Here is a 72,089-nt window from a genome sequence, read left to right on the forward strand (position 1 = left end):
CGGTAGAGGATAGGCCACATACGCATGTCATGGCCATTAGAGTCGGTATCTGCGTTTGATAGGTTTTTATTTATAGTTTCTTTTGTAAAAGAGTCATCATTTCCTTTGTCTTTTGTTTTGTATCTTTTATCTTTCTCCTTTCATAAAAAATTTTCCCCAATAGAGTCTGTCCGGTCAGAACAAGTATGAAATGACTTCAAAATATGTCATCAGCTTCCCAATTATACAAAATGAGATCTGACTAGTGCATCCAAATGGTGTAGTCAGCGAGGAACAAGCGCGAGGCCAGTGTCAAGAAAATATCCCCAGCAAAAGGGAATTGACAAAAGGATTGACGAGTGTCAAAAGGGATATCCTTGCCAAAACCAAAGTTATAAACCTCAAGGCCAAAGCTAGTGGGCAAATCAAGGAGAGCAATGAGCATGATTTGGGAAATTCATACTAGGACTAAAAGGTCGGGGAAATGCCAGTTTCCGAGTTATGTCACAAAAGAAGACGGATATCCCCAGCAGGAAGGGATTATCCCCAGCACATAATATCATCCCCAACAAGCTGTGGAACGCAGAGCAAGGAAGGAGAAAGGGAAAAGCCATCCCAGTAGGGGTATCACAACCAACCACCATGTTTTAAACTAACAAATTTTGTTTGATTTGAAACAGGTAAAGGAAATGGCATTGATGCCAGAAATGCATGCCGCAAGGGATATTATCAAACTGGGGCAGAAAATTTTCCTTCCGCTTAGAAAATTTTCTGGAAGTCAGGTACCCATGCGGGAAAGAATAAAGATAACGCCAGTCTCAAGGGAAGTGGTCTTAGAACTAGTGTTGCCCCCAACATAATAAGTTCTATGGAGGAAGTTGTTCCCCAGCAAAGGGATGAAACTTGAGCTCAGTGAAGCACTAGTTCTGAAAGAATCAGAATCCCCCAACAGTGTTAGCCTCGACAGTGTTATCCCCAGCTGATAACATTTTACCCCCCCAACAGGTAAGTAAATAATTCCCCAACAGTGTTATCCCCAGCAAGTATTCGAGGTAAGACATTTTCAAGTCTTAAGGATATTTTGGGTTCATCCGCCCTCGAATAGGATATTTTGGGTTCATCCGCCCTCGAACAGGATATTTTGGGTTCATCCGCCCTCGAATAGGATATTTTGGGTTCATCCGCCCTCGAATAGGATATTTTGGGTTCATCCGCCCTCGAATAGGATATTTTGGGTTCATCCGCCCTCGAATAGGATATTTTGGGTTCATCCGCCCTCGAATAGGATATTGTGGGTTCATCCGCCCTCGAATAGGATATTTTGGGTTCATCCGCCCTCGAATAGGATATTTTGGGTTCATCCGCCCTCGAATAGGATATTTTGGGTTCATCCGCCCTCGAATAGGATATTTTGGGTTCATCCGCCCTCGAATAGGATATTTTGGGTTCATCCGCCCTCGAATAGGATATTTTGGGTTCATCCGCCCTCGAATAGGATTTTATTTTCAAAGTTGTTGTTGAAGCCAGGCGCCCACCTGAATAACGAAAGGAATACTTTTCTTGTCTGTCCATTGCATATTTTAGGCGCCCACCTGTATAACAAGGGAATACATTCCACGCCTTTGCCAATAGGAGACGCACTTCCTAAGTCTAGTTCTGCCAATAGGAGACGCACTTCCTAAGTTAGTTTCACCCATAGGAGACGCATTTCCTCCTAAGTTTAGTTTTACCCATAGGAGACGCATTTCCTCCTAAGTTTAGTTTACCCATAGGAGACGCATTTCCTCCTAAGTTTAGTTTACCCATAGGAGACGCATTTCCTCCTAAATTTACTTTTACCCACAGGAGACGCATTTCCTCCTAAGTTTAGTTTTACCCACAGGAGACGCATTTCCTCCTAAGTTTAGTTTTACCCATAGGAGACGCATTTCCTCCTAAGTTTAGTTTACCCATAGGAGACGCATTTCCTCCTAAGTTTAGTTTACCCATAGGAGACGTATTTCCTCCTAAATTTACTTTTACCCATAGGAGACGCATTTCCTCCTAAGTTTAGTTTACCCATAGGAGACGCATTTCCTCCTAAGTTAGCATTGAAGTTGGGAGCCCGCCCATATAATAGAGGCATACATTTCTGTCCTTTTACTTTCAGTTCTAGGTCGCCCACCAGTAAAATGCGGGAATACATTTCAGTTCTAGGTCGCCCACCAGTAGAATGCGGGAATACATTTCAGTTCTAGGTCGCCCACCAGTAAAATGCGGGAATACATTTCAGTTCTAGGTCGCCCACCAGTAAAATGCGGGAATACATTTCAGTTCTAGGTCGCCCACCAGTAGAATGCGGGAATACATTTCAGTTCTAGGTCGCCCACCAGTAAAATGCGGGAATACATTTCAGTTCTAGGTCGCCCACCAGTAGAATGCGGGAATACATTTCAGTTCTAGGTCGCCCACCAGTAAAATGCGGGAATACATTTCAGTTCTAGGTCGCCCACCAGTAGAATGCGGGAATACATTTCAGTTCTAGGTCGCCCACCAGTAAAATGCGGGAATACATTTCAGTTCTAGGTCGCCCACCAGTAAAATGCGGGAATACATTTCAGTTCTAGGTCGCCCACCAGTAGAATGCGGGAATACATTTCAGTTCTAGGTCGCCCACCAGTAAAATGCGGGAATACATTTCAGTTCTAGGTCGCCCACCAGTAAAATGCGGGAATACTTTCTGTTCTAGGTCGCCCACCAGTAAAATGCGGGAATACATTTCAGTTCTAGGTCGCCCACCAGTAAAATGCGGGAATACATTTCAGTTCTAGGTCGCCCACCAGTAGAATGCGGGAATACATTTCAGTTCTAGGTCGCCCACCAGTAAAATGCGGGAATACATTTCAGTTCTAGGTCGCCCACCAGTAGAATGCGGGAATACATTTCAGTTCTAGGTCGCCCACCAGTAAAATGCGGGAATACATTTCAGTTCTAGGTCGCCCACCAGTAGAATGCGGGAATACATTTCAGTTCTAGGTCGCCCACCAGTAAAATGCGGGAATACATTTCAGTTCTAGGTCGCCCACCAGTAAAATGCGGGAATACATTTCAGTTCTAGGTCGCCCACCAGTAGAATGCGGGAATACATTTCAGTTCTAGGTCGCCCACCAGTAAAATGCGGGAATACATTTCAGTTCTAGGTCGCCCACCAGTAAAATGCGGGAATACTTTCTGTTCTAGGTCGCCCACCAGTAAAATGCGGGAATACATTTCAGTTCTAGGTCGCCCACCAGTAGAATGCGGGAATACTTTTAAGTTCTAGGTCGCCCACCAGTATAATGCGGGAATACTTTCTGTTCTAGGTCGCCCACCAGTAAAATGCGGGAATACATTTCAGTTCTAGGTCGCCCACCAGTAAAATGCGGGAATACATTTCAGTTCTAGGTCGCCCACCAGTAGAATGCGGGAATACATTTCAGTTCTAGGTCGCCCACCAGTAGAATGCGGGAATACATTTCAGTTCTAGGTCGCCCACCAGTAGAATGCGGGAATACATTTCAGTTCTAGGTCGCCCACCAGTAAAATGCGGGAATACATTTCAGTTCTAGGTCGCCCACCAGTAAAATGCGGGAATACTTTCTGTTCTAGGTCGCCCACCAGTAAAATGCGGGAATACATTTCAGTTCTAGGTCGTCCACCAGTATAATGCGGGAATACTTTTAAGTTCTAGGTCGCCCACCAGTATAATGCGGGAATACTTTCTGTTCTAGGTCGCCCACCAGTAAAATGCGGGAATACATTTCAGTTCTAGGTCGCCCACCAGTAAAATGCGGGAATACTTTTAAGTTCTAGGTCGCCCACCAGTATAATGCGGGAATACTTTCTGTTCTAGGTCGCCCACCAGTAAAATGCGGGAATACATTTCAGTTCTAGGTCGCCCACCAGTAAAATGCGGGAATACTTTCTGTTCTAGGTCGCCCACCAGTAAAATGCGGGAATACATTTCAGTTCTAGGTCGCCCACCAGTAAAATGCGGGAATACATTTCAGTTCTAGGTCGTCCACCAGTAAAATGCGGGAATACATTCATGTTCTAGGTCGCCCACCAGTAAAATGCGGGAATACTTTCAGCTCTAGGTCGCCCACCAGTATAATGCGGGCATACATTTCATAATTTTGCATTGAAGCAACTTTTTAGTCTTGTATTACAGATCTTGGAATCAGTAACCCCACCAGAAGGCGGAAGGTTACAACAGGAATCCCCAGCAGTAAACAATAAAATCCCCAGCACCGGGAAGCAGAAGGTTGCAACAAGAGGTCCCAGCATAAACTCAAGTCCATATGTCAAAAGGAAGAAAAACATCGGAAGAAAAGCACCGGAGGAAACACAAGCCGACAAGAAAGCAAGGCAACAAGAACAAATTTTAGTCTAGCCTAGCTTCTTGTTTTCTTTTAAGCACGGTGTAACAAGGAGATCGGTAAGCAGTGATAACAACATGCAACAGCAGTAACATCGCAGTCCCACGGTAGTCCCAGCTACCAAAAACTTCCCGAACTACATTGACCTGATTCCTGTTTAGCCCAGGATATGTAGGAAACCTTTGAAGCAAAGGTTCGGTCAAATCTTTTTCAAAAAATGCTTCACACGGAGTACTCGGATGGGCAAAAATCGCTCGCTTTTTCTTTGCACGAAAACCCTTCGTGTATCCGGGCAAAGAGGGGCAGCTGTAAGCACGTGATTTTTGTCCTATATGAGAATTACTCCCAAAAATCCAAAAATAAAATGATTTTTCTTTGGTGTGCAATTTTGTGATATTTTGTGATATTTTGAATAATTATTTGTATTTGTTTGTGCGTGTTTATTTGATAAATTAATAAAAAATACAAAAATATGTCGCATTTTGCATGTAGGATTTAATTCTATAGTTGTTAGTAATTAAATTTGTTTTACAAAAATTAAAAAATTACAAAAATAAGCATCGTTTGCATTTTTAGCATTTAATGTCCAAATATACAATTTTATGCTTAATTAATACTTAATTGTGCGTTAATTGTTATTGGGAGTTAATTTGCGCTTTTATAACTTAATTTAATTCTTAATAATAGTTTAAGTATTTTTATAATTTAGTTTTAGAGAAATAAAAGAAGAAAAGAAAGCAAAAATATAAAGAAAGTCGGAATTAGGCCTCTTCTTCAATTTCAAGCCACAGGCCCAAAAATTGGCCCAATCTTCCCTACGACCCAGTCCATTTCGAACTGGGTCGACCCAGTCCATAACCCAAAAGACTCAAACCCCATTTGTCTTTCATTTTTACAAAACAAAAACAAAACAAAAAAAAATAGGAGAAGAAAACCCTAAAAATCTAAACCATCCGCCCCCCCCCCCCCTCTCCTATCTTCTTCTTCTTCCTCAAGCTCACATCCCTTCCTCCCATGGCAGACCTTCCCCCCTCACACCCCTGCCCCCCTTACATCAACACACACACAACACAACCACTCTCACCCCCACGACATCCCCTTGATGCCATGGCTGCGTTTTTCAAGTTCGTCGAGCAACTTCTACGCCACCATTGTTGCCCGTAGTTGCTTCTCCTCCTGCTGTTGCGTTTTCTTCTTCTCCAACACTGCTGCTGCTGCGTTTTTCATCCTTCATGTTGCTGCTGTGTCGTCCAAACAAACCACCACAACTGCTGCCCGCCGCGTCCAGCCATGGACGAGCTTCATCGAGCTCGAACTCGAGCTCCCATGGCTGCCGTTGCATCTTCTCCGACACCGCTGCTGCTACTATTTCGTGCTGCTGCTCCAGCAGTGTTGTTGCTGCTGCCTTCTGCTTGTGGCGGGCTGCCATTCTTCGTTTTAAACGATGCCAAACGACCACCTTCTTTGGTCGTCCGTTCGTAGTCGTCTTCGACGTCAAGTTATCTTGGTGCGAGATTCGTTCCGGGCAGATTTGTTTCCGTTCAAGTTCGTCATTATTTCGATCCGGTTAGTGTTTTTTTTAGTTTTATTTTTGTCCATATTTTTGTTTGATATTTTCCGGATCCAAAATCGTTAAAGAATTCAATTTTTGTTTTGTTTGTCCGTAGTTGAAATAATTTTAGTTTGTTCATATGTTTCGTTAAATTAATTTTCAGATTTCCAAATAGAAGTTTAATTAGTTGTTTTCATGTTTATTTCATGTTTGTATTATTGTTTAAGTAAGTATTTGTTAGTTTGATGTTTGTTAGATTCAAATTGAAATTTAATCAACTATTTCTTCAATTTGTTTCATGTGTTTATGTATTGTTAGAAATTGTTAATATTGTTAAGTTCAAGTTTAAGTTCATAATTGTTTCTTCGTCGATCTTGTTATTTGTTTAAAGAATTTAGTTGTATTAAAGGAATATATTGTTTTAATCGTTTAATCCGTCATGTTTGTTGTCTTAAAATAGATTCATTCATGTTCATACTTTGTTTGGATGATCTTGAATCCGAATTTTGTATAGTTTGATTTCTTGTTTACCATTTATGATTATTGCTTGAATTGTTCTCATAATCTTGTTTAAAGTTTAATATAAGAATTGTTTGTTGTAATGTTGTTAGAGTTGATTTTAAGTTCAATATGATTGAATTTAGAAATCTTCATACTTTGTTTGTTGTTGTTGTTGAATCCGAAAATAGGATTGTTTGTTGCTAAAATATTGTTCAATCAAATTTTAGTTATTCTTGGTTGTTCAATTTGTGTTCATATGATTTGTTGTTGAAATGTTGTTAAAATCATGTTCATGTGATATTGTTGTTATGATGTTCATCCATGTTCATATTGTTGTTTGAACATTGTTAGAAATTGATCATATTGTCTATATTTTGGTTAAGTTTGATTAATTGATGTGTTATAGCTGATGGGTAGTTTGGTAAATTCGTAGTACATTCAGGGGTAGTTTGGTAATTTCAGTAAGGTCGGAGGGGGTAGTTTAGGAATTGTACATTTTGTAATTATTTATTTGAAAGCATGGGGGACAAAATGAAATGGGGTGGGTTGTGATATGATTATTTAATATAAAGGGGGGACAAGATTTAAATTAAAGGGGAATCTTGCATTATTTTAAATAAAGCATGGGAGACAAAATATAATGGGGTGGTGTGATATATTTATTTAATGTAATGGGGATGAGTGGGAAGATAATGGGTTTGGTAGAGAAAGGGATTGATTTTAATTGATTTATGGGATGGGATATATATATGTGAAGTCTTGAACACAAAAAAAGAGAAAATACACAGACAGAAAAAAAACGGGAGAGAGAAACAAATCTGAAAATAAGAGAGAGAAAAGGGCTGAACATTTAAGAGATAGAAAATTCCGAAAAATATTTAAGCTTTCAAATATAAAAAAAAAACTAAAAAAAATATTCTGTTTTCTTTTGTTGTTTGAAATCAGAATTAATTGTTGTTTCATAAAAGCTGGAAGCTTTTGTTTTTTTTTGGATTACTACTCCACCGGTCTGTTACTGGGTTGTTACTGTTGCTGGGCTATTGTCGCTGTGTTGTACTGATTTTACTGCTGTTGCTGATTCTCATATTCATTTTCTTTTGCTTCCAATATCAGGTACACAACTGAAAAGCTGTTTATTGTAATCCGAAATATGAAGCGTGAATACATATGAAGAATGAAAATTTGAAGTTTTAATTTCGTTTTTATTTCTTTGTTCCTTTTGTTGATTGTATTTAAGCTATTTCATGAATTACTAAATAATAACTGGAATAAGAAAATAATATCATAAGTTAGTCTGTAATAAATCAGTTCGGCAAAATAGGTTAATTCACTAGTTATGAAGGCTTCAAGATTATAGGTTGATCATGAACAAGTAGCTAAATTTAGCTAAGACACAAATTTAAATTAAACATCGTAAATTAGGCATTAAGGCATGACTTGAGCTTAAGCAAGATTAAGAGAACGTTTAAGTCTAATAAACTTTCTAATAAGCTTTAGTAATTATGGTTAAATCTAGTTTCAAATGATTGTGAATAATTAATCTCAATAATTGTTTTTTTTTTAAAAATAACAATGCTGAGTTTTAATCTAGCTATATTTGTTTATTTTGAATATTAGTTGTTGAATTTTTATTTTATTTATAATTTCGAAATTAAGAGTGAAATTCCTTTTTCATCAATATTTGTATTAATCAAGCAATTAGCATGTCATGTCTTCTTAAAATAATAAAAGCTAGTAATAAATTAGGATTTTCTTTCTTTATTTTAGAGACTCGTTTTTATAGAAAAATGTAGTCGTTTTAAGATTTGTCCAAATAAATGAGATGAGCCTCGCTTAATGAAATGTATAGATTGCGGGGCCCTCAATAAATGTACATTTAATCGCTTAGAATTAGGGAGGAGCCGTTTTAGCAAATTTCACGGCCCTACCCAAAATAATGATACGCTAGACTCTTTAGGCGCGATTTAATTAATTTTACCTTCTTAAACTCGGATGCGCATTTCATGCGACCCAAATCTAAATCCTAAAACATTGAATAAAAATGTGTTCCGGATTGCGGGTGCATTTCATGTGACGTAATCCAAAGACATGTTTTAAACGATGTTCACAATTTTTTTTAAAAAAAATAATAATAATAATAAAGTGGTAAAGAGTTAAAATTGGCACATCGGTTCATAATTGTATTAAAATCAGATAAATAAGCCAAATATGACAATTGAGCGACCGTGCTAGAACCACGGAACTCGGGAATGCCTAACACCTTCTCCCGGGTTAACAGAATTCCTTATCCGGATTTCTGGTTCGCGGACTGTAATATGGAGTCATTCTTTTCCTCGATTCGGGATTAAACTGGTGACTTGGGACACCCTAAATCTCCCAAGTGGCGACTCTGAAATAAATAAACAAATCCCGTTTCGACTGTCCTTTAATTGGAAAAAACTCCTTGTACTCTCGCGGGGGCGGAAAAAGGAGGTGCGACAACATGCTTTTTGGACTGGATGCCTGATCTATGCAAACCGTCCGATTCTCAGAAATTCATCACAATTTTTGCCTCGAAACTGAGAAACCTTGCCCAGGACTGTGTCAATGCCAGTGACTGAAGATCCTTTTTTTTTTTATCAATGGTGCCCTTTGCGGGTTTTCACGAGCTAACCTCTCTTATTTCTTTTCTCACCATCACCTTGTAGTGCTCTTGCGAGTTTCACTAACAAGACTTTCTTATTTTAGTTTCTCTATTTATTGTCGCCTCACGTTGCCCGTGTGGGTTTTCACCAATAAGACTCGCTCATTTTATTTTATTTTCACTTTGATTGTAACAGATCCAAGTAGTTGTATTCTCTGATCCTTGAACATTCTCACCGATTGATCGGAAGGACTTGAAAGGATTTGGGTAAAAATAATTTGGACTAAATTACCACTTTGGAACCATTCAGGCGGGATCATCGCCGAACCATTATAACATCTGCCCAGTTTCACTTTTGGGGGAATTTGAATTTTTATTTTGGTGTGACTGAACCCCAGAGAGGGGCCGCCTACGTATCCTTTCTAAATCAAGTCGAACGTAGTTCAGACAAACTTTGTTTTTGATTTTCTTTTGTTTTTCTGTTTTGTTTTGTTTTCTTTTCTCTTTCCTTTCCTTTTCCACTTCTCTTCTTTTTTGTGTTTTTCATTCATTTTTTCATTTTCTTTGTCTTTTCTTCCCCCCTTTTTTTGTATCTTTCTTTTTCTTCTCTTTCATCAATTTTTTTTTCATTTCGTTTTTTTTCGATTTTTATTTTTTCAATAACACTTTCATGTTCCAAAGAGGGTAATCAAAGAAGAGTAACCGGCTCAAATAGTTTACAAAAGGGTTAATGGTGTTTGAATAGCGAGAATGAAAGTCTTCATCATACCAACCGGAGAATATTAATACTATATGGAGGATCAAATATATTACCATTTGACTGTACCTGCATTGACAGTTGTTTCATGGACATTTCCTTTGATGTTTCTTAGGTACAACGCTCTCTTTTGGCAGTACTCTTGTTACCATGTATGGATCTTTCAAATCTGGAGCCAATTTTCCTTTAGTTGTTCCAATTCTTTGTTTTATTTCCTTAAACTTATTGTCAATGCAATCTAATTCTTGATTCATTATTTCGAGGTCTGACAGTGTTTCAGGATTTGGGCATGAAGTCCGCAAGCATGTCATATTATTGAAATCTGCATTTAATAGAACTGAAAAAAGAATAAGAAAAATGACAAGATTAAGAAAAGAGATATTCCTGGGCAATAAAATATTAATTTCATTTAATTTTTTGATTTTTTTTTTCAATTTTGAAGATAGAAGGGTTTACATCGAAAAGTAAGACAATAAAGTAAAACATCTGGATCACACCCTGAGATAATACGGATGCAGAAAGGATAGCAAGACTGGCTATTAAGACTCCCGTCTGATGGGGAACTTTCATGCTTGGCGACCGTCTTTCGGCTTTTCTTCTGTTTCGGCAATGGCTGTAATAGCCTTCAGTGCCAGATCAAATTTCTCATCTTCACAAATCATTCCGACTATTGGCCCGGCGTTGTGAGCAGGTAACAGATTGTTCATCACACCAGGAACTTCTTCGTCCTGAAAAATAATTCTTTTAGCTTCAATCAAATCTCCAGCTGCCTTTTTGAGGGTCCACAGTCCTCTGTACTGTGTCTCACTGCTCCAGAGTGGTATTCACATCCAGTATCAGCTCGGTGCGAGGGGGACTCGGGGTTTGGCCGGTTTGGGGCCCCTGGCTGCAGCAGACCTCGCCTGACTAGCTTTTGAAACAAGCCTGAGTATAATTCACCAATAGGAGTGAACAGATTCCTTTTGAAAGACTCTCTTAGGCGAAGATTGTACTGGGGAACATTTGATTGGGGATTATATGGAGCTTGGTAAGGATGAGTATTTTTGGGAGGTGGAGTTCGGTTTTGTGTTAATGTTGTGGCCGCGTGCAAGGTTGCGCTTCATCACCGCATACCAACAAAACCAACCACCTAAACGGAACCTGGCTAATTTGCTCACACCACAACCTTGTTAGTTTTGAGACATTTAACATATAGGAAATTACATGTTGGGATGCAATGCACCTAACAGTTAAATGCTTCTACCATGTGTCTGAACGGTTGCATGTTTCATCCCGACCTTAACTAACTCTATCAGTATGTACCTCTTTTCTTTTATTTCTACCTCTCTTGAATCACTCTTGATTTTTTTTCATTCTATTTTTGCCGCTCTTTTATTTTTTGGCACTCTCTTTTCTTTCTTTTTTGTTTTTGTTTTTGTCACTCTCTTTTTTTTTTCTTTTTTTTCCACTCAATTTTTCTTTTCTTTTTTCAGTTTATTTTCTACTTAGTTAATTTTATGGCTATGATCGAATCCGATGGGGATTGCCTACCTATCATGATGTCGCATTAATCAAATCTTGCGTAGTTCAGAAAGATTGAGAATTAAGTAAATAAGCTAAAAAAAATTACTTTTTATAAAATTCAGATCATGAAAGCTTTAAGGCAAAAGAAAAATATTTTTTTTCAATTTTTTTTTGTTTTGCCTTTTTTTTTTAATTTTCGAAAAAAATGCTTTAAAAGAAGAAAGGAAATATTTTTTTTTTGGATTTTTTATTTTGATTTTTTTTGAAAGAAAGACTTCTAAATTTTTTTTTCTTTTGATTTGAATTTTGGGAATTTCAAAAGTAAAAAAAAAATATTTTTTTTTGATTTTTTATTTGTTTTCACTTTTTCTAAAGAAGAAAGAAAGTATTTTTGGACTTTGGATGTTGCCTCTTAATTTTCGAAAGAGGAACTTTTAAGAAAATATTTTGTATTTCTGAGTTTTTATTTATTTACAAAAGTATTTCTAAAGAAAAGCGAAAATATTTTTGGACTTTAATTTTTTTTTTTTTTTGACATTTACGAAAGAAAGACTTTTAAACAAGGAAAAGAATTTTTTTTTTGGAAAAAATACTTCAAAATAAAGGAAACACGTATTTTGGATTTTGATTTTGTTTATTGATTTTTCTTTTTATTTTTTTTTTTCGTATGAAAGACTTCAAAAAGAAGGAAACTACTTTTTTTCTTTATCTTTTTGTTTTTGAATTTTCTAAGGAATGATTTCTAAAGAAGGAACTAAAGGAAAATATTTTTCTAGATTTTTGAAAATTGGGGTCGAAACTGATGAGTTTTGCCTACATATCTCACATCCGGTGAGAAACAAACCCGCATAGTTCGGTCTGTTTTGACGGAACAAAGGAAACATGGCACTTGAAAATTTTAGCCCATTTTGAAATGACTTTTCTTTTTTCAGAATTTCGGTAGAGTTTCAGAATTTTCTAAATACCTACCTCTCACTTTTTTTTTTTGATTTTTTTTTCTTTCCCTATTCTAGAAGCCGGTCAACATGCAAGCCGAAATAAACAGGTACGTAAGTAGCACGCAAGATGTATCATGAAAGTCTTTTGATTTCGGGTGCACCTGTCCTAGACGGACTCAACCCCTGTGTTGAGTCCCCAAAGTCAAATGCACGTGATGCAAACAAGCGTTCCTACTAGGGATCCGACATGAGGCTATGTTATTCAAGGTTTAAAGACCTGGGTGTATTGTTCTAGACCTGGTTTACCCGAGTGAACAACTCGAGCCGGGGGAGGGGGGAGGAGGCAGCGTACCGGGAATACAGAAGCTTCACCGGCTTTGCAACTTGTCCGAATCTCGTTCAACAATTAGGATATGACTCTAATAGAAAAGAAGTCACACGAAGTGCACACTTCCCAGATGATTTAGAAGACTCAGGGAAAAGAAGGGTTTCGTAACAGATTATATACAGTTCACACAATATCAAAGCGGTAAAAAGCGGCATTTAGCACATTAGGCTTGAACACGTAAAAATCAGATAATAAATAAAAGCCAACTATAACAGTTATTCTAAGCTCGAATTCTGAATTCTGAACCAGAAGTTCTAGGTTCTTGTCCCCAGCAGAGTCGCCAGAGTTGTCACACCTCCTTTTTACCACTCGAGGGGGATATAAGGGAGTTTTTCAAATTAAAGTAACATAAATCGAAATGGGATTATTTTATTTATTTTTTAGAGTCGCCACTTAGAATAGTTTATTTGGTGTCCCAAGTCACTGGTTTATTTTACAATCCCAAATCGAGGAAATTTCGACTTTATTTTTTAAAAGTCTACGAACCAGAAATTCTAGATAAGGAATTCTGTTAACCCGAGAGAAGGTGTTAGGCATTTCCGGATTCGGTGGTTCTAGCACGGTCAGTTAAACTATTATTAATTGGCCTAATTATCTGATTTATTACGCGTTTAAAGCCTATTGTGCATTTTTAAACTTTTTAAACCGCTTTTAATTAATTATTGCTTTAAGGATTTATAGAATTATTTCTTAAGTCATACACTTATCGTTTCGGTACACATTGCAAACTGCGTCACATAAAAACGCACCCGCGATTTACAACATATTTATTTTTAATTATTATTTGAAGTTATGGTCTAGTCACGTGAAACGCACACTCGAATTCGGGAGTATGTATCACGAATATGCCACGAAAATCGTACCCATAATCACGATAATTATTATTAATCGCGCCTAAAGCGACTAGCGCATTTGTGATTATTCTTACTAAATTTGAGATTATCAAGAGACCAAAGTTATAGGTAAGAAATAATTGTAATGAAATAATGTGGTTTAATTATTAAAGTTATTAAAAAAAAGCATGTGGTAGATGACAATTATTGAATTATTCAACTAATTTAACATATGATTTTTTGAAAAAAAAATACATATTCAACCCCTAAATCTTTCTATCTACATATTCAACCCCTAAATCTTTCTATCTTTGACCAATCTAATATTATAAATTTAAGATAATAAATATGTGAAAAACACAAGCAATAGTATAAATAAAAAATAAACTTCATGAATCATATAAGATCTAAAACACAAATAAACTCGTAACCCTACCAAAAAAAATGTCCCCACCAAATTAACACAATATATATATATATATATATATATATATATATATATATATATATATATATATATATATATATATATATATATATATATAGAGAGAAAACCAATTACTAAGTAGGATAACATGAAAATATTCAAAGAATAATACAACTTAACATATAACTTGAAAAACACAATTTAAATAGAACAATATTCATTAAAGAAGTGTGAACTTATTCATGCACACAAAAATGACAAAGTTTAGAACATACCTTTGCTCAATATTTTTAAAATGTAAAAATCCAAATAGAGTTGATCACAACAAGCTATTGACTGATCTTTGAACTGGTAACCTTGACAGATTAAATTTCGTTACTCGACTACAACTAAAACCCAAAGGAAAAGGGGTTCATGCCACAAAATCTCATGGTTATTTTGGAGCTAATTTTGAGGTGTTTAAAGAGCTAATTTTTGGTTTCTTTTTGGTCTTAAACAAGGTAATGAATTTCTATTTTTTTTTTGAAAGAAATAGAAAGAAAGAATGAAACTAGTACAAATTCTCTTTAGCATAGAAAAAGAAAATTTGTTTTCTCTCAATTTCCTCTCTATTTTTTCTCTCCTTTCTCATCTCTTTCATCTCAAATTTTCTCTTCTATTTATAGCAAAAAATAAAATTCAAAATTTTTCAGGTTTTGTTTCTAAAAAATATTTTATTATTTTATTATTTTTTTTAATTAAAAGAAATCTCACTTAAAATTTGCTTTTCTTTTTTTTAAAAATAAAATAAATTCCCACCTTTCTTTACTTTTATTTTTTAAATTTCCAACTTTAATTACTTTTATCTTATTAAAAATCCCTCTCTTTTACTTTTCTTTTTTTCTTTTTCCACTTATTTTACTTTTCTTAAAAATAAATCCACTTTCTTTAACTTTTCTTTTAAAATTTCTAGTTTCTTTTACTTTTGTTTTTTTATAATTTTCAGCCATCTTTACTTTTATTTTTTAATTCCAACTTTCTTTTATTTTTTATTTTTTAAATTTCCAGAAAACTTTACTTTTATTTTTTTCCACTTTTTTTTTTACTTTTTCAAAAGAGAATTCCACCTACTTTTAATTTTATTTTTCTTAATTCCCTGCTTCCCTTTTTCTTATTTTTTCAATCTCCCCCGAAATAAAAAAAATTAATTAATATTTACGGATTTTGTTTTATTTCGGGAGAGATTAAAAAAATAAGAAAAAGGGAAGTAGGGAATTAAAAAAAATAAAAGTAAAAGTAGTTGAAATTCTCATTTTAAAAAAGTAAAAAAAAAGTGGAAAATTAAAAAAAAATAAAAGCAAAGTTTTGCGGAAATTTAAAAAATAAAAAGTAAAAGAAAGTTGCAATTAAAAAATAAAAGTAAAGAAGGCTGAAAATTTAAAAAAACAACAGTAAAAGAAATTAGAATTTTTAAAAGAAAAGTAAAAGAAAGTGGATTTATTTTAACGAAAAGTAAAATAAGTGGAAAAATAAAAAAGAAAAGTTTAAAAAGTGAGATTTTAAATAAGATAAAAGTAATTAAAGTTGAAATTTAAAATATACAAGTAAATAAAGGTGGGAATTTATTTTAAAAAAAAAAGAAAAGAAAAGTAAATTGTAAAAGGGATTTTTTTAATTAAAAAATAATAAAATAATGTAATGTTTTTAAAAAAAAATCTGAAAATTTTCGATTTTTTTGCTATAAATAGAAAGGGGAGGAAATTGAGAGAAAACAAATTTTCTTCTTCTATTCTAAAGAGAATTTCTACTAGTTTCATTCTTTCTTCCTATTTTTTTCAAAAAGAAAATATATAGTAATTCATTACCTTGTTTAAGACCGAAAAGCAACCAAAAATTAGCCCCAAAATAACCATGAAATTGTGTGGCATGAACCCCTTTTCCTTCGGGTTTTAGTTGCAGTCGAGTAACGAAATTCAATCCGTCAAGGTTACCGGTTCAAAGATCAGTCAATAGCTTGTTGTGATCAACTCGATTTGGATTTTTACATTTGAAAAAATATTGAGCAAATGTATGTTCTAAACTTTGTCATTTTTGTGTACTTGCATGAATAAGTTCACACTTCTTTAATGAATATTGTTCTATTTAAATTGTGTTTTTCAAGTTATATGTTAAGTTGTATTATTCTTTGAATATTTTCATGTTATCCTACTTAGTAATTGGTTTTGAAGCCTATATATATATAATCTTAAATTTATAATATTAGATTGGTCCAAGATAGAAAGATTTAGGGGTTGAATATGTATTTTTTTTTTAAAAAAAAATCATATGTTAAATTAGTCTAATAATTCAATAATTGTCATCTACCACATATTTTTTTTAATATCTTTAATAATTAAACCACATTATCTCATTATAATTATTTCTTACCTATAACTTCGGTCTCTTTATAATCTCAAATCTAGTAAGAATAATCACAAATGTGCTAGTCGTTTTAGGCGCGATTAATAATAATTATCGTGACTATGGGTACGGTTCCCGTAGTATCGTCGTGATACATAATCCCAAATTCGAGTGTGTGTTTCACGTGACTCGACCATAACTTCAAATAATGATTAAAATAAACATGTTGTAAATCACGGGTGCGTTTCACGTGACGCAGTTTGCAATGTGTACCGAAACGGCAAGTGTACGACAATCGTAACTTGTTCAAAGAAATAATTTTATAAATCCTAAAAAGCAGTTAAAATGATTAAAAAGTGGTTATAAAGCTAAAAATGCACAATAGGTTTAAAACATGTAGTAAATCAGATAATAGGCCAATTATTAATAGTTTGAGTGACCGTGCTAAGACCACGGAACCCGGGAATGCCTAACACCTTCTCCCGAGTTAACAGAATTCCTTATCTAGAATTTATGGTTCACGGACTTATAAAGTAAAGTCGAAATTTCCTCGATTGGGATTTTAAAATAAACCGGTGACTTGGGACATCATAATAAACTATTCCAAGTGGCGACTCTGAAAAATAAATAAAATAATCACATTTCGATTTATGTCACTTTAATTGGAAAAATACCCATATACCCTCGGGTGTGTAAAAAGGAGGTGTGACAACTCCTTTTTGGGTTCGGTCCCCAGTAGAGTTGCTAAAGCTATCACACCTCATTTTTTACCACCCAAGTGGGATATAAGGGAGTTTTTCCAATTAAAGTGACATAAACCGAAATGGAATTATTTTATTTATTTTTCAGAGTCGCCACTTGATTTAGTTTATTTGGTGTCCCAAGTCATCGGTTTATTTTACAATCCCAAATCGAGGAAATTTCGACTTTATTTTTTAAAAGTCTGCGAACCAGAAATTCTAGATAAGGAATTCTGTTAACCCGGGAGAAGATGTTATGCATTCCCGGATTCCGTAGTTCTAGAACGGTCGCTTAAACTATTATTAATTGGCCATATTATCTGATTTATTACGTGTTTAAAGCCTATTGTGCATTTTTAAACTTTATATACCGCTTTTAATTAATTATTGCTTTAAGAATTTACAGAATTATTTCTTAAGTCATACACTTATCGTTTCGGTACACATTGCAAACTGCGTCACGTGAAACGCACCCGCGATTTACAACATGTTTTTTTTAATCATTATTTGAAGTTATGGTCAAGTCATGTGAAACGCACACTCAAATTCGAGATTATGTATCACGACTATGCCACAGAAACCGTACTCATAGTCACGATGATTATTATTAATCACGCCTAAAGCGACTAGCGCATTGGTGATTATTCTTACTAGATTTTAGATTATCGAGAGACCAAAGTTATAGGTAAGAAATAATTGTAATGAAATAATGTGGTTTAATTATTAAAGTTATTAAAAAAAGCATGTGGTAGATGACAATTATTGAATTATTCAACTAATTTAACATATGATTTTTTAAAAAAAAATACATATTCAACCCCTAAATCTTTCTATCTTTGATCAATCTAATACTAAAACTTTAAGATAATAAATATGTGAAAAACACAAGCAATAGTATACATAAAAAATAATCTTCATGAATCATATAAGATCTAAAACACAAATAAACTCGTAACCCTACCAAAAAAATTCCCCACTATATATATATATATATATATATATATATATATATATATATATATATATATATATATATATATATATATATATATTAGGCTTCAAAATCAATTACTAAGTAGGATAACATGAAAATATTCAAAGAATAATACAACTTAACATATAACTTGCAAAACACAATTTAAATAGAACAATATTCATTAAATAAGTGTGAATTTATTCATGCAAGTACACAAAAATGACAAAGTTTAGAACTTACCTTTTCTCAATATTTTTCAAATGTAAAAATCCAAATCGAGTTGATCACAACAAGCTATTGACTGATCTTTGAACCGGTAACCTTGACGGATCGAATTTCGTTACTCGACTGCAACTAAAACCCGAAGGAAAAGGGGTTCATGCCACAAAATCTCATGATTATTTTAGGGCTAATTTTGAGGTGTTTAAAGAGCTAATTTTGGTTGCTTTTTGGTCTTAAATAAGGTAACGAATTGCTATATTTTTTTTTGAAAGAAATAGGAAGAAAGAATGAAACTAGTAGAAATTCTCTTTAGCATAGAAAAAGAAAATTTGTTTTCTCTCAATTTCCTCCTTTATTTTTTCTCTCCGTTCTCCTCTCTTTCTTCTCAAATTTTCTCTTCTATATATAGCAAAAAAAAAAAATCGAAAATTTTCAGATTTTTTTAAAAATATTTATTATTTTATTATTTGTTAATTAAAAGAAATCCCACTTACAATTTGCTTTTCTGTTGTTTATAAAATAAATTCCCACCTTTCTTTCCTTTTATTTTTTTAAATTCCAACTTTAATTAGTTTTATCTTATTTAAAATCCCACTTTTTTTACTTTTCTTTTTTTATTTTTCCACTTTTTTTACTTTTCTTTAAAATAAATTCACTTTCTTTTATTTTTCTTTTAAAAATTCTACTTTCTTTTACTTTTGTTTTTTTTAATTTTCAGCCATCTTTACTTTCCTTTTTTAGTTCCAACTTTCTTTTACTTTTTATTTTTTAAATTTCCACAAAACTTTACTATTATTTTTTTCACTTTTTTTTTTACCCTTTTAAAAGAGAATTCCACCTACTTTTACTTTTATTTTTTTAATTCCCTACTTCCCTTTTTCTTATTTTTTTAATCTCTCCTGAAATAAGAAAATATAATTAATATTTTCGGATTTTTTATTTTAAAATAAAAATAAAAATAAAATAATATTAATAGTAATAATTCACCTTTTAAAATTTTGTATTTTTACCCTATAATAAAAAGTGTAACAAAGCTAAAAATTGTAGGTTAAGACCCCTAAAAATATTTACATAAAAAAAGTTACAAAAATTAAATATTATCAAAAATTAGGTGTCAATAAATCACTTGGTGGTCTACTATATGATGGTTGACAGCATTGTAAAAAGGATTTTAATGTTGGAGAATTTTGGACCTCGTAGATCAATGATGCCCCACGGTGGCGGATGCAGCTTATAACCTACGGGTTCAACTGAACCCATAACTTTCGACGCGAAGTAAAAATTTGTATGTAAATATTTATTAAAATTGTAAAAATAGTAGATATGAACCCATAAATTTAAAAAATACAATGGGTTCAATGTTAAAAGCCTTAAAATTGAACCCATAAGATTTAAATCCTGGATCCGCCTCTGATCTTTATTACGTACTATAATACAATTGTTGACGTTTGAGAATCTGCCCATAGATCTTATGAATTAAAGTAGTTCTATGAATTTAACTCCAAAACAAAGTCAAAACACTCTCCGTAGTATTTGCCTGGGAATCCAAGGTTTCCACCTACATACTATACAACAACAACAACAACCCAGTGTAATTTCACAAATGGGGTCTGGGAAGGATAATATGTACGCAGACCTTACCTCTACCCGAGGGGCAGAGAGGCTGTTTCCAGGTTCCACCTACATACTATGGCATATTTAATTCTCATAGTTTACATCTATTTCTTTCTTTTTAGCCCTTTGATTAAATTGTAGTTCTCTGTTGGAAATAATAATCCTTGTATTTCCATTTTTTGTGAATTCAGAAATTGAAGGCACTGAACATGAAATGTGTCCGATTTCTACGTCTTCAAATGTGCAAAATTAAAACCCCTTCAAATTAAAGAGCTCTGATATTCTCCACAAATAAAATAAAAATACCCAACAAAAGTCTGCAATCAGGGTTGAAAGCTAGCTCAGTTGGTGAGCTTCGTGCCTTTCATGGTTGAGGTGAAGGGCACAGACCCCAACGCAGCGTATCATGTCCTCATAGGGTTGCTTCTCGGGCAGAAAATTACGTTGAACGGTTCGGCTTATCAATTATTGACTTTTAAATGTACTAATATGTTAGCCAACCGATAAGATATGGGTCGGTTCGGTATCATATTAACAATTATCGAGCAGTGTATCAGCTAAATCTAAGATTAAGGGATTGTTTGGTACATGAAATAAGGATAATAATCCCGAAATAAAGTTTGGGATTAAATTTATTCCATGTTTAGTTTGGGGTATTAGTAAATTTGGGGATAAATTTAACACTAAAATGGTGGGATTAGTTATCCCTAGAAGGAAGGTGGGATACTAATCCCGTGGGATATCCCACCATGTACCAAACGACCCCTGAGAGACAATGAAAATTAAAAGCACATGTAGTCCAAGTCCAACTTCTACCGACGAAATTAAAATAACGACTCAGGGCTCGTTTGGTATGAGGGATGATGGATAATCGATCTCGGGATTAAATATAAGAAGAGTTTATCCCATATTTGATTGAGATAAAATTGCGAGATAATTAATTATCCGTGGATTGTAGGTTTTTTTTTTATTCCCATAAAAGGGTGAAATAACTAATCCGGGGATAACTAATCTCGGAAAAACTAATCCTGGGATAACTTCTTTCCAACCATACGACCCCTTACAATTCTTTTGTACAACTGCTTTTGCAAAGATTTGGGTTAAATCAACTTAATTTTGTTTATTCATGTTTTTGGATTACCAGAAAAGTGAAGCGCATTAAGCACATCCAGAAAGCACAACATAGGCGAAAGGAGTTGTGCACTATCAACTATGCAAAAGGAAATCAAGAGATTTAAAGTTTTTTTTAAAAAAAAAAAAAAAGAAGCCAAATACCAAGATTAAGAGATAAAGACAAGTGAGGCCTGCTCAGTTGGTAAAAACACCTCCACTTACGACCGTTAGGTCTTGGGTTCGAGTCACCATGGAGGGGAAGTGTGGAAACACTATAGATCCTCCTAATTTGGGAGGGGTTTAAAAAAAAAAAAAAAAGAGATACGAACAAAATAGTCTAAGATCCTTTTAAATTTTTATGTAACAATAATTTGGTGCAACGGTCTAATCTAACTATTACCGTATTTCAAAGAAATATTTAGATACTTTATACACATAGGGGTAAAAATTTTAGATATAAAATTTTTTAACGGATTAACAATTAATCCGATAAGGAAATTGATTAATCCGTCCCCAAACCGATAAGTCGTTAATCCATTCACCAACCATTACTCCGATAACCTGATACCAATAAGTCAATAAGCCAATTTTGCGGTTCAATTAACGATTACAGTTCAGTTTTGAACAAACCTTATCCCCTCCCCCTACCCTAACGTAATAAAACCTTTTTCTAGAATTATTAATAAAAAAAATCCGCAATCCCACATCAATCCAATAGGGATTCAGGTTTTTCTTTTTGCACACTTCATGTTGTATTCAGCTATAGTATGATGTTGACTTAAGGAGGTGGCAAAAGGAATGAAAAAAAAAGGCATAATGGGAGAACAACCATTCAAATAACATAAACGGGCATGCAAATTCAAAACAGGCTATGTTTAAGTTCTTCAATCAGACAAGCAAAACTAAAGTTGACCTCATTCTAGAAGAAGTATTTATTACAGTGAAGTGAGGGGTATACCAAATTCCAGGGACATCAGAACCTCATTTACTGTCGCATTATATCTGACCATTTGACTGTGAAACCGATTGCTCCGCACTTTGTGGTCCGACTATGTCACTGGAACCAACATGGTCATCCAGCCCCGGACTGATGGTTTCGTCACTGCTGCTACTTGTACTTGCTTCAGCTGGTGAGGCCTCCATCATGGTGTATATCTGAGTCAAGTATCAAGATTACGATATTATACACTTAGAACAAAGGCACATCGTGTTATCACAAAAGAACTCCAACTCACCATTTCCGAACGCTCTTTGTGGAGATCACTTGGTGACTGCACAAAAGTTAGAAACATGATGTCATAGAAACAGACTGAATTTTTACTCAGCTTAAAGTTACTACAGTCATTGGCCCAGAAAGAGATCAATAAGTACATATAATACTATGAGTGGACTGGAATCAGAAGCTAAAATTACAATAAACAAAACTAAGGCCAAAAAAAAATAATTGAGGTTTTATTTTCTCTTTAAATAATAAATAGGTTATCGGGTACTTTAGAGAGTCATAGATCATGTGTCATGTTTAGCTATGCATCATAACTCCAAAAAGCCAGTATAAAACCCAAGTTAAGAGAGGAAGAGGAGCTTACATATTCTGAATCGTGTATCTTATCCTCAGTTGAATAGCCAGGAACAGTCAAATGCCAATTTTTCTCTGTAAATCATCACATGTAAATTAGGCCAATACCTCAATTTTTCCTTTCTTAATCAAATTATGTTAAAACATCATAAGCAATGATGAACCGTAGGAAAACATTCTTAACAGACTACTGAGTTGATGAGAATTGAGATCATGAAGAAGCCTTTCCTTCAAAATTAGCCTTTTCCCCAAAGCAAAATGTATTTTTGAAGGAAAAGCATCTTCATGATCTGTGTTCAAACTGTGTTTATCAAAGTATTGGCCAGTAACTCCTGATGCATACTTATGAGGTGGTGGAATACAAATTCTAGTATTTGGCTGTGTGTAGCTTGAAAGCTTAAGAGCAAAAGAAAGTTAAGTAGATAGTAATGGTAAAAGTTGGTGTCGAGGAGAAAAAAACTAGTGCTAATCCAACAATTAAATCATTAGAAAAGAGCAGCTATTAGCAAAAGATTAACTGCCGACTGAAAGGAACAACCATGAAAACTAAGTTTGGTCCCAATTTGTGTCAATTGGAATATGGGCTCAAATTTTGTGACTCTAATTAGATCCAGAGAGAAAAGATGTTAGCATACTAAATGCAGACGATCTCACCATATAATCTTGTAAAGAACGCACTCATAAATAGAAAGCAATAAAATTATCTAGTTACAAACAACTGTGATCATTAATTTATACAATTTTATTAACTTTGATAAAGTCTATAATGATTTATCTTACGGTCGCCAATTCTAACAAGTCAATAATTGCATGTTTTTTTTAAAAAAAACAAAACAAACTAAACAAAACTGCCTCTTTTGCAGTTGTTGGCACAAACCTAAATGTAGCAATACATCCTTGGACTCCAGAGTTGAAGATTTCCGATGTTTTGCCAAATTGCAAGCAAACGTAGTAACCTACAGAGAGGAATGAAACATGAGACGTCACAAAGAAAATGACAAATTATCCATCCTAAGTACGTCTATCACATATGTTGACTTTCATGAATGATTTTCGCAGAAAGTATTTCAAAAGGAAGCTATTCATTGACTGATTCATGCATCAAAGTAAATTGATAACCTTAAATTGACTTCCCAGCAACATTTATTTATTTTTATTTATCCAACTCTTCTAAAAAATGTTCCTCGCCTCGCCTTCTAACTTTTTTTAGCATCACAACCCAAAATGCCCCCCCCCCCCCCCACTAAAAAAAAGGGATTCTCGGGTTCTTCTTTTAATATTTTTTAAAACTTTTTGGTTTTTATTATTTGTTTTAATTAGAGTGAGGGGGGAGGTGGGTGAGGACGATAGCAGAATCAGCGGATGATGACCCTTAAAGAAAAAGTCCCCTTTAACTGGCTTTGTCAATGTGTTCAACCACGGAGTGTGAGAAGCTAAATTGAACCCAAAAGAATGAGAAAGGCAGACATGAAAAACATGATGAAAGATAATGATAACAAGGAATAAATCATTCTTATGCCTCACCGAATCAATAAAGTCATCAGCAATCTCTAAAAGAAGATCTTCAACTTCAGGATCAAGCTTGCCCCGCGAATCCACCTGAAACATTAACACAGTATGTGGAAAGCCATTAAAAAGTTGCAAAGTTAAAAAAGTTGAAACTGAAAAGACAACTCTATGCTGTGATTTGAAATAAATTGTAAGCTTCTATTGGAACTTGGGGTTAGTGTGAAAGGAGTGTAAGGGAAGCTCACTTTATATGTTTTCCACCCAAATAAAATTAAAGTTGATTGTGAGGGGAAAAAAAACAGAACTTAAAATGGATAACCGGCAGTTTGCTTGACTAACCAACAAGGACAACAGAAAAGTTTTGGAGATTAACAAGGTGAAGGGAAAACCTGTAAAACTAAATCATGTATCTTTCTCTTCCCAAGAAGCTGATTGCTTGCCTCATTCCCCTGGCTTGAGCTACCCCCAGAAGTCGTCATTCCAGATCCAGTGTCGGGTTCTGATCCAGTCAAACTCAGAGACTTCAAGCCAGTAGTGATAGCCATTGTTGGAGAAGACTGCTGCTGATGCAAAAACTGCTGAGGCTGTTGGTGCTGCTGCTGATGCATCTCAGGATGCCCCAGTTGCTGCTGCTGCTGTACACTTTGGGATAACTGTAGTGGGTTCAAACCCATTGAATTATGACGCAATTGTTGGATGAAGCTAATTATTGCTGCCCAAGCATTTGGTGCTGCCTCTGCTGTTGAAGATGATAGGAGGAGGTATTTGGAGAAGAAATTCTAGGCGTTTTCTTCAACCACTGCAGCTGTTGTGATGAAGCATTCTGAATTAAAGCAAATTGCCCATTCTAGTTCAACCCGGGTAACCAAGTGTTCACGAATGATGTCCTTCTACAGAAAGTTACAACGTTAAAGTTAGCAGAAAAGAACAAATTGCCACAACGGAATAGAGAAGGCGACATGAACTACCGATAAGACATTAAATTCAACAAGATTATACATGATCTGCCCAAAAGGAGAAAGCAAATTTGAACAAGTGAAGATAACCACGTAATAAAGACAGCCCTTAATGGCTCTCAGTTTCACCGCCCATGCAAAAGCGTGTCAAACATAACTTTAATTACAATCACATACGGACATTTTTGTTCCAGAACTACATTTCAATGTTAGCAAGATGCAAGCATGACGCAAACTTTGAGAATTAACAAGAAAGCCCAAAAGTATACAAACGAACCTAAGTACAACACTTGAAATGACCTTTAATTGACATCATTTTTCTTAATAAAGGATTTACAGCTCTGAGGCATCTTTATTTCCAAGGACGACTAGTAGTAACCGTCATCCTATATACAAAGCAAGTCTAAGATATAGGGAGAAGTAATTGCACTTGATTTTATCTTAAGTAGACCTACTAAAGGAGCAAATGGGCTCCATAGCAAAATGCTTAGCCTCCTTTAGCTTGTCGCACTAAATAATAGGCATTATGCATCCTAAGCCGATAGGAGGCAAGCAAATTATTGCAGGCATTACAAGCCAATTGTAAAATATATTCCTGCAGCAACCTTGTCCAGTTTGGAAATTACCAAAAGAACAAAAAATCAAAGGATTCTCTTTAGCTTGATGGCTTTAACTACTAATTAAATTTATGCCCTAATTGAGTTGTAAAACAAAGCTATGACAACCTTTTTGGAGGACACCACCTAAGCTCAAATAACAACAATAACAACAACATACCCAGTATATTTCCACATTGTGGATCTGGGAGGGTAATGTGTATGCAGACCTTACCCCTCCCTTGTGGAGGTAGAGAGGTTATTTCTGATAGATCCTCGGCTCAAGTCTCAAGAAAAAAGGCACCACCTCAGCTCAAATGTAAGAATAAATACACTTAAGGGTCATTTGGTTCACTTACTAGTTATGCGGGGATTATAATGCAAGAATTGTTTAAGCGGTCATTAATAATGGAAATATTGTTAAACAGTAATTAATGATGAAGGAATCGCAATACATGAATTACTTACTTTAAAAGAGCATTTTTGTTTTAAAATAGTTTAATCCCCGCATTGATAATACATATATTCTTATTCCACATTCTATCTCGCATAAAATAATATATAGGCTCCCCGCTCCCGCATAATTTAATACAAATCATATTTAATACTGCCAACCAAATGTTGTATTAGTTATGCGACGGTTCTTTTTCTTATACATCCAGCTAAGTATTGCATTATAGTTTGTGGGGTTTTATGCTTGATTCATTGCTCCAGTACCACAACAAAACGACCCCTAAATAATCTAAGGAGGTCATATCCATGGAAACTACAGTGTCAAGTGAAAAAATCAGCAGAAAAAATGGACAGGGTTCGATTTACAGTCGAATATATATTGCTGGAGCTATCAAAAATTGTCACCTGACTGTTGGCGAATGAAGTTTGCCAGACAACTTCTGCCTTAGTTGACCTTGGTTCATCCTTTGTTGGGCATATGCAAGGGCCCCATTTGCTCTCAGTTAGGACTTAGGAGCTCAAATTGAGAGATTCCATTATTCCCATTGCCTGCATTCCCTGAAAAGGCTGTCAATGGGAATTCCCACGATGAAACTGAGAACCCGGGATTAGTCCTGTCTTCTACTTGGCTGTGCCCCGCTACAACAAAATTTCATTTACTTACTCTCTCAGTTGCAATTTATATGACAATTCCTATTTCGGGCAATTGCGAAATGTACTGTTCTATTTCAAACAACTTTCACATCTTCAAGAGTTCTAGTTCATTCAACTATTCAAATTTCAAATTTTGATGTCATGTTTTCCCTATTAAACTAACTTTTCAACAATGATGTTAGTGTTTTCTTCCATTGCCACAAAAATAATTTTTAAGTCATATTAACATATTAAACTCAGTTCCTAACCAAATATTGTCATATGAAAAGTGTTTGACCAAAAAGTGATAAACCTTTTAGTTAAACTAATTAATGAAGAAATGGAGGGTAAATCTTAGTCAAACTAATTAACTCTAGCATATTGAATATGAGAATCGAAAGAGACTGAGCTTATATAGCATTCCTTAAGATGATTAACAGACATCAAATGTAAATGATAAACTTACATCTTTGATATATTGTTTCGTACTTGTAAGAGCAAATAAGGAAAAGAGGGAAAGTTGTTGATAACTATGAAATCTATCTTTATTGATTCAACAATGATGATTACAAAGGGTTGTAACAAAAATCTGGGCTTTTGGTTTGTTGTTGGAGGTCCCCTCCTGTTGAGGACCAAAATCTGAGAATTATGAAATCTCGGATTGGAAAAAAAAACCCTTTCTTGCTCTCTTCTCCCACATATCTATTACCAATTTTCCCCTTTATCCAACAGTCTTTAACCAGCGTAATCTCTCATGACTGTACTCTTCCTTACTCGCCCAAGTATTACGACATATGTTCTGCTGTGTAAGCCTTCTGATGGCTTGATCTCGGCAGTGGCCGAGATACTCGTTACTATTATGCCTCGTGGGCACGACTATGGCTTGGTCGACCTCTTACCATTCCTCATTTTGTGATAACCATCTTGCGGTCAGATTTTGACCCATACAAAAAGGAATAGGGATATATATATATTTTTCTTTAAAGATATACTTTATCCAAACAGTGCATTAAATCATCAGGAATGAATATGAGAAAAGATATTAGTATTCAAATTTTAATCTGTTATAGAACACCTCATGTTAGCAATCCTAGGAGTTGCTGAAGTGAAACTAAGTAGACATTACCGAAGCCAAAAGTTGAGATTGCAAATTAAACTGGCCAGTGGCTGTAATAGCTTGAGCATACAACATAGGCAGCTGGCCAATCTGTCCCATTAACTGACTAGTTGTTACTGCTGCTATTGAATCTGCATTTGGGTGCTGTTGCTGCTGAATTTCCTGCTGTTGTAGAGATAAGGTAAATGGGATGTCAAATTCTTCGGCATTGTTATTAGAATGGTGATTCCAGTGTTGGAAAATGAAGCGGTGGCAGCTGATTGTAGCTGTTGGTTTGTAGGTTCGATTATAGGGTTGGTTGATTGGATTGTTTGGGATGAAAATGATGATTTTCCCCCGTTTTCGTTAGCTATTTATTCACTGTGATTGAACAAATTCACTGGAGACTTAAATTTTTGTCGGAGTTGGGATTCTGAAACTCCGTAAAGAGAAAACACGCAGAGCTCTCGCGGTTATGGAGGCCGCACAAAAGAATGCTGCTCCAAGCAATTTAATAGGATTGGTAGCAACAGTTTTATAAAAAGAGGATAAAACAAAGGCTCACCTCATCTTCAGACTTCGGAGGAGTTGGCAAGGGTACTGCTTGTTGATTGAACCTACGGACATTGTATAGTTCCATGACCTTGTCATAATTCTCAGCCCACCACCGTTGGGCTTGCCACTTGTTAAATATCTCACGGCTGACAAAAACATCAGTAAGATTTTAAAACTCCCAACCAGTTTACCAACTATGACCAAGATGGGGGGAAGGTGGAAGATGTATTCAATCATAAAAGATGCATAAAAATATGCTCATGAAAAAGCTGGGACAATCGCTATTCATATAGAAAGGCCAAGTGTTGCATCACTGCTTCTCCATCAGTTAGTAATGATCGTCAGAAGAAGTAGTGACATAATGGAGTTGACAGCTCAAAAAGACGATCAATCATGTCTGCAACTTCAACCAGGTTTTATTCTAAACGAAAGAAGCATCTTATCGAGATGATCTTCCAATTGAAGATTCCAAAACTCAGAACTTGACTGGCTATTCGTGATTACAGCAGTCCAGAGTAGCATAGATTCTAATTTTGGAGCTATAACAGAGTAAGCAAAAAGTGCTGGAACACGAGGAGCAAGATTCCAATTCTTTTAATTCATCACAGACAATTTGTTAGACACAATTTGGTGCAGTTCATTTCAGTTGCTGCTCACGCACGATGCAGAAGCTAATTAGTAAACTTTGTATAATACTATAATTACTGGTAGAAGAAGGAAGCACTCTATGATAGGAAGATGGAAAAGCACAATAACATACTCAAAAATTGCAATTTGACCTAGGAAGGAAAATATATGTTATAGTTTTATTGAGAAGAAAAGAAACAAGATCAAATGTTGTCAGCAAGAAACATTAATTTATTTTTTCCGCAACATTGTTAAAGACACATGCATAATAGAAACGAGACAGCGGGAATATGATATGTCCATGGAGAATTTTTCTGCTTATGCCAGATGGTAGCTTTCATTAAGATCATCAGATATTAGATTTGAGAACAAGTGACTCGTATGCAGCCATGTGGAACAGACAACTGGTCCGCTCTACCCTGTTATACACATACAAGTCTTCAATAATTTGCTATGTAAGAGGGGACACCCAGTCACCCTGCCGGTAGAACATGAGACCCTCCTAAAACTTGATTCATATGATATTGTCAAGAGTGGAACTCTCCAACTATGTCACGCTTAAATAAGCCGATCATTATGTATACCAAAATCATAACTTCATCCCAGTCAACTAAATCATCCCTTTAACCCTGCCAGTCAACATGAAAACTGAAGCCCAAAGCTCGACGACATAACAAGAATGGTTAAGCTTGTTTCACCTATAAGTAAAGCAAGATATATCCATCAAGAATGGCAAGGCATGTTAATTTTTAAGGCTTACTAATAGGATTTGGAAGCCTGAATATTGTTATGCTTCTTTTGTACCTTTTTAATATTCAATTTGTAAGGTCGCCAAGCCAATATTTTATGTCTTGGCAAAAAAGACCCACTATTGGGCCACTCCATAATTTCGGGCATAGTGCAGCACAATTAGATACACAAAAGTCCATTCAGTCCAACTACATTACTGTACAATTAAAAATCACATTCTAGAAAACGACCCATCAAAAAGTCATTCGGCCACGCACAGAAAAAAGCAGAAAAAATTGTAACAGTAACCACTCCCAAACAAACAAGAACTTTCGAAGAACAGATCAAAGCAGAGAGAAGAGAAGCAAATGGAACAGATCAATACCTGAATCGAATTCGTTTCAGATCATTTCCACCCTCAGGCAGGGAAACAAACGTTATTAGAACACCGGGTTCCACTTGAGCAACCCACTCTTTTGACTCATCATCATCTTCCATACCGACAACTGATTCGCTCCGGCCACTTACTGAGACCGGCGTACTTTCGCCACTAGATAGCACTTTCAATCTCCCTTTCATTTTTGGCGTCGAATTTGAACTCCCAGCCCTTTTATAAGAGTAATGAAATCTTTCGGACACAGACCCAGTTTCAGAATCAGCATAGTTAGGGTTCTGGTTGTGATTTGAACCCCCTGAACATGGCTTACAGTTCTTATATGCACCTGAAGCTTTAGCAGCCATATCCTTGATCTAAAAAATCATCAAAATAACATATAAACAAACAGACATTTGAACTTAATAACATATATTGCAACGTAATTAAGACTTATTTTTTAAGAGAATAAGGAGAATGAACCTGAGCAGTAAGGGCTTTAATGGCTTGCTTTTTGCTGGGTGTAGCAGCCGTGTCATCTTCTTCTGGTTCACGTAGAGATCCAGTGTTGAGCTGCTTTGAACATGCTATACAAGTCAACATTCTCGAATTATCAACTTCAATCTCCGAGCAAGATACCCACTGAGAACAAATATCCAATTAGCAATAGAATGACAAAATTAAAGTTAATTACTATCAGTTAGTTAAGAACTAAGCACTTATCACTTTAAGAAGAGTAATTTTTACCTACGATTAATTAATCCAGCAAACAAGCCCGTGTTCGAAAATAAGGCTTTTCAGCATTGAAGACAGATGTATATCTGAAACCAAACAAACAAATCCTAGTCTTCGGATCAATCAATCTCTTAGTGTTCAAAAAATACCAATGACAACTCAATTAAAATCCTACAATGACAGAGATGGAGAATAAAAAGGAGAAAAAGAGTAGAATAGTAAGTTGGTTGGAGTAACCGAGGCGTTAAAGACGGAAATAGCGCTTAGGTTGGGTCGATTAGATGAGATCACGAGAAGGAGCTGGATCTCACTCACTTGCTTTCATTACTCAAATACTACATTATTCAACTACTATTACTCATTTTCCATTCTCGTTACTCAGTAATCTCTCTCTCAAACTTGCTCAGTTACAGGTAGAAAGTGAAACAGAGAGAGAGAGAAGCTCTGCCATGTAAACTGGTGGAGTAATAACAGAGAGAGAGAGAGAGAAGGGAGGGATACGATCAGAAAAGGCTGTTGAGATTTGTGGGGTTTTCGATGCAATAGCTAGGGCCAAGTATGACAAGACGGGTTGCTCTAATGGTAAGCAACCCCACTTCCAACCGAGAGGTTGTGATTTTGAGTCTCTCAAGAGCAAGGTGAGAAGTTCTTGGAAAGAAGGATGTCGGGGGTCTATTTGAAAACAGTCTTTTTACCCTAAGATAAGGGTAAGATCTGCATAAACTACCCTCCCCAGACCTCACCAAGTGGGATTATACTTTGTTGTTGTTGTTGTTGTTGTAGCTAGGGCTAAGTATCAAAGCGAGGGGGTGGGTTGGGGCAAGTTGCATGTCACAACTATTTTTAAAAGGTGGAGAGACATAACAATACTCTCTCCGATCCAAAATAAGTACTCCCTTCAAATTTTTCCAGATTTCAAGAATGGATTAATTTTTTCAGATTTCAAGAATGGATTAATTATTTTTTTTCTACATCGTCCTTAGAGTAAATAGCGTTGGAATATATATTAGGAGCGTTTATGTGAGTAGTAAAGGTTAATATGATCAATTCCATTGTTAATTAATGTTAAAAGATGGATTTATTAATCTGTGGGACAACATCCAAAAAATCACTTATTTTGGACCGGAGGGAGTAATTTTTTTTGATTGTTTTCACACATATTAAGAAATACACCTTTTAACATTAATTATTAATGAAATTGATCATATTAATCTTTATTATCTCTTTACATAAATACTCCTAACGCATACTTTAACATTAATTACTCCAAGGCTAATGTGGGAAAAAAATAATTAATTCATTCTTGCAATCTAAAAAATCACTAATTTTGGACCACAAGAAAAAAAAAAACAAATCACGTATTTTGGACCGGAGGAAGTATATGTTTAGTCTATACTTTTTTTAATCATTTTTAATGTGAATTCAATTTGGTGACTAGTAGCCTATTGGAATATAGCCCGTTTTGGACATAAGAATTTTTAATTTTTTTCAAATCTTTCTTATACTTTTTATCGAAATCAACGCTTGTTCCTAATACACAAAACTTCAAAAACAGTCCAAAATTATATTCATATCCAAACACAATTCTAAATTTCAAATATCATTTTCATTTGAAAAAGAAATCCCCCTATTTTAAAATTTTACGATTCTTATGTCCAAACGCCCACTAAACTTCTCAAATCATCTTATTTTAAACTATTTTTTTCATAAAATACTGTTAAAAAGGTTTTTTCTTGAGAAACAATTTGTGTTTGACCAATTAATTTTAAAAATACTTTAAACAGTATTAATTAGTAATTGGTCAAATTTTTGAAAAGTGTTTCCAAGTAGATTTTTCTCAAAAAGTATTATTTTTGGGTGAATTTTTTTTTGTTTCTCAAAACTGCTTCTGCTTTTACTCAAAAATATTTTTTTTCTTTCTAAAATCTTGGTCAAATACTTTAACTTTGGAATAAAGTGCTTTTGGAAGAAAGAAAAAAACTTAGCAAAATAGACTATAATTCAGATTCATTCAGCATAAAATACACTAGTTTTTTTATTTTAGGGATCAAATATGAGATCTCTAATAAGAGTGAAAAAGTATCATTGATCCCATCACGTTCAAGTTGGTACGTTCCATTTTGCCATTTATCCCATCACGTTCAAGTTGGTACGTTCCATTTTGTTTTAAAGTAAGTAGTATTACTTATACCATGTGGTTCGGCCCTTTACCGGATCCCGCACATAGCGAGAACTTAGTGTAGTGGGCTGAACTTTTTTAGTACTTACTTAGATGATTTTATATTTTTATTCTTTTTATTTTTTATTTCCCCAAATTTTATCAATTGTTATATTTTATTTTATCTTAAAATACTTGTACGTATTCGATATTTAAGGGCAGCTCGGTGCACTAAGCTTCCGCTATATGCGGGGTCCCATTTCTGCAATAGGTTGTTTCCACAGCTTGAACCCGTGACCTCCTGGTCACATGTCAGCAACTTTACCAGTTACTCCAAGACTCCTCTTACGTATTCGATATTTGTATCAAATTATTCAAATTAATTTGTAAGAGTCATAATCAGGGGCGGATTTAGGGGGACGCAAGGGGGTTCACACGAATCCCCTTCGTCGAAAAATTACACTGTATATATAAGGCAAAATCTATTTTTACCTCTATTATTAAGTTTTGAACCCCCTTAACACAATCCAAAAGTGTAGTTTAGTGGTCAAGTGGATTCAAAATCTACATAAGGTCATGGGTTCAATTTCCACTAGCTACAAAAAAAAAATTGAACGCCCTTCGTGGAGATTCTGCCTCCGCCACTGGTCATAAGTGAGAAAAATTCATATACTGAATGAGTAGTGGTGATTTGCTGATCCTGATCAGAAATAGGCGTTATGTGCACGGGTATTTGTCCTTAGGAGCATCGCATTTGAGCGTGCGGGCGCAGCAGTGCATGCGCCATCCTATTCCTATAGTTTGTCGCTCTCAGAACTCAAAAGCAAAAAAGGCCTATTTGGCTATTTGCTTGCTATATGTAATCGGTCATCGTCCCTCTTTGAACAGTAAATTCTTTGCTTGCGGATTTGTGATGTCTTTTGTCATCTCGCTCTTCTCTACAATTAAGAAAAGTCCCATTGGTTTTGCCTTTTCCGTTTTTCCACGATATGAACTAACTTTGTGAAAGTTTATGGTCCTCCTCCCTATTTTTTTTAGAGTTCAAAACGCTTTTGATGTTTTTTTGGACAAAAATCACTTTTGTACTGCTTAAAAAAAAAGTTACATAAATGAGTAAAACGCAGTACTATATTGCGAACTACTTTAACGGAAATTAGTCCGTTAAAGTAAAACGCAATACCATACTGCATTTTACTTTAATTATTTTTTTTGTAATTCACAGTATTGTACTGCGTTTTACTTCAATTTTTTTTTTGTAATTCGCAGTATAATACTGCGTTTTATAAAGTTGTTCGCAGTATTATACTGCGTTTTACCTAAAACGCAGCCCCTTCTTCTTCCTTGGACCACTGAACGCAACCCCTTCTCCTTTAAAAATTTCGATTGTTCTGGTCCCCCCCCTCCCCCACCCCGCGACAAACTTAAAAAAAAAATAAAAATTCGGCCCCACCCGTCACCTAAAGAGCAAGGAGTGTAGGTCCCACATACAAGATAAGCTTTGGATTCCTTCTTTCGGGTGCAAAAATTCGATTTCAATCAAATTCAAAAAACTTAAACCAAGGTATTTCGATTTTGTTTATGTTGAAACTCGTATAGTACATGCATATTTGTATTGTTTAATGTGTTTCCATGTTAATTTGTGTTATGTTTGTGTTTAAATTTGTATCTTATTTATACCCGGACTGATTTATTAGCTTTGGTACAAAAAATTGTTAAAATTTGATAAATTATTTGTATTGTTAATAAATTAATATTATTTATTTTGTTTGTTGTTCATATTTGTATTTTATGTTAGTTGTTTTTATATGTAATATTGACCTTTTAGCGTAGTAAAATATGGAGTTTTTTAGTGTAATAAAATATAGAGCTTTTTAGTGTAGTAAAATATAGAGTCTTTTAGTGTTGTAAAATATAGAGTCTTTTAGCGTAGTAAAATATAGAGTCTTTTAGCGTAGAGTCTATGTAGTTTAAGTATGTAGTAACTCCAATTACACTTTACGAAATTAATTATTTAATTTATAACAATAAACTTACAAAAGTAACAAATTAATATGTGTTGTAAAATTAATTCAAATATCGAGCCTGGAACTCATACATAATTAATCAGTCCAATTTTAAACATAATTAATTATTTAATTTATTAAGCTAACAGACACAATTCTAAAAATGTTGAAATTAACACGCATAATAATTAAGGATAACTCGGTGCTACCGGGCCTCAAATATCGATCCTGGAACCTATACATAATTATTCAGTCTAATTTTAAACATAATTAATTATTTAATCTATTAAGCTAACAGCACAATTCTAAAAATGTTGAAATTAACACGCATAATAATTAAGGATAACTCGGTGCTACCGGGCCTCAACTATCAAGCCTGGAACCCGTACATAATTATTCAGTCCAATTTTAAATATAATTAATTATTTAATTTATTAGGCTAATACACACAATTCTAAAAATGTTGAAATTAACACGCATAATAATTAAGGATAACTCGGTGCTACCGGGCCTCAAATATCGAGCCTGGAACTCATACATAATTATTCAGTCCAATTTTAAACATAATTAATTATTTAATTTATTAAGCTAACACACACAATTAATTTTGTTTAAATTATAGTAGACGACATGGACTTTCCTCTGCCTGCGCATCATGGACCTGCCGAGGATCAGCTACTAGTGTTGCAGGGCGACCATAGGTCCTCATTTGTATGGGAGGGACAGCTATCGATGCAACCTCTCCGCCCCAGGAGACCTGATGATTTGTGGGAGTTCATCGGGGAGCATCCTTTCCATGCCCGCGTAGTCGAGCGTCTACAGGCTACGGGCTTCTATACGATTTTTGAGCTTGGACGGATGCAGCTTGATTGGTCTTTCATCACGGCCTTGGTAGAGCGGTGGCGACCGGAGACGCACACTTTTCACTTGCCCACTGGAGAGGTCATCATCACGCTGGAGGATGTTCAAGTTTTGTACGGGCTGCGCGTAGATGGACGGGCCGTAGCACTGCCCCAGTACATTAGATCCATGACGCGTGCACAATTTTTGGATATGATGATGCATTTTACTGGTTATAGACCTCAGGGTGACGTTGGGGGCAGTCGTGTTGCTTTGTCAGCCATCAGAGATCATATGGCGTTTTTGCATCCAGACATTACCGGCAAGACAGAGGATCTCCATATTGAGAGGTACACGCGGTTGGCGCTACTCCTGCTTTTCGGGTGTGTCTTATTCCCGAACACTTCGGGGAGTAAAGTGAGTATGCGCTTTCTCCATCATTTTCAGGAGTTGGATGGTTTACCCCAGTACAGTTGGGGTGTTGTTGTTCTCGCATACCTATATAGGAGCATGCGCCGGGCGAGCATGGGTCCAATGGTGGACATATGTGATTTTCTGCCTCTTCTACAGGTGTCAACATTTTCGAATACTCTGTTCATTTCTCCGAATTCTATATGGTCGAAATGACTTATAAATTTTACATCAACCTTTTATCTTAGGTTTGGGCCTGGCAGCGGATCATGCCGTTGTAGCCACCTCTACCAGCACTTGCGCCTGGTGAGGCTTATCCGTTTCTCCCTCTAGCTTCTAGGTGGATTCTCCGGCGTGGGAACTACCGAGGGACCGATGCTCATCATAATCTCCCCCTTATCAGGGATGTGCTAGATGTCACACCTCCTTTTTGCGCGCCCGTCCCCGAAGGGTTAAATGCGCGAGGTTTTTTTTTCAATTTAAGTGACAATATTCGAAATGAGATTATTTATTTAGTTCAGAGTCGCCACTTGGGAAAGGTTTGTTTTTTGGTGTCCCAAGTCACCGGTTTATCTTGAATCCCAAATCGAGGAAATTTTCGACTTTTCCAAATGAAGTCTGCGAACCAGAAATTCTAAGTAAGGAATTCTGTTAACCCGAGGGAAGGTGTTAGGCACCCTCGAATCCCGTGGTTCTAGCACGGTCGCTTAAATTGTTATAATGGCTAAATATCTGATTTAAATACATGTTATGACTTACGTGCTTTTATTAAGTTTAAACCGCTTTTATTATTGTCATTTATTTTTATAGAATTGCAACGTCGTGAAAATGCATCTCGAACCACGTCACAGTCAATGCACCCGTAATTGTTAACACATTTCGGCTCCGTTGAGATTGGGATTTGGGTCACATCAATGCGCACCCGAATTTAAGGATGTAATTTAATTAAACCGCTCCTAAAGAGTCTAACGCGTTATTGTCTTTGGAGAAGGCGGGGAAATTCACTAGACAGCCCATCCCAAATTCTAAATATTTATTATAATTAATTATTAAGGGCCCCGCAATGTGTATCTTTATTTGCACGAGGCTCATCTCATTATTTTTAAAAGGGATATCCTAAAGTGGCTACATTTCTATTATATTTGTCTCTAAAAAATAGAAAGGAAAAGGTACGTGCTAATTCAATTGCATGCTTTTTAGCCAAATCCGGATTTCCTGTTAATCATCTGGTTAGTTGTCTACAAGATGAAGAATGTCATACCTCGTGGAGCCTGCTTTTAATTTGGTAAAAATTTACATACAAGCTGATGAAACGCTACACTTACATCCAAACATTTTTTGAATTGAATTTAACTAAACTTATTTAGGCTAGATTAAAGGAATTGACTACTAGGCATTGTTACTAATGGGGATTCGAACGTGATCCTATATACTGCTTAACGAAATCCGATAAAAGAACTATAGTAAAACAGAACAGCATTGTATAAAGTTGAAGTGTTCTCTACTTTGCATATCATTATAGCTGAAAAGGAATTTGGTCAGTCATTATGTCAATTATCCGTGCATTCTGTGTACTGTACAATTACATACCTTGTACCAATGAACAACTATAAACTAAAACACAAGAGACTAAAACTCAGTTAAGTATCAATTAACTATCCTTTCATGCTATTGGATTACAAACCAAATCAATTATACGAGCCCATCAATATACCATGAGTATTACAACAAATACTTAAACTTCTTCAACATCTTTCATTTCATGCTTTCAACTGTTTCAGTTACACCAATATGGGACTCGAAATGTGTACCTGGAATGTTGAAAAATGCAGAGGAGAAGAAGAAAGAGATAAGGAAAATCAGCAGCAGCAGGGCACAAAGTAACAGCAGCAAACAGAACAACACAGCAGAACAGGCTTGAGTGCAGGAATGCAACTATGGCCGATAGAAAAGGTAGCCAAATGACAGCAGCCCACAGTGGAATAGAATTAAAACTCTAGGCAGATCAGAACCAGCAATAAACCAATGAAAACACTCAACCAGTAGACTCAATTGGAACTTCAAAGAATCAGAATTGTTTGAACAAGTTGAAAAACAAATGAAACCCAGACAACAATAGGAAGAAACAGTTTCTGATTGTTGACTGTATGCTTTCTATCTCTTAACCTCTCTCTCTATCTGTGTTTTCCTAAAATCAGTTCTATCCTTTTTCAATCCTCTCTGTATGTATATCCAATCCCCCAATGTGTATGCCTTCCTTCCTTTATCTTTCTGTCTATCTATTCTCCTAAAATCCCTCAAAAATCCAGTCTCATCCCCCTCTTTTCTCCTAAGTCAGTCTCTCTTTTTATAGCCTAACATCAGCTATTCACAGCCTGTTAAAATACATCAGAACCCCCTATCTTTCTTGCTGTTTTTCCACTCAAAATTTTAAAATATGAAACCCCTCTCATGAGATTCCTGACAACCCTTTTAATTAGCTTATTAAACTAAAAGCAAACAATGGGCAGCAAGAATATAATCTGACAGCATATGCCGTCAAACTATTTTAATCTTAACAAAGGCCTTTATGCACATGTTATGCACAAGTGCACATGCCCTCAATTCAGACTGCAGTTACAGACCAAGACCCTTAAATTTCTGATTCAAGTACAACAACTATAAGTAGTTAAACTCAATTCCTAATTTGATTTAAGTAGGATTTCAACAGAAAAACCAATCAAATTATTATCATTCAAAGCTTTGAACTTATTGACGATGTGTATCGACTCGACTATACTAATTACAACATATACAATCGAAAGCCATGATCAGAACTCTAACAGTATCAACATACAATTCAAATTGTACTGACTAAGCAAAAGTTGTACTGGTGAATCAATTAATCAGTCAATTTCAAAGTTCAATTGATTGCACAGCTCATACACATATACACATTATCAGTGAATAGAAGACAGACTCGATCAAACACAGAGGTGGACAACAACAGTTGATAAAATTTAAAAGACACAAATTAAACAAAACATTTGGCCATACGAACAGACCTTTAACAACACATGTACTGAATCGAGGAAAGAAAAACACACCTACCTTAAAGTCCTTGAAAAAATCAGAAAACCAGCTCGTGTTTGAAATGAACCTTCTTGGGGTTGAACGGACTTTAATCGAAGTGTTCTCAACTGAGAACACTTCGATTAAGGTCCATTAGACCCTAATCACTTGGCTTAAACGGACACAAACCAGGCATGAGAACTTCTAGGGTTCCTAAGGGTAGATTTGGGTTTTGGGTTTCCTTGGTTAGATTCGGACCAAACCAAGCATGGTTTGGTCACGAGGGAGGTCCGGGGACTGTCTGGTATGAATCTAGGGTAGATCGGTGTAAGTCGAGGTCCGACTCGAATCTTTAAATGAAGATTCGAGAAGGTGGGATGGGATTCGAGCTAAGTGGTTGATGGATTCATGTTCAGGGTGTCAAGGTGGTCCTGGGGTGTTAAGGTGGGGGTCACCGGCATTCATGCCGCCGGGGTTAATGGTGAGGGGAAAGGGGGCGGCTAGGGTTCAAAGGGGTTGGTCTGTGAAGGGGACGACCTAAGGCAGGGGGGGTTTGGTTTAGGCGCGGGGTGAAGGGGGAAGGGTTTATATACGGGGTAGATGGTTGGGTCTTGGCCGTTAGATCACTCGAGATCAACGGCCTGGATCTAAAGATTAATCCAAACGGTGCCGTTTGGTTTAGTACCAGGGTCGGGTTGGTCCGGGTGGAATGGGTCGGTTTTGTTCGTGGGTACGGGGGATGTAATCTCGGCCGTTGATCATTCTGAGATCAACGGCCCAGATCAAGCATGACCCAAACGACGTCGTTTGAGATACTCCTAGGGCTGAACTGATCCGGACCAGATGATTTGGGTTTGGGCTCGTTGTTTTGCTTTGGGCCTGGACCAATTCGAAAAATCCTTCTTCTTTTATTTTTCCTAATTTTAAAAACACAAAACCTAATTAAATAAAATTAAACACCAATAATTAACACTTAATGTAATTATTACACACATATTAAAATATTTAAAGTAGGTAAAATCAACCAAGGCAACAATCAGGACAAAAATGCATATTTTATGATTTTCCATTTAATAACCGGATTACGGTTCAAACTGCACATGACACACACATTTTTTGTATTTTGTTTTAATAATAATAAAAAAAATAAAAATGGGCAAAAATCATAGATAATTAACAAAATGCCACGTAAAAATCCAAAAATTGTACAGCAAGACCAATTGCTATTATTTTCGTTTCGTTTGGAGTGATTGTCGCGAAAACAAAAATCACGTGCTCACACTAGATATGCTAGTGGACGGACATGTAGATATGTACCTACACTTACTTGTTTAAATTGAGTTGTGTTGCGCATACTCACTTTTATGTTATTATTTGGCAGTTCATCTGGACGCCATACAGCGACGAGTTGGTAGCTCAGCTGCCCTTTTATTGCTCAGTTAATCGAATATTTTGGAGCACCTCCATCCCGATGATCTTCTTCGATATGGTTGAGTATCATGCCACAGAGCGTGTGCTTCGCCAGTTTCATCGTCCCCAGCCTATACCGAGGGATCCTGAATGGGTGGCTATACACTATCAGCGGGATGACCGTGCTAGGCTGGACGATATATATATGGATGGCTAGAGCAGCAGGTCCTTATTTGGGAGGAGCACCGAGCTGACCGTATTCCGCCAGCACCTACATTTACCCAAGAGGCCACTATTCATATGTATGCGTCATGGTACCGCCGTCACACCTGACTGATTATCGGGAACCCCATTCATGTACTTGGCGAGCGCTACAGACCATACGCCGAGAAACATGAGGCACTGGTGTGTTTTTTGGCTTATTAATATCGTATAATTGTGATATAGCATTATTTAATTAATATTTTAAATATTTCACAGGCTATTGGCCATCATCACCTCTACCAATTGGGACAGGAGATGCAACAACATACCGACATCCCTGCAGTCATTGACTATGGCCGGCGGGTGGCACAGTTGGCTCGTCGGATCCTGTTTCAGGCGAGAGATGCCGTGAGGTTGGACCACGAGGCTCAGTATGCGGCGCTAGAAGACTACCATCGGGGTAGGGGTATCCCACGAGGAAGGGGTAGGGCACGAGGGAGGGGTGCCCCACGAGGTAGGGGTGCTCCACGGGGTCGCGGGGGTCGCCTGGGACGGCGAGGAGGTGGTCCCCAGCAAGGGGGCGTTGAGGCACCTGTCGACCCACCTGTTGAGGGACATGATGAGGACTTTGGAGTTGTGGCGCTTGGAGATGATCAGTCGGGTTATATACCTCGGGAAGATGAGCCTTCCAGCAGCATGCCTTCGTACAACCTTCAGCTATCTCTGCCAGCATCGCAGGTCACCCCGTCAGGAGCATTGTCGATCATGGGTACATTCGACGGGGATGTAGACCAGTACTTTGCATGCCCATCTACCGCAACTGAGGATCGGCCCACCCGGGACATGGATGGCGGGCGCAGGTTGAGTTATGCCTCATCCCCGGCGGTTGATGCGGATCTACCACAGGCGCAGGTATGTTTGTATTACTTTAAAATTTCAATTTGTTTTCTTTTCCTTAATGAGATGCCATTAATTAATTTATAAGGTTTTTATCAAGGCTTCGTCCCAGCCCATCTTTGAGGCCACTACATGCTTTGATGAGGACACCACGGATGCAGATATTCAGGAGGCCGACGAGACCACAGTGGGAATATATTTTTTGACTTAACACGTACAATACAAATATACTTTGTCACATGCTAAGTTTAGTACTTGTTTTGTAGGTTGCTGACGGCCCGACGGCCTATTCTTCTGATCCTGCCAGCTGTGGTGTCGATGATGCTGCACATCCTCACATAAAGAGGCGGCTTGATGATGATGATCCAGATAGTGTACCCGGGCGACAGGGGATGCAACTCAGGCCAGCAGCAACACTGAAGGACACAGGCTGCGGGACTCACTGATTTACTTAGGTTTTTAGTTTGTGTAAATAGTGCATTATGTAAATAATGATAACAATTATCTTTTAACAACATTTTTATTTTAATTGCGTTTGAACAACAGTTTTACTTAAACAGTACACAAGAAATACAAACATTGCAAACGTAACACAAAAACAAACAGTAGAACTAAAACCATCACTGCACAAAGGATAACTAAAACCAGCTTTTTCACATGGTTTTCATCTTTTTCAGAACGACAAGACAATTCCATAAAACGCAGTATTATACCACGCTTTATGTATTAAATTTTTCTGCAATAAACCAGTTTTTTTCACATGGTTTTCATCTTTTTCAGAACGACAAGACAACTCCATAAAACGCAGTACTATACCACGCTTTATGTATTAAATTTTTCTACAATAAAACAGCTTTTTCACATGGTTTTCATCTTTTTCAGAACGACAAGACAACTCCATAAAACGCAGTACTATACCACGCTTTATGTATTAAATTTTTCTGCAATAAAACAGCTTTTTTCACATGGTTTTCATCCTTTTCAGAACGACAAGACAACTCCATAAAACGCAGTACTATACCACGCTTTATGTATTAAATTTTTCTGCAATAAAACAGCTTTTTCACATGGTTTTCATCTTTTTCAGAACGACAAGACAACTCCATAAAACGCAGTACTATACCAAGCTTTATGTATTAAATTTTTCTCCTATAAATAACGACATCATTGTAGTTATTTTGTGTGCTAAAGAATTAGTAAAAGCAAATATTTCATTAAAAGTAAGGTTTTTCAGTAAAAGCAAATTTTATGTGTTGTATGAACCAGTTATACAAGGTTCCCGGCGAACCTATTTGTGAGTTTGAGGAATGGGTTGATGAACCATGTTATCAGGAATGCTACAGAGAACAACTGCAGTTTCTTCATAATATGTGTTTATGCCAACGGGAAACACAAAGAGAAAGCGATAGAATTATTATAGAAATGAGGGCGAAACTGAAGGAGGTGGGAGAAGAAAAATGGAAAGCACAATGGAATTGTGAAACACAAAAGGAACGAAAAGAAAAATATAAACGGAAACTTACGGAGGTGAAGGCAAAACTGAAAGAGGTAGAAGAAAAAAAAGAACGAATGGAAGAACGATTTAAGTGGTTGGAGCGGAGAATAAATAGCAACCGGGACTAAACATTGGCATGTATGTGTTTAGTGTATTTTTCATATTTCATGTATTTTTATTATGTTGTCCTGTTATATTTGTGTTTGTGCTGTAGTAATGTTTTATTTACATTTTCCTACAATTAAACAGCTTTTTCTTCACTTATTCCAAATTGTGGAACATAATTTTATTTGATATATATTGCAACATACACAAGTACAAACACGTATTACAAAAAAAACCAAAATAAAAGACTAGGTGTATCCTTGATAGTTGGGTATTCGACGAACTTACACCAGGAGCCGGATTACCACCGCCACGCACACCACCTGAAGGACATTTACGACGGTCGTGTCCTGTTTGCGAGCATTTGCCACATTTACGCGCATAAACGGTGTCACCAAAATCCATTTGGTTCCGTATACGCGTTCTCTTTTGCACTTGCAGCTTGCGCAAATAGTCCTTGTTACATACCATCTTAAAAGGTTCCGGCGGCCAATAATGCTCAGCACCTAATGGTTGCAACTTCCCACTATACGTGTCTACGTATGCAGCAACACTGTATTGCCTATCAATATAGTTTGTTGCCCCATATCCAACTTGTTGAAAGCACTTCAACGCATGTGCGCACGACATATGGTAGATGGTCCATTTCCCACATGAACATAACCTTCTATTTTCATTCACTGTCTGTAGATTATTCCCACGGTGTCCGCGGATAGTGGTCTTAACTTCAAAAACACCCCGTTCACGATCGTACTGAATAAATGAATGTCACTGTGCTCGCCTCCTCGACCTTTCAAATCTTCTCATGGGTATTGGCATAAATTGAACACCCTTGTCCATCAATGCTGATGCAGCTGCATGCCTTTCAAAAAACCTCTCCGCACTCTGTTTGAATGTCATGCAGACCATGGCAGTGACAGGCAGTCCACGGGCATACTTCAACAAGCCGTTGAATGACTCCGACACGTTTGTAGTGAGGGCTCCCCATCGTCTTCCGCCATCAGCATGTAATGTCCACATGTGAAGCTCATGCCCCATCAACCAAGTATAGGCTCGTGGTTCTAATTGCCGGATCGCTTCCATGCACCTCATGAATTTGCACTGCTGGTGCTTAGTTGCAACCATCCACATTAAGTCATGCAATGTCTTGTCAGGATATTTCTTTTGGAAATTGGCCTTCAGGTGACGCACGCAGTAACGGTAGTATGCATATGGTTCCTGCCATTCAGGCAAGTGACGTACAGAACTTAAAATACCACCATGCCGATCTGATATTAGACAAATACCTGAACGTTGTTTGACAACGTGCTGCTTCAAGCGGTTCTAAAAAAGCGTCCATGTCTCTTCACTTTCGTTGGCACATATGGCAAAAGCTAGTGGAAATATTTGCCCATTGGCATCTGCTGCAACTGCAATCAAAAGTTTAATATCATACTTTCCATAGACATGAGTACCGTCTATGGAAATAACAGGACGACAATGCACAAAACCATCAATTGCTGGTTTAAATGACCAGAACACATAGTTGAAAATATATTCGGGTCTGTCGGACTCCGCTCACGCCTCCATTCAACAACAGTCTCGGGGTTAAAGTGTTGTAGTGCGGCCATGTACCTGGGCAGATTTGAAAAAGACTTATCCCAGTCACCATAAATAAGTTTAAAGGCATGTTTGCGACCGAGATATGCCTTTCTTTTGGTTATAGTACAACCATACTCCTGGTGGACGACTATAATACACTCTTTAATCTTGAACCTAATGGACACTTCCAAATATGGAATCAAGACAAGAAAAATCAAGTCCACATCCAAGTTGAAGTGATTCTCATTGTATGTGTCCATTTCACATCTGTGCTCGCTAATAAATTTACCCACTTTCCACAAACCTGATTTCTTCTTGGTGGCACGCAACATCCAGTGACAACCCATAAAGTCTCTACGGCATACAACCTTGTATTTCTCCGTAGTTGACTCACTTACTGTCATCTCACGGCACTCTCTTATACTGTAGATTTTTACAGCCTTAATTAAGTGAGCTTTATTAGGGAAATACATGCCCTTTGTCAGAATAGCTGGTCTAGACTCATCCCACATCGCTGACCGAAATTCATCATCATCCCTTGTGAGGGCATCCACGTTCGGCATGCTTGGCAAATTATCAAGGTAGAGAATATTCCGCTCATGAAATGGCACGTGGGACTCGTACACTCTTGGACTAGCGGGAGGTGGAGGAACATGCTCCCTCGTCAGTTCAGGTTCAACATTCACTTCCTCCTCATCATCACCCTCATCATGGAAGGGTGTGTCATCCCCAGACTCATCCGCATTGTTGTCATAATCACTATCATCTTCCTGAATCTGCGCATCTGCCAAATCACGAGTAAATACATCGTCTATGAGCAACTGTGTGAGGTTAGGAGCTTCAAGAATCTCGTTTTCACTGCACAAAAATAACAAAATGATAATATACCCAACTAGATAAATACTTTAGATATAGCTATATCATTTTACTTACAAGTCGTACTGTCTTGACGTTTCATGATGGATATTTGCTTGCTGGTGATGACTCCCGGATGGACCACCGTGGTCCAATACTCCAGAAATACACATATTCCAACTAGGGGCGGGGTCATAACTTGTAAAACTCGTATCCGGACGGTACCCCCTATGAAAAATATGAGTGTTAATACAAATCCAATTAAAACATAAAATAAACATCGCTAAAGCACCCACGGAATTGAAGTTTACCAGTCGTCTTATTGATTATATAAAGTCGAAAAATTATTTTGCAGCTGCTCATTCGCTGGTGGTGACAAGTTTAAATCAAGGCAAGTTCTTTCATCAGCAATCTGTCCGGCAAAAACTGCTCCAGAATAACCACCCGATGACTGGGGGTTATCCCTACTATGCACGCCCTCATTATTGGGAACGTCTTCCACTTTGACGTACATTTCCAATAATTTCATTACAATAAATTCCCTATATTCATCCGGAATCCGCAAAAAATCTCTAAGAGTTTCATCATCCTCGATGTTAAACTCAGAATAATAAGCAAACCCCTGCGGAGTCACTGAATATGGAAATCTACCGGTTATTTTAGGGTTAACCGAACGCCACCTCTCATTCATTTTTTACGTAACAACGATACCAATTTATCGTACTCCATAGTAAGCGGCAATTTAACATGACATTGTGGAGGTGAGCTATACCTCACAGAGTTATTCTCCAACACAACCTCACCCCCCAATATAGTGAAACCCTTATTTTTGCCACTTCAAACATTGTAAAAAAATGATTTGATAAGAAGAAGAGAGAAGTATGAACGTAAGTTTGAAGATTGAATGAATTTTCATAAAATTAAAACGCCTTTAAATAAGGCAAGTCCGAATGTAAAATGCAGTACAATACTAAGTTTTATGTATTGAATTATTGTTATGTCAGTTCATTATTGGTGGGCCAAAAATCAGAGTAAAACGCAGTATAATACTGCGAACAGCTTTATAAAATACAGTATTATACTGCGAATTACAAAAAAAACAATTAAAGTAAAAGACAGTATGGTACTGCATTTTACTTTAACAGACTAATTTCCATTAACGTAGTTCGCAGTATAGTACTGCGTTTTACTCATTTATGTAACTTTTTTTAAGCAGTATAAAAGTGATTTTTGTCAACAAAAAAAAACATCAAAAGCGTTTTGCACTTTTTTTTTTTAGATCCTACTACATACTGTCCCAATTTCACTTTGAAACGACCGCTACCGCTTCATGTATGTGATGGGTCTAATTTAAATGTGTGTCAACTTTTAAATAGTTGTTACTATATGTTATATTGTATACTATTTTTATTTTCGATAAAATATTTTTTTTGAGTGCTATTTAAATATTTAAATTTTATTATATCGTATTATTAAATTTGTTGTTACATAACGATAAAAAGTTTCACTTTATGTAACAATCGACTTGGTGTGATCGTGCCGTTACCTTGTTCTGTTCTCTCATCTTGCCGTTCTTTATTTTTAAATAATTTTATTTTATCATTTATTCTACCTTTTTATATAATAAGTATGCCTCGTAGCTTACTTTATCTTTGTAATAATATGCAAGTTTATTTTTTATATTGTTGATGCACGATATCATGAAACGATAACAAACAATACAACCTATTCAAATATTGTATAAATCAAAACGATATAGTATAATATTATATAATAGAATACAATACGTTATGAAACGATAAATAAGTTGTTAATATTAAGAAAAAATTTCAACTTCTTAAAAATGGGTCCAAGTTTTGGGAAATTCTTTTAACATAAGAATTGGTTTACTCTTGTGATTGCCCCATTCTTACCCGTTAAGTAAGAGAAAATTAACACTTTTTTGTCAAAAATTTGAAAGAACAAATAAAGGCGAGTTTGAGGCTTTAAGCTACATGAAACTTTAATCTATCTTTAAGAAAGAAGCTTCACCCATGGCTTCTTTTGCCTTTTCCTTTTCCTTTCTCTTTGGCGTATGGACATTATTATTGTGTAATAATTAGCCACGAAAAGTTGGGAGTTATGGAATTTCTCCTTAAATGCTCGCAAGTGCTACGGAAAAAGCAAGAAAGGTACAAAATACAGTTAGTACAGAGTCTTGGCAATTTCATACTCCTTAGTTGTGACCAATTTATTTTTGGTACACTCATTAAAGAAATACTAAATTTTAGACGAAAATAGTTAGTATGACTAAACTACCCTTCATTAAATATTGCACTATAGTGATAGTAGCACTTACTTCTCTTCTAAAATGTGAGAAGTAAATGACTTTTTAGGGATACGTACGTAAGGGTAATTTTGAAAAAATAGATTGAGTTTTTTCTTGATTATATAAATAAACACTTATTTTGGACCAAAATAAAAAAATAAATTAATCACTTATTGTGGACAGGTGTCCCGACCCGGATTTCCCACCCTCGGGAGTCGTGATGGCGCCTACTAATGTGAACTAGGCAAGACAAACCTTTAATCTAATTACTTCATTAACCAAATATTTCTTTTTAACAAATATAAGACGTTAACATGGTAATAGCGGAAATTCAAATTTAAAGCGGAAAACAACAATAAGATTTATGAAAACTGCATCTATTACGAATGCTTAAGCCTTAACCACCCAAAACTTGGTGTCACAGTGGCACAGACTGTCTAAGATTGCTACATACAAAGTCTAAAGAAATAACAATACACTGTTTCTGAATAAAAGGAAAATGAAACAGGAAATAGGGACAGAGGGAGACGCCAGGGCCTGCGGACGCCTGTAGGTCTACCTTGGGTCTCCGGATGGACTGAAGGAAGCCTCCAAGCTACTGTCCAAAAGTTGTCCCGGGATCTGCACATAGTGCAAAGTGTAGTATCAGCACAACCGACCCCATGTGCTGGTAAGTGTCCAGCCTAACCCCGGCGAAGTAGTGACGAGGCTAGGACCATACTACTGAATAAACCTGTGCAGTTCAAATATATATACAACGGAAAAGAAATACATAAATAAACAAATAAAGATAGGCAGGGGAAACATACTTCGGGGAATAACAGGTAAAACAGAATATCAAGAGAATTATAAAGGAATCAAAATCAACCAGTAACAAGAATAAGGACAACAAATGCAGATTTCACTTTCTTTTCACATCTTGTTGCAGGCGTGCAACCCGATCCCATTTCCTGTATCTCGTGGCAGGCGTGTCACCCGCTCCCATTTCATGTAACTTGTGGTAGGCGTACCACCCGCTCCCATTTCATTATATCTTGTGGTAGGCATACCACGCTCCCATTTCATTATATCTTGTGGTAGGCGTATCACTCGCTCCCATTTCATTATATCTTGTGGTAGGCGTACCACCCGCTCCTATTTCATTTATCTTGTGGTAGGCGTACCACCCGCTCCCATTTCATTTATCTTGTGGTAGGCATACCACCCACTCCCATTTTATTATATCTTGTGGTAGGCGTACCACCCGCTCTCATTTACAAGCCAATAATAATCACAAGGAATCCCGGCAAGGGAACAAGAGCAATATAACAACTTTCCGGCAAGGGAACAATGGTGATAATAACATATGAAGCGCAATAAACTACAACGGAGTCATAACAATTATAATACAAGACTCACGGGCATGCTTGACACCAACGTATAAATACTCGTCACCATGCCTATACGTCGTACTCCACAATTAACATGTAGCAAATAAGACACAACTCCTAATCCCTCAAGCTAAGGTTATACCAAACACTTACCTCGCTTTGCAACCAATTCAAAATTCCAACAAGCCTTTGCCTTGCGAATTCGTGCCCAAAATTCGCTCGTATCTAGTCACAAGTTACTTAATTACATCAATAAACGTTAAATGAATCAACCCCAATGCATGAAAATGAATTTTCTAAAGTTTTACCCAAAAAGTCAAAAATGGCCCCCGGGCCCACATGGTCAAAACCCGAGGTTCGAACCAAAAACCGATTACCCATTCCCCCACGAACCTAAATATATAATTTATTTTGAAATCGGACCTCATATCGAGGTCCAAATCCCCGATTTTTGAAAAATCTAGGTTCTACCCAAAATACCCAATTTTCCCCATGAAAATCATTGATTTTGAGTTGAAATCATGTTAAAAGATGTTAATGATTGAAGAAAATGAGTTAAAATTAACTTACAATCGATTTGGAAGAAGAGTTATTCTTGAAAAATCGTCCAAAGGAGTCTGTGTTTTGAAAAGATATGAAAAATGAGTTTAAAATCGTCTAAGTATCAAAGTTGCAGGTCGCAGGTATAGGAAATGCGAACAGGAGTTCGCAATTTCGAACCCCGACCTCTGCTAAGTTGGAAAATGCGAAACAGGGTTCGCATTTACAAACCCTTTAGGGAAGTTGAACTTTCACATTTGCGAAAGGGACCCTCGCATTTGCGAGTTGGAAATTGCGAGAGGGGAGTCGCATTTGCGATTCAAGGCTGAAACAGGACTAATCGCATTTGCGATCAAAGCCTCGCATTTGCGAGCAAGAAATGCGAAGCCTGCAGGCCTGATCATACCAACATAAATTTCTGCAACTTTCTAAGTCTAAAAATCCACCCCGTGACCTATCCAAAACTCACTCGAACCCTCGGGGCTCCAAACTAAATATATACACACAACCTCAAAAATATCTTTCGGACTTATTCGTGTACTCAAATCACCAAAATAACATCATGAACATCGAATTAGACCTCAAGATCAATGAAATTTTCTCAAAACTCCTTTAAACATCAAATTTGCATTTAAGGTCCGAATCACGTCAAACGGATTCCGTTTCTTACCAAACTTCATAGAATTATCTTAAATCATATATAAAACCTGTACCGGAAATCGGAACCAAAATACGGGCTCGATACCAACACGTTCTAATCAAAATTAATTTCCAAACCTTATAAACAATTTCAGAAAATAATTTTCTTCAAAAATTCATTTCTCGGGCTTGAGACCTCGGAATTCAATTCCGGGGATACGCCCAAGTCCCATATTTTCCTACGGACCCTTCGGGACCATCAAATTACGGGTCCGAATTCGTTTATCCAAAATATTGACGGAAATCAAATTAACTCATTTTATAGCCAAAATTTATCATTTTTCACAGATTTTCATATTTATGCTTTCCGATTACGTGTCCGGACTGCACACGCAAATTGAGATGATGCTAGAAGAGGTTTTTAAGGCCTCGAAACCTAAAATTTTATTTTCAAACAAGTAATGATCTTTTGGGTCATCACAACAAGAGGGATCAGTGAGAAGAGTAAGAAGAAAATGACTTTCGTGCTTAGCAACTCCTTGGCGTTGCCTTTCTTTTTTATTTCACATTTTGTCCGGTAATCACTTTATGCCTTTATGGGTAGACTAATTCGAATTCAAACTAAAAAATCCCACTTTGGCATAAAACGCTCTCTTTCAAATGTAATGTTATACTCAAGGCTCGAAGTTGAGATAATTAATAATGAAAGGGTATGTATAACTCCACAAATAAATTCTATTATCAGTTGCAATACTTTTACGAGTCATGACAACAAATAACGCGGTCGAAACTCGAAAGGGATGTTGAGAAAAATCAGTTCAGATTACTAATTTTCAACGACTATTATTTATATGAGTTATCTCATCACATGTAATCAAACTCTCCAATGTCAGTAATGGATCTAGTATATAATTTATGAATTTATTTGAACTCGATAACTTTAGCTCAAACTTTATATATGTGTTATAATTCACTAAATATATCAAAGACTATTAGGTTCACAAATTCTTAAAAATTGGAATAACAAGATATATGAATTTCAAAAAGTAATTAAAAAAAAAAAACGAGTAGTCTTTCTTGCCACATGGCAATGAAGAGGAGGAGGGTACCTATATACAAAAGTAAATAAATGATGGTAAAACAAAGAACCGTTTCAACGTTTAATTGTCTTTGATCAAAGCCACGTGAATTAACTATTTATTTAATGTATCAGAGGACCCACCGCAAAATACATGTTCTTTTTCATTTCATAATTAATTCCTATAACGTCTATATTCTCTCCTCCTTTTCACTTGTAGTCTTGAAATAGAGTGAAAAATATAGTAGGAATTTTGCTACATACTGTATGAAATAATTATTGCTACTAGGGTTAAACAGATTTTTCTGTAAATTACTAGTACTTATTTTTATTGAATTCAATTTTGGAGAATTTTGGAAAAGCAATACTCCCTCCGGTTCACAATAAGTGATCAATTTGCTTTTAGCACGCATATTAAGAAAATACTTATTTATTCGCGTTATATAATCAGAGGCGGATCTGGGATTTGATGTTTGCGGGTGCTATTATCTTTAATGTAAACTTGCCTCTAGTCAAGGAGGTCGAATTAAGGTATACATTTGGCTAGTTCGCTCAGTTTAGGTTCTGTTCGATTCGATTCGGTTCACTTTATAAGATTTTTTGGTGCATAAATACACACATGATAACCAAATTAAAAACTTCTGGTCCTTCAAGGAAAAATAACATTAACTAGATCAAAAGAAAAATGATTAAAAGCATATTGAAATTTTAAAATTTGAGATTTAGAAAAGGAAAACAGAAATAAATATACTTTTATAATTTAAATAATTAATAAAAATAGAAATGTACAGAGAGAATACAAAGATGAAAATAAGAAATTAAAAAATTAAGAGAGAGAAGTAAAGAAAAATCTGGAAAAGAGGTAACATGGAAAAAGTAAATAGGCATTGTTAAGAAACAGCGAGAGGGGGAGAAATTCAAAAATAGCTAGATTTTCAAGTGGTCGTTCAAAAATAGCTTATTTTCAAAAGTAATCGAAATTTAGCCAATTTTTATGTAAAGATAAATCTAAACAAAAACACTGTTCAAAATTCGAAAAAATACTCTAGCATAATATACAGGTCCAGCATAGCTATTTTTGAATGACCAATCGAAAGACTAGTTGGACCGTTGCACCTACCTTATCTTTGGTACTCAGGGTGCCACGCTTAATTATATAGCTTTTTAACATGAAATATCAGTATAATGCCAATACAAATCTGAAATTCTACCGGAGCGACCGGGTGACATACCACCCCTTCCCTCTACATAGATCCGCCCCTGGTTATATTGTTATAAGAAAAATACACCTATATATTTGAAGATTTTTGTCTTAATTATACCACTTGCTAAATTTTAAGGTTCTATATTGGCTCGGATCGACATAATCAAGACGTAATTAAATGAAGTGACTGTAACGTTTGGTCAATCTCTAGATAAATATTGATAAAAGCGATCATAAATATAACAACACTAGTAATATAAAAAATATTTTTAAAGTGTCAATGTATATAACTTAAATCATTTATATAAGGCACAAGTTAGTGGAAAGAGCCACATTGTGGTTTGTTTCTAGCATTGTACATTTTGTGACCAAACAAAGGAATTCTTGTAGTAATACATTTTGTAATCGGTTCACTAAATTCCTACTATGCGCGGAACGTAAAAAAGGATCGGACCAAACAACAGAATTGCCTGATATGAGTAGAGTTAAATAATATCGTAGAAATCAGTGTCATATCCATTAATCATTACTACTTTTCTATCCGTTGTAGATTTTTCATTTGATCAGGATCCAATTTGGTATATATCAAGATTCAACTGAACATCAAATAAATGATGATATGCTCTTGTATTAAATAGTAGTAGTGACAATTGACAAATGGTCCAGCCCTTTGTATTATATATCCTAGGTCTGCTGCTGCTGTCTTTGCCTAAAGTTATGGCTTTCTTTATTGGCTTCTTGTTGGTTAAAGCACTTCCCACTTATTATTATGACATCTCACATATTATTTCCATACTCTTTTTTAGACCTCAGCTCCGGGATATGGGGAAGAAAATTCTGAAAAAAATAACAAAAAGTATGGTAAAGTGTGAGTTCCAACCGAGTGGTCGTGAGTTCGAGTCTCCCCAAGAGCAAGGTGGGAAGTTCTTGGAGGGAAGGATGCCGGGGTCTATTTGGAAACAGTCTCTCTACCCTAGGATAGGGGTAAGGTCTGCGTACACACTACCCTCCCAGACCCCACTAAGTGGGATTATGCTGGGTTGTTGTTGTTGTTGTTGTATGGTAAGGTGTATAAGAGTTGAGGGACCACCTAATTCACACTCCATGTATTTATGTATTGGTTATTGATTTTAAATTTCATAAATCATAAGCTAATTGTATGTGTTTAGAATTTTTACACTATCAATTTAGGTTGATCAACAATATGTAATTTTTCATAATCTTGCTATAGCCCGTCTAATTGCGTTGATAATATAATTTTTTTTTAAATCTATCGGTATATACAACTTAAATGACTAATTATGCACCATGAATTTGAATTCAACTTTCGATCGAAGCAACTTCTTTTGTACTTTTTTTCGTAGGGGAGGTAGAAAAAAGAAAGAGATTAGATAACCATCGAGCTAAGCTAAAAACACAGTGTTGCTCGGTTGGTTTCTCTGTTGTGTGCCTGTGTGTGCACGTATATAGACAAACGCAAATACAGACTGATACATCCATACACTACTAGAAATTCGGTAAAAAATTATCCGCAACCAACTGACCGACTTCAGTCGGTGAAAAAACACGAACAAAAAACCGACTGAAGTAGCGTGATTTTTGAAAATATTTTTTTTATTAAAACCGACCAAATTCGATCATTTTTCTTTGGCGTCAAAATGCAGTAAACGACTGTAAATTATTTTTGCATTCCGAGACGTTTATTTTTCAGGAAACCGACAAACTTTTACTAACATTTTATTTAAAATAAATTAAAATTAAAATTTAGAAAATCGACTAAAATCGATCGATTATTTTAAAAACCGACAACATTCGATTTTGTTAGTCGGTTTTGACCGAATTTCTAATAATGGGGTAAGGAGAACAAAATTGAATTTCCTTTATGGGATAGTATACTTTTTGTCCCCTAAAGTAGAGCTATGCCAAGAGTTGGCCTGTAATGTAAATGCTTTACTTTTGCCCACAGCACACCAAAAAGGTATTACTTGTTTGTTTAGTTCTTATTAAAGCCATCATAAACAAATGCTATTGGCCTCATTTGTCAAATAAACAGAAACCAAACATAATACTCCATGCTTATATGATATCTCTCAACAACAAACGGGCAACTCCTACCAATTCTTATTTCTTCGGCCCATGACATTATGGGCCTTGGTTGTTGTATAGCAAACCCCTCGATGAAATTTTGGGTGAAATTAAAAAAAGGAATTTTTACGCCTTATAGAAAACCTTAGTACCCTATTTATTTTAAATAAATACCATTTTAAAATATTACATCCTATAAATACCTTTTATCCTTTATAGCAAAAAATCTAAATATAGTTACATCCTATAATTAAGGCACCATATATGCTAAATATTATTTTTCTCTCTCCCTTTTTTGTATCTTCTCTCACATAATTACCGCGTAGTTGCAAACCTCAATACAATCTCTCTGTTTGCATACAACCAGACTCTCTTCTCCCACAAACCCTAGTTTCTTAACTCTTCTCCCACCCAAATTCTCAATTTTCAATCCTTACACTATTAGAATCATCAATTACATCAACAACCTGGTTGATTACCACTACTGCCAACCCAAAACGCCTAGCTTGCTCTTTCAATTTGCTTGAAATCTTGAAGAATAAACCCGATCTCTGCTTAAGATCACGCGCGTTGTTCTCAAATTCAAAGCGAAATAAAGCAGCAATGGAGTCAATTACAATTAGCTTAATAGGAGGGAAGGAAAGAGGACGGGATAAACAGCCCACGCCATACACGAACACCTTGCCGTTGCGGGTAGCAGCGGCTGCGATTTCTTGCACCAGAACTTCCAAGGCTGGGGTTTTTGTAGATGTGTTAGGGAGCTGACCAGCCGAAATTAATGGCTGGCCGCCGGCCGTCGAAGCCCTAGGGCTGTTTCTCTCTCTAGATCGCCCAAATCGCCTATTTGTATTCAGTTGTATTCGAATGTATTCTTCTGCTGTATTCACTTGTATTCAGGTTTAATTAGTTGTATTTAACTATTTTATTCAGCAGTAGTTAGTTGTATTCAAGTATTTTATACAACTGTATTCGGTTGTATTCAGTTGTAGTTAGTTATATTCAACTATTTTATTCAGCAAAAGTTAGTTGTATTTTGTTGCATTCAAGAGTTTATTCAGCTGTATTCAGTTGTATTTTTGTTGTATTTAAGTGTTTTATTAAGATGAATTAAGGTGTATTTTGTTGTATTCAACTGTATTATTCATATGTATTTCTCTTTATTCAGCTATAATCTTATTATGTATCTTTCAAATACAGATTAATGAGGGATCATTTTAGTTCGTTGAATTAAATTAGGAGAATATCATGTGATTTTATTTTCTTCCGTTTTTAGCGCAGATACGTTATTGTATTTAATGTTAATGTCGCTTGAATACAGCTAAATACATGTCAAACTTAGCTGGAATTCCAAATTTTACGCGTATATTTTTTGTTGTATTAATGAATACAACAGCTTAAATACATGAAATATATTGTATAAAAACATAAAAGGTATCTATAACACGTAATATAGCAAAAGGTATCTATAAATGACTAATTAGACCAAAAAGATGGTACTTTATGAAAAATTCCCATTAAAAAATAGTCTGATTTACAACTGGTCGTTCAAAAATAGCACAGTTTCAAAAGTAATCGAAATTTAGCCACTTTTCATGTAAAGATAAATTTGAACGAAAACACTGTTCAAAGCCCGAAAAATACGCCAGTATATTATGCGGGAGTTCATCTGGGATAGCTGAAGATTTGGATGATCCAAAGTTTCCACACTACAAATACTGGTCAAATCCATTGGAAACTAAGTGAGCTCTTCCTCTTGCACTTCTGTCTCCATATTATTTTAGTTCATAGTCTTTGTACGGATGCTCTCTATCTCCCCAGTTAGGGGTAAGGTCTGCATACACTTTACCATCTCCAGAGCCCATTATTTTAGTTCATAGATTTCACCGAGTTGTTGTTGTAGCTGTACAGATGATGCCTCTTGTTACTTGATATTTCACAGGTAGAAAATGGTTCTTCGTTTTTCTTTACTTGGTGTAAAAGAGATCTTTCCTCGTCTAAAAACACTTGAGTTGAATGTATGTCGATCATATTATGCGCACTTTTTTCCCACCACTTTTGCTAATCAGTTTCAGCTGCAGTTGCATAGGCCTCACATTTCTTCAGATGAATGTAATAATTAAAGTTATATGCCAACATAATTATAGACCTCAAAGTATTCATCACTCTTTAAGTTCAACTCGTCAATACAAACTAAATTGCTCTCAATTGGGCGTCTTAACAAAATACTTCAGCACATCAAAATGCAAAGACATATGAGGACTGCACAATTAATTGAAACTAAAACAGACAGAGTTACCTTGAAAAGATGCAAACTTTTCGTGGGGGCATAATGAGAAGAGTAGGCAACGTGAAAAGATGCAAACTTTTGTCCCGTGAGCTAATTAGTAGCTTTGATGGGCAGATGAGAGTATATATGTGCGGGTTGAAGGAAGAGGAAATTTTATGTGGAAAAACACAAATGAAATTTGATTTCTCTGATCCAGAAAAGCAGGGAAATTTGCAATGCAACAACAACAACAACAACAACAACGACCCAGTATAATCCCACAAGTGGGGTCTGGGGAGGGTAATATGTACGCAGACCTTACCCCTACCCGAAGGGTAGAGAGGCTGTTTCCAGGAGACCCTCGGAAATTTGCAATGCAAATCCATTAAAAAAAACCTAATTAACCAAAATGACCACAAGGAAGTTGAAACTCGAACTAGTGCATTACAATTCAAATTGATCCTTGTTTTTGAAATATGCTGTTCCAAAAAACATAATCGAGGTATGAATTCTCAGAAATGCTTTTTTTTTTTTGGTAATTAAATTTCTTATTACCAGAGAAAATATTTACAAGTATAGCAAGAACCCTCAAAACTTACATAGATTTGGACATGTAGCCCCAAATCTAGTGCCCTCATCTCTACATAACTACTCAACTACAAACTATGGATAAAAATTGAAATTCTGTAAATGTCTCGCTATCTTAGAATTCAACATTCCACGACAGTGCACTTCCTGAATTGTCAGTTTGATCATCTCCTCACTGCTTCTTTGTGTTCCTCTGAAGGTTCTCCAGTTTCGTTCCTGCCAAATATAATATACAGCACAGGCGAGTAACATTCTGTATGTTGCACACATTTGCTTCTTTCCTAATGCATGCCTTATTGCCCACTGTTTTTCAGCATCCCAACCTTGTACATTCCTTTGTATCCCCATCCATTGTAGCAACTTACTCCATATACTTGTTGAGTAGTTGCATTGAAAAAACAAGTGTTCATGGCTTTCTGCTACCTTTTCACATAATGAGCATGCTGAACTTATTGCTATGCCCCATCCTAGTAATCTGTCTCTCGTATACAACCTTTCCAGAATTGCCAAGTACAAAATGAATCTCCATTTAGGACTGCTCTAGTTATTACACAATAATCTCCTACACTCCACTTTAGGTAGATCACCTCTCAACTTGTTATATATCAATCTGATGGAGTATTCTTCCATGCTCAACACTTCTTCAGTAGCTATGTTGACCTCAGTTAGGTATTTACCAGCTCCCAGAATTTTTTGCACTAACCATGAGGCTTGCTTAGCTTTCACTTGCCATATTACTTGTTGCTTGATATAGTAAGTATGAATCCACAATCTATCCTTCTTCTTGTTTAGATTCTACAGTTGCTTGATTAGTGCAGCTCTATTATATAACCATATCTGTGATATTCAAACCCCCTGCAGATTTTGGCCAACATAGTTGTCTCCAAGCTAGTAAAGCTTTAGCTTTGGTTTCTGTTTCACATGTCCACAGAAATCTCTTGCAAATTGTCTCAATTCCTTGTAGGATCTTCTTAGGTAAAGGAAATATCTGTGACCAAAATGATTGAATAGCAAATAAAACACTCTTGATCAGCTGCAAGCTGCCTGCATAAGACAGAAACTTAGCTGTCCAGTTTTGATTCTGCCTAACATCTTATCCGGTAAAGGTTGACATTGAGTAATAGATAACCTTTTACTACTCAATGGGACTCCCAAGTATCTGAAAGGCAAAGAGCCTTTAGAAAAACCTAAGCACTGGATACTATTTTGTTGAATATCTTCAGTGACCCCTCCAAAATAGATACAGATTTTTTCCTGATTAGCAATCAGACTTGAAGCCTTTGGAAATTGTTGAAAACATTCATACAATAGCTGTATAGACACCACATCTCCCCTGCAAAACAGCAATAAGTCATCTGCAAAATTGAGTTGGATAATATTCAAGTTCTCACACCTAGGATGGTAGTTAAAGTCAGGCTTCTCTTTAAGAGTCTTCAAGATCCTTGTAAGATACTCCATAGCTAGAACAAACAAATATGATGATAATGGATCACCTTGTCTAATTCCTCTCTTTTCATCAAAAGGAGTTGTTGGCTTTCTATTAACCACAATAGCATAAGACACTGTAGTAACACATGTCATAATCCAAAAAAGAAATTTCCCTGGGATATTCATTTCTGCAAGTACTTGTTCAAGGAAACACCATTCTACAGAATCATACGCCTTTTGCATATCAATTTTAACCATACATCTTGGTGACACACCTTTTCTCCCATATCCTTTAACAAGTTCATGCCCCAGTAGAACATTGTCACTTAGTATTCTCCCTGGTACAAATGCTGCCTGACTCAGATCAACTAAGTCTCCCATTACTGATTTCAGCCTATTTGTGAGCATTTTGGAAATAATTTTGTAAACAATAGTGCAATAGGATATTGGCCTAAACTGCTTTATAGAAGAAGGATTTTTCACTTTTGGGATCCGAGTAACTGTTGTCCTATTTACTGGTTTATACATTATACCTTCATCAAAGAATATCAGAACAGCTTCTGTGATGTCCTTGCCAATTATATGCCAAGTCTTCTTGTAGAAGTAGGCACTGAAACCATCTCCACTTGGTGCCTTTGAGTCACCAATCCCTGCAAGGTTGTTTTCACATCTTCCTTAGTAAAGGGGGCTATAAGCTGAATCTGCTGTGACCTTGTAAGTCTTGGACCATTCTTCATTATGCTAGGATTAATAGTAGGCATGTTGTTAGTTGATCTCCCTAATAATCCTCTATAGAACCCTACTATCTCCTGTTCACTGCCCTCTGGATTGTTGATCAATCTTCCATTGCTATCTGTTAAACTCTTTATTTGATTCTGTGCTACTCTCCCTTTGTTGGAATCACCTAGCTGAAGCCATTGTATTCGAGACCTTTGCTTATAGATGCTCTATTCTATATTACTCCACTTCTCTAGCTGATGCTTTGTGTTTCTCTCCACATCAAACATATCAGCTGCTGTGTTAGTTGTACTCATCTGTGCTTGAATGTTTGCTAATTCTTCCCTTAACTGCTGCACCTTCTTTGTTGTATTGGAAAACTCTCTCTTGTTTAAACTTTTCATCTCTTCTTTGATCTACTTCAAATTACACCATATATCCTTCATATTTCTATTCTCCTTTTCCCATCTGCTTCTTATTATTTCTTCAAACTCTGGATGCTTAGTGAGACAGTTAAAAAACTTGAAAGGTCTCTCTTTATACTCCATTCCTGCCTCCACCTCTATACATAAAGGAGAGTGATCAGAGAAATGAGGATCCATCACACAAACTTGCAATGGTGGCATATTCATCATCCAGTGTGCATTTACAATAGCTCTATCAATTCTACTAAACACATGGTTGTTTGTCCATGTGTATGTTCTTCCCACAGTTCTTAGTTCATTTAACCTGCAATCTTCCATTAGAGCTCTAAAGTCCTTGATTTCATTATTCTGTATTTCCGTACCATTTACCCTGTCTTCTTTGTCCAGCACTGCATTAAAGTCCCCCATGAGCAGCCAAGTACTATCCATCTGTGAATCAATTTTCTTTAATTCTTCCCACATATCACACCTATGAGCAACAGTATGTTATCGTCACTGAGTTGAAACAAAAATCAGAAAAATGTTAGAAGAATAAAGAAATATATAAAATAGTAAAGAATCAGAAATATTCTGAGTCCACAATTTTCTTGTGCGTTCTTAAGGAATTTTAACCCCCTCACACGTTGCCAAGGTAATGGATTAAATCCTCCCAGGATAAAACGGAATAAACCTTCCTGCAACAGTGGCAATACAAACTGCAGGATACCAACGAACTCAAAGAACGGAGCAAAAACACACTTACGAATTTGAGAGAGAGAGACTGCACTAGCAATTCTACTCATAAGCATTCATAAGCATACAAAAGTGTTCCTAGTCCACTAGCAATTCTACTCAATGTCAATCGTCCCCAACAGTTCAAAGGCAAGTTAGGGAACCTTATCCATAATGGAATAGTTTTAAAGACTTCATTGTACAAATCGAAGTCCTCTGTCCATGACTTCAGAATCAATGGCTTCACTCCCATTGTATATGGTCCTGAGTATAGTACAACATTTTTATCATCCATACTATTGAATAGTATCACAAAATAGTCTTCATTATGATAATACACTGTAGGTTTGGCAGCAAAGTTCCATTGCATAGCTATGAGTCTCTTCATGGCTCCTATTGACGGTGATTCTCCAATGATATATACAATCATAGCTTTCTGCCACTTTGTAGTTTCCAATTCTATTTTCTCCTGCTGTAATTGTACCTTTTTAATCCCATCCTGAATAGTAGGGGGTGTGAACACTAGATCCATACCTCTTGCAGCCATTTTATTCCCTGTGAACGGATTTGACCATTTCTGTTGATTTTCTCCCGCTACTACTTTTGATTTCTCCTGTTCTACCTCCTTTGTCGCTTTTTGATTCAGTAATTGCTGGTCTTTCAAAGTAATTTCTCTGTTCACACTGTCGATTACCTTATTCTCCATGATGTTCAGCTCCTTTTCCTTGTGACTACACACTGTTTCCATTGGTGAAACAGTAACCAATGGAACAGTGTTCATATTCAAAATTTCCTTACCTAGCTTCCCATCAGCTGCCTGAGGTATCAAATCCCTCATATTTGGACTCAAATTCTCCGGATCTTGTGTTAATTTCAGCTGCATGTTACTCGATCCTCGAGATTTAGCCATACTTGTTGAAATTCCCTTATCACAGCTTTGAGTTTTCTCTTGTGCATCTGTTTCAGTACTACGTCCCAGATTCCCATTCCTACTTCCTGAAGCAATGAAATCAGCTAATTGTATCTTTGTCACCAGCTTCCTAGGTCGTCCTCTCCCCATTTCCGATCAGCGCACGTTAGCAAATCACGCAGTCATGCGCCGAGAGAGAAAGTAGTTGTGTAAGAAATGTTCTTCTTAGAAATACTTAGAATGGAAAACGCAAACATTCTTTTTCCTGTTTGAAAATTTAAAATTTTCTCCTCTTATCCTAGGCAATGGTCGCCATTGATACTTTCAATCCTCCTCTGTAGTAACATTTTATATATTATTTTTCATTTTTAACCTATGTATTTTACCTATAGTTTAAATAATTTTATATTTTACTAGTTTTGGGTACACGCGTTGCGCGTGTATTATGTGTCAATAAAAACAATTTTTTAGAATTATATGAATGATATCCAAAATATGTGAAAGAGCTGCCTGGTGATCCCTAGGTTGCAGCACGTCCGGTCGTTAACTCCTCGCGCCGCTGCCGCCGTTTCTAGGATCGACCGACGCCTCACCTGCACAGGTACCTACGTAGTGTAGTCGCGGTCGCACATTCAACATAGCGTTCGGACTCATGTGCCTTCCAGAACCAGGGGTATTGCGTTATAAAATAAAATTTATTGAAAAATTGTGTCTTCCTAAAACTGATAAACATTAATCATTTTTAGGAATTCGGGTAGAGTGGTTCTTACTTCAGTTTATTTCAGTATGTGCTTCATCGTACAAATATATTATAGTATAATAACTATACCATATATTTCATCGTTACGTAACGACGGATTTAACGATATGATACTATAAAATTTAAATTACAATTAAAACAAACATCGTATTTAAAGTAACAGTACGATACAATACAATATGTAACAACCATCCAAACAAGTTGTTAGTCTCGTCTAGCAACATGTTCTGTATAAAGTGATATTATACAGAAATTTTAGTAAAAGAATCCTAGTTCTAGAGCATTAATTGCTGCGCAAATTTTGGAAGAAGAATCCTAAAGGCAGAATACATAACTGGACCCTTAAACTTGGCCTTTTTTGTCATTTAGATACCTAAACATAGAGTTGTTCCTATCAGGCCCTTCAACTAAACCACATCTGTGCCAATTAGACACTTTGTAGTGACATAAATGAGTGCATGGGGAAGGGCGCGTGAACATGAGAAAAAAGTTGATCATTATTATTATATTATTATTATATTCTAATATATTATTCCAATTAAAACTAACTTTTAACCTACATTCTATTTCTCTTATTCTTCTTGTGAACCCATCATTTTTCCTTTTAGTTTTTTTTTAAAAGAAAGTTTAGTGTAAATGGATTTGACTATTCTCATTTGGCATACTTGTTCTCTTTATATGGCACTCGTAAGCTACACCAACTTAGACGAGGAATAGAGAGAATAGTGTGATATTTCAGTGAAATCGAAACAAGAAGAAGTGAGATGAAGTTGAACAGAGGAAATTTTCAGTGAGCTTTTTAGGGCACTAAGTCGCTAGAGCCGACGGTCAGGTTTTTCATTTTCTGAAAATGAGTTTCAATTTGTGTTGGGGGTTAATTCTATAAGGTAGAATGTTTTAAGGTGTTAGAGGCAACTGCAGTATACGCATTTAATGTTTATAAAAGTTTTTCTCGGATGGTCTACAAAGTGTCTAATTGGCACATATATGGTTTAGTTGAAGAGTCTGATAGGAACAACTTTATGTTTAAGCGTCCAAGTGATAAAAAAGGACAAGTTTAAGGATTTAGTTATATATTCTGCCCATCCTAAATCTAAAGTGAGCGTAATATACTATTTGTTAGACATATTGATTAAAGTTACCCACTTATTACGTGTTTGACACAATTTTGGTAAAAGAATCATCCTAAGTTAGAATTGACATTAATTCCTGATTCAATTTTGAAAAATTGATTTATTATATTTACATATTACAATTTTATCCAACATAAAATATACTTATGAAGGACAAAAAAAGCGAACAATATTTTGCTAAGGGCCTACGTGTTGTTAATATAGTACTAGTCTCAAGGTACGCGCTTTGTGCGTGTATCCTATATTCATAAGTAGATAACTTTCAAATATTTCAAATTCATATTAACTAATGTTTATGAGTTATTAAAAATATTACAGGAAAGAAATGTAAGATTCTAAAAAGGATAAATATTAATCCTGTTTAGCAAGCTTAAAAGAAGAAATTATGTGCTACATAAATGCTCATATGCATTATCTTTTTTATTTTTGAATTAATTAGCATATGCTTGATACAAATATAATATATCTCTTTATCTCCTCGTAAATTAGATTATTTGAACACGAAGACACTTATTAAATTTTCTTTCAAAAGTTATCTGTCAGCTTAAAAATTAAATTTACTTATATGATAAAGTTGAAAAAGAATTGAATTGAATATTTTCTCTAATCAGTTAATTAAGAGCTCAATTATTTATTCATTTTAATATCAAAATTTTGCTGCCTTTGTAAACTTTCAAATTATGGTCAAGCTATTCTATTGTAATTTTGACCGTTTCCTTCCATTACATTATATGCAAATCTTAGGAAATATAGTACGTAACATTTATATTTTTGATATTACAATATCATAGTAATATATAAGGTAAACTTAATTGATTTTGATGTTCTAATTCCATTACATTATATGCAAAACTTAGGAAATATAGTACGTAACATTCATATTTTTGATATTACAATATCATAGTAATATATAAGGTAAATTTAATTAATTTTGATGTCTTAAATAATAGGATTTCCTATGTAGTCATTCAAATAAGGAAACTTTGGTAAGTAAAGTTTTAGTTGACTTCAAAATATTAAATATTAGGAAAATAATTAAATGACTATTTTGTCTAGTGTAAACTCTATTTTAAAAGGGTAAAAAAGACGAACGACATCTTGCTAAGGGCCTTCGTGCTTTTAATATTATAGTTTCCAGGTACACCTAATTTACCTATATCACGTTCTAGAGCATTAATTGCTGCGCAAATTTTGGAAGAAGAATCCTAAAGGCAGAATACATAACTGGACCCTTAAACTTGGCCTTTTTTGTCATTTAGATACCTAAACATAGAGTTGTTCCTATCAGGCCCTTCAACTAAACCACATCTGTGCCAATTAGACACTTTGTAGTGACATAAATGAGTGCATGGGGAAGGGCGCGTGAACATGAGAAAAAAGTTGATCATTATTATTATATTATTATTATATTCTAATATATTATTCCAATTAAAACTAACTTTTAACCTACATTCTATTTCTCTTATTCTTCTTGTGAACCCATCATTTTTCCTTTTAGTTTTTTTTTAAAAGAAAGTTTAGTGTAAATGGATTTGACTATTCTCATTTGGCATACTTGTTCTCTTTATATGGCACTCGTAAGCTACACCAACTTAGACGAGGAATAGAGAGAATAGCGTGATATTTCAGTGAAATCGAAACAAGAAGAAGTGAGATGAAGTTGAATGGAGGAAATTTTCAGTGAGCTTTTTAAGGCACTAAGTCGTTAGAGCCGACGGTCAGGTTTTTCATTTTCTGAAAATGAGTTTCAATTTGTGTTGGGGGTTAATTCTATAAGGTAGAATGTTTTAAGGTGTTAGAGGCAACTGCAGTATACACATTTAGTGTTTATAAAAGTTTTTCTCGGATGGTCTACAAAGTGTCTAATTGGCACATATATGGTTTAGTTGAAGGGTCTGATAGGAACAACTTTATGTTTAAGTGTCCAAGTGATAAAAAAGGACAAGTTTAAGGGTTTAGTTATGTATTCTGCCCATCCTAAATCTAAAGTGAGCGTAATATACTATTTGTTAGACATATTGATTAAAGTTACCCACTTATTACGTGTTTGACACAATTTTGGTAAAAGAATCCTAAGTTAGAATTGACATTAATTCCTGATTCAATTTTGAAAATTTGATTTATTATATTTACATATAACAATTTTATCCAACATAAAATATACTTATAAAGGGCAAAAAAGGCGAACGATATTTTGCTAAGGGCCTTCGTACTGTTAATATAGTACTAGTCTCAAGGTACGCGCTTTGTGCGTGTATCCTATATTCATAAGTAAATAACTTTCAAATATTTCAAATTCATATTAACTAATGTTTATGAGTTATTAAAAATATTACAGGAAAAAAATGTAAGATTCTAAAAAGGATAAATATTAATCCTGTTTAGCAAGCTTAAAAGAAGAAATTATGTGCTACATAAATGCTCATATGCATTATCTTTTTTATTTTTGAATTAATTAGCATATGCTTGATACAAATATGATATATCTCTTTATCTCCTCGTAAATTAGATTATTTGAACACGAAGACACTTATTAAATTTTCTTTCAAAAGTTATCTGTCAACTTAAAAATTAAATTTACTTATATGATAAAGTTGAAAAAGAATTGAATTGAATATTTTCTCTAATCAGTTAATTAAGAGCTCAATTATTTATTCATTTTAATATCAAAATTTTGCTGCCTTTGTAAACTTTCAAATTATGGTCAAGCTATTCTATTGTAATTTTGACCGTTTCCTTCCATTACATTATATGCAAATCTTAGGAAATATAGTACGTAACATTTATATTTTTGATATTACAATATCATAGTAATATATAAGGTAAACTTAATTAATTTTGATGTTCTAATTCCATTAAATTATATGCAAAACTTAGGAAATATAGTACGTAACATTCATATTTTTGATATTACAATATCATAGTAATATATAAGGTAAATTTAATTAATTTTGATGTCCTAAATAATAGGATTTCCTATGTAGTCATTCAAATAAGGAAACTTTGGTAAGTAAAGTTTTAGTTGACTTCAAAATATTAAATATTAGGAAAATAATTAAATGACTATTTTGTCTAGTGTGAACTCTATTTTAAAAGGGTAAAAAAGACGAACGATATCTCGCTAAGGGCCTTCGTCTTTTAATATTATAGTCTCCAGGTACACGCTTTGCGCGTGTACCTATATCAATAAACACCTAATTTAAAAAATCACGTGAATATTATTAGATAGCGTGTTTGACTTATACATAATTATGAAATAAAAATTAAAGAAAAATTCTTGAAAATGATTAATGCCATCCCCATTTAGCCAGCTCAATAAATGAAAAAATCTTATCACGTAGAAGTTTTCAAATGTCTTATTATGATTTATGCGGACTTATATATTTCAAAGATACAATAAAATAATGACAATTCATTTAGAATACATTCATACTCCAAATCAATGAGCGCAAATTTAAAAATTTACTTAATATTATTTTTAAATATACTATGAGTTATAAAATAAGTACTTAAGAAAAATAGTTTAAATTCCTTAAGAAGATAATATTGATCCTATTTTGCTAACTTGGTAAAGAACGAATGCCACCTTTTCAATGAATCGATTTGCAGGCTTTTAGCTAATAGAAATATCACCTAATAATTAAAAATTTCTTTGTTACTACCTTCCTGGCAAAATCACAATTTAGGGCTTTCAACATCTTATTTTTCCTTTTATGCTCCCTACATTATTATTATTATCATTAGTATTATTATTTTATTTAAAATAAAAAGGAGAAGAATATTATCAACTGTAAGGGGAAAACAATTGCTAAGTAAATTTTTTATTTACCACTTGGAAAATTAAATAATTGTTATCTTTCACCGGTTGATCCATCACAACATCGTTGACACCGTACATATATAAGGAGATGTTATTTCGAATAGCTAAAAAGTTGAAATTTTTTGGGTAGATTTTAATTAATTTCAACTTAAATAGTAGGATTCTTACCTAGTTTAATAAGAAATATTTTAATAGTTAAAATTTAGTTGATTTTAAAGTCGTAAGCACTAGGAAAGTAACTAAAATTACGAATTTGACAAATGCAAAAATCTTTTCTAAAGGGTAAAAAAAGCGAAAAATATTTTACTAACGACGTTCGTGCTTTTAATATGGTACTATTATTTGGGTATTATATAATTGAGTATAAGTTTTTTAAATCACATTGTTAGATATTAAATTTTTTTAAAAAAAGGGTATAAGCTTTCATGTGACAATCTAAGAATTATCAACTGTGTTATCTAAAAAACTATAGACATATGAATTCAAGCAAATTTAAATTGGAAAACAAAAGGCATGATCTAGAGTTCAACAAAAACTATATATATTTCACCAGAGTTAATTTAAATCGGATTCCTTATGATGATTTTTACCTTTTCGAACTAATATCTCGCAATTTGTAGTCAAGTTTAGTGTCCTTAGACATTTGGGAAAATCTTAAATATTTAGTAGCCAAAATTTTAGCTAATTTAGAAATTCTAAATATTAGGCAAATAGTTAAATTTACAATTTTGTCCTACATAAAATTTATTTTGAAAGGGTAAAAAAGGCGAACGACATTTCGATAGGGGCTTCGTGCTTTTAATATAGTATATAGATTGTAATGTTTTTTTTAAGTTCACCAATATTATAAATAGAATATTATTTATAAATTTGTCAAAGAATCTAACGCTATTTAGCTACAGATAAAATAAATTTTTATTCTGCTCATTTATTTTATTATAGAACATCATAAATTTATATGATTAATTGCTTTTTCTCACTTCTATTTTTTCGTGTCGAAAATAATTTTTGGTTTTCTATAAATAAGTCTATTAAATAGATTTTTTTTTAAGAAAAATGATACTTCTATTTTTTCGTGTCGAAAATAATTTTTGGTTTTCTATAAATAAGTCTATTAAATAGATTTTTTTTTAAGAAAAATGATTTATAAAGAAGCGAAAAAAAAAGGATTATACTGTAAGGGTAAAATAAACATTTTAGAAAGTCAGTTAACATATAAGGGAGAGAATTTTTATTGTTCAAAGTTAAAGAAGGAATTATGACTTTTAAGGCAATTTGGAGATGTAAATGATTTTTAGCCCACACAAGGAAAATACTAAAATACATCCAACTCCGCCTCATTTTGTGAGCTTACAACTGTCAAAGGATGTTAGTCGAGTCTACTACAACAAGAAGTCATTAGATATATACATATGACAGGGCTTTAGTTCATTTTCTCCTATTCTTTCTCGGTCGCACTTTTCAATTGCTTTATCTTCACTCTTCATAGACCTTACTAGTTACTTATAGCGTAAGTCTTTAGTCTTATACATTAGACTTTTAATTTCTATAATAAAATTCATCTTCATATTGGTATTTTTGACTGTTAATGATTCTTTATTTTTTATTTTTGTTTCTTAATTTTGTGAGCTCACATTATGCAGCCTATACCTACTACTAATTTCTCTTCGCACTTATCAATTCTCAATCGACAATCTTTATCAGTTTCAGGTAATTTTTTTAACATTATTTTTCTGTACGCTGAGCTTTGACAACATGACAATATTTTCTTGACTTCTAGGTATTTTTCATTTCTGTTTTAGTATTGCCCATGCACAGATCAAGGTTTTGCTCTATAATTTCTTTTTTCAGGTTAGGCATTTGACAAACAACATCCAGTTTATCTTAGATTGTTAGTACTATATGTTTGGACTTGTTAATTTTAAGGTGAAATTGCTACTACTTTGTACTATTAATGTATTTGGACAATTGTTGTTAAAGAATTAGTACTATTCCAGTTGTGGCCACGAGAAATGAGTAGTATATTATATGTGAATTCTTCTCTTTTTTGCTTAACTCCAGCGAATTATCTTCTCTTTTTTTGCTTAACTCTAGATTGAGTTATCTTATCGGGTAAACCGATAACCGAACCGATAATCGATATCTTATCAGTTTATCAAATTTGTAAACCGATAATATTCATAACCGAATCGAACCGACCGATGTCCACCCCTAGTTTATAATATTTTAATGACATGCTCATACATAATTAACTTTATTTCTTTTTTACTGATGACATGAAAGAAATGTATAACTATTTCGAATAAAATTGCTCTCTTGTCTTTTTTGAACTTGTGCGCGATTTTCATCAATATAGCAATATAATTTTTTTTGCATCATATATATATTAAAAATTCTTTCTTATTTTTCGCAATAATGTGTGTACCAAAATATATATTACAACTTTATTTTACTTCTTTGTGTATATCAAAATGTATATTAAAATTTTATTTTCATTATTTGTTTATTTAAAATATAAAATTATAAATATAGTTATATAAATTTATTGTTGTCTCTATCATGTAGATCACAATAAAAATAGTTGTATTATTTATATATCGCAATGTATAACATATTGAATATGTGTATACCAAAATGTATATCATAAATTTATTTTCCTTGTTTGTGTATATCAAAAATTTATTTTTCTTCTTTGTATATCAAAATATATATCAAAAAATTATTTACTCGCACAACTTGCTCTAAACATATTATATCAAAAATTTATTTTCTTTCTTTGATAAAGAACAAAATTGAATTAAGTTTATTCAGAATGAATTTCTCCCTCTTAAAATCAAATTGGACGATTTGATTTCGATTTAACCTTATAGTGCCAAATCTAATAATGTATATCACGATATAAAATATAATATACACATAGGTATACATGGTTATATACATAGATGTGCGTCTACTAATGCTATTTTTGTTTTACTCGATCCAGATTATAATGGTGCAGTACAACTTTAAGAAGATTATGGGGAGAGAAAAGAAGAAGAAGATTAAAGAAGAAATATGGGGGGAGAGAGAATAATAAAGAACTAGGGTTTTTAAGGATTTGACTATATAATGCCAATTTGGGATTATCTTTGCCAGATGAAAAAAAATGATAAAATTGTCAATTCTCTTTATGCGTTGTCATATCATACCATTTTCTCAAGTATCTTCAAGCTGGTTAAGCCCAACTTAAGTAATTTCTTGTGATTAATAATTTCTTTTTTTTAAATCTTAATTTTAATTTCAGGCAAAAGTGGCTAAAGATCATTATAAATTCCTTGAAAAACTCCTATACAGCAGACAACGAACAAATGTGCATTATTCTCTAAACATTAAGAAAGTAGTACCGTGTTTGAATTAACATAACCATTACATCTTTTGATTTGTAGCGATATTCTTTAAATCAACTCTTGCTTTTACTTTTCTCTCTTCTCTCTTCTCTCTTTTTGGAATGTCAAAACAAGTGAGCAAGCACTTACTTTTCAATAAAGTCTCCTAAATAGGGGTGTACATGAATCGGGTTGGTTCGGTTTTTACCAAACCAAACTAACTATATCGGTTTGGATTGGTTCGGTTTTGTCGGGTTTTTCGGATTTTTTTTTGTTACATGAATATTACTTCAATTTTACTTTGTATTAATTATAGATAAAGCTTTGATAAGTGAATATATGTTTAGTAAATATGGAAAAAATTGACAAACATATGGTCTATTAAAATATTCTAATGGGAGAATTTTTTTAGTAACACATGACAGTTATTTTCTTAGCCGTCTAACAATAATTTTTCGTTAATTTGCGCTTTCAGGGTTAATACATGATAGGATCCCAAATATTTCTACATTTTCTAAAGAAAAATCACTATAAACTCTTAAAAATATAAATAAAATTTATATATTTATATGTCGGTTTGGTTCGGATTTTTTTATTCAATACCAAACCAAGAACCTAGTCGGGTTTTTAAATCGATTTGATTTGATTTTTCGATTTGGTGCGATTTTCCGATTCGATTTGAACACCCTACTCCTAAATATGCTTGAATTTTGAACAAAACAACTGCAAAGAGTATATATTCTTTCGAAGATATGCCACTTAAGGCTAGGTTACTGTTGTGGACAATGACAGAAACCAAACTTGTATTAAACAAATTAAAAGAGCATATTAATAAGGGCAAATATCACTTTAGCTCAAGGATGAAACTATTTACATTCGATAGTCGTAAAAGTGTATAATATTTTTATATTTTTTTGTATAAAAAAATACAAATACACACACACACACACAC

General features: G+C 35.0%; 2 protein-coding genes across 6 annotated transcripts; both read right to left on the reverse strand.

Moving 5' to 3' along the window:
• Nucleotides 1-21,761: 21,761 nt before the first annotated feature.
• LOC107761582 (transcription initiation factor TFIID subunit 12b-like) lies at nt 21,762-24,785 on the reverse strand. The gene is made up of 6 exons (XM_075218908.1): nt 24,417-24,785; nt 24,043-24,117; nt 23,396-23,474; nt 22,529-22,593; nt 22,178-22,213; nt 21,762-22,097 (listed from the first exon to the last, which is right to left on the reverse strand). The coding sequence occupies exons 1-6, from the start codon at nt 24,699-24,701 to the stop codon at nt 21,939-21,941; spliced, it is 699 nt and encodes a 232-aa protein (XP_075075009.1). The 5' UTR covers nt 24,702-24,785; the 3' UTR covers nt 21,762-21,938.
• Nucleotides 24,786-26,444: 1,659 nt separating this feature from the next.
• Nucleotides 26,445-31,314, reverse strand: LOC107790442 (protein Brevis radix-like 2). Of its 5 annotated transcripts, none has more exons than XM_075218905.1 (6): nt 30,793-31,314; nt 30,529-30,687; nt 30,058-30,422; nt 28,327-28,462; nt 27,792-27,944; nt 26,445-26,661 (listed from the first exon to the last, which is right to left on the reverse strand). In XM_075218905.1, the coding sequence occupies exons 2-6, from the start codon at nt 30,646-30,648 to the stop codon at nt 26,641-26,643; spliced, it is 795 nt and encodes a 264-aa protein (XP_075075006.1). In that variant the 5' UTR covers nt 30,649-30,687; nt 30,793-31,314; the 3' UTR covers nt 26,445-26,640. The 5 variants fall into 5 exon arrangements, with proteins under 5 accessions (XP_075075006.1, XP_075075007.1, XP_075075004.1 ...); XM_075218906.1 differs by having other exon boundaries at nt 26,445-26,671; nt 30,793-31,313; XM_075218903.1 differs by having other exon boundaries at nt 27,792-27,947; nt 30,793-31,313.
• Between the last annotated feature and the right edge of the window lie 40,775 nt (nt 31,315-72,089).

This window comes from Nicotiana tabacum, chromosome 8, assembly GCF_000715075.1.
Source record: "Nicotiana tabacum cultivar K326 chromosome 8, ASM71507v2, whole genome shotgun sequence".
NCBI lineage: Eukaryota > Viridiplantae > Streptophyta > Magnoliopsida > Solanales > Solanaceae > Nicotiana > Nicotiana tabacum.

Bases quoted from the DNA above. Each gene is read 5' to 3' on its own strand.
- LOC107790442 (XM_075218903.1), bottom strand. From the start codon at position 30,648: ATGTTGACTTGTATAGCATGTTCAAAGCAGCTCAACACTGGATCTCTA. The intron at 28,463-30,057 runs GTATTGATCTGT...TGTTTTTGTCAG, and splicing joins CTGAAACGAATTCGATTCAG to CCGTGAGATATTTAACAAGT. The intron at 26,662-27,791 runs GTAATGTCTACT...AGCGGGGCACAG, and splicing joins AATCTCAACTTTTGGCTTCG to CCAAGTAGAAGACAGGACTA.
- LOC107761582 (XM_075218908.1), bottom strand. From the start codon at position 24,701: ATGGGTTTGAACCCACTACAGTTATCCCAAAGTGTACAGCAGCAGCAG. The intron at 22,214-22,528 runs GTAAGCTCCTCT...ACTTTTGTGCAG, and splicing joins AGATACACGATTCAGAATAT to TCACCAAGTGATCTCCACAA. The intron at 22,098-22,177 runs GTGAGTTGGAGT...TACTTGACTCAG, and splicing joins ACAAAGAGCGTTCGGAAATG to ATATACACCATGATGGAGGC.